The 72,089-nt window shown below is 43.5% G+C and overlaps 1 protein-coding gene and 1 pseudogene across 4 annotated transcripts; both read right to left on the bottom strand.

The window, feature by feature from the left end:
* Window positions 1–19,659: 19,659 nt before the first annotated feature.
* Window positions 19,660–31,586, bottom strand: LOC116473798 (olfactory receptor 7E24-like; annotated as a pseudogene).
* Window positions 31,587–32,054: 468 nt separating this feature from the next.
* On the bottom strand, window positions 32,055–66,858 carry LONRF1 (LON peptidase N-terminal domain and ring finger 1). Of its 4 annotated transcripts, XM_058442001.1 has the most exons (13): window positions 66,032–66,825; window positions 54,422–54,540; window positions 52,130–52,252; window positions 48,895–49,044; window positions 47,796–48,036; window positions 47,597–47,693; window positions 46,180–46,294; window positions 42,653–42,774; window positions 40,087–40,245; window positions 39,818–39,980; window positions 36,453–36,605; window positions 36,174–36,261; window positions 32,055–33,383 (listed from the first exon to the last, which is right to left on the bottom strand). In XM_058442001.1, exons 1-13 carry the CDS (start codon window positions 66,750–66,752, stop codon window positions 33,229–33,231), a joined length of 2,406 nt encoding a protein of 801 aa, XP_058297984.1. In that variant the 5' UTR covers window positions 66,753–66,825; the 3' UTR covers window positions 32,055–33,228. The 4 variants fall into 4 exon arrangements, with proteins under 4 accessions (XP_058297984.1, XP_032018333.1, XP_032018334.1 ...); XM_032162442.2 differs by lacking the exon at window positions 36,174–36,261 and having other exon boundaries at window positions 32,055–33,387; window positions 66,032–66,858; XM_032162443.2 differs by lacking the exon at window positions 36,174–36,261 and having other exon boundaries at window positions 32,055–33,387; window positions 47,597–47,660; window positions 66,032–66,858.
* Between the last annotated feature and the right edge of the window lie 5,231 nt (window positions 66,859–72,089).

Here is a 72,089-nt window from a genome sequence, read left to right as displayed (position 1 = left end):
ATCTCAGCAGTAACAGCCACAGACAATGGGGCCTGTTGACAGATCCATTTTCCACTGAAGACAGGAAGGCTTAGAGAGGGTAAGTAACTTGTGCCATGTCAGCCAGCTAAGGAGGGGCAGAACCAGGAGGCAAACCCCAGCCGCCTGGCTCCAGACTCACGTTCCCAAGGTCCCACTACACATGGTCACTCCACTGCATTCTGGTATCCTGGTCTTTGGCAGAGTCCACGTAAAAGAGGGAGGTAGAAGGAGTGACAGGGACTTCACGCAATAAAGTTTCCTGGCGTTACACTGCCACCGTAATTGTGTCCCCCACCAGGACCTTTCCCTTCTCATCCTTTCCTTGACTGGCCCTTGAAAACCTTCCAAAGAACTGTCCTCCTTCTCCCGGGATCTCAGAGAAAATTCACCTGAGTTCAGTGTCCAGGTGACCCAAGCTCTGAATGCGGTAACGTGCACGGGGAGATGAGGATGTCAGCATGGGCAAGCCTCCCAAACAGCATCCAGGAGCAACCCCAAGACTGGGCGGGGGCGGCTCTGACGCAGCTCATGGCGAGGAGGGCTGCCCGTGCTGCCTAAATGGGTTCAGAATGAAGGCCGCCCTCTCTCCCATGTGGGGCTCATTAACCACGAATCAAATTATTAAGACAAGCTCAGCTGAGCAAACGGTCAAACATAAAAACATGTGGAAGGAATAAAGAGGTCAACCCCATTATCCATCAAAAACCATCAAGGTGGCGGCCCTCACTGAGGGGTACAGCTCTCCAGCGGGCCCTCATCTGCCTTCCAAACCCATGTGCCTCCCCAGTGGAAGGCCAGCAAAGCCACACAGAAAGAGTTGGGGTAGGAAAGCAGAAAGTGAACCCCAGGAGGCCAGACTGGCCACGGAGCCCCATCCCACATACACAGGCCCGGTGACTCAGGGGCCCACGTGGGCAGGACACAAGGAGCTCACAGGGACAGCGCCCCGGGGGATGCAAGGAACTTTGCGTCTCTGTCCCTCTCTGTAGGGATGGAAAGAGGAGAGCGATTTGTGGGATGGAAGCCATCTGCCTCCTCTCAACTCTCGCTGCCCATCCAGAAAGGAAAGGAAAACAGGAAGATGCAGGAGAGGTGAGGAGCTGGGTGAGCGCCGCCAGCCCGCAGCCCAGCAGAGCAGAGCTTGGCCAAGCCTGGCGCCAGGGACTACCCCCCTACCCCCACCACAGGCCCCTCGCCAGGTGAGAGGCACCGACAGAGTCCCAGACAGATGCCCCAGACAGGATGCCCAGGGCAACCCCCGCCCCTTCCCCTGCTAGGGGCCCCCCAGGACGCGGGGCTCCCCCTCCCCTTTTGGCCAGCCGCAGAGTCCAGCGGGTCTCCCGGCCAGGGACGTCGTGGGAGAATCAGGAAGTCGAAGCCACACAGCCGAGAAGGGGCAGCTGGCGTCTCGGAGGCCGTCACGAGCTGTCACTCCGCGCCCGCCGGAGTTGCCGCTCAATTACCAACTTCAACCCGGGGCCGGCCACGGAGCCTCCCGCTGCCCCTACCCCGCGCCCCCGGCACCCCCGGACCCCCGCGCCCGCATCACTTACTCCTCTGCCGTCGCCACCTGTCTGGGTGCCGGTCTCCTCCCTGCCCGGCCGCGGCGCGTCCTCCCGGTCCTCGCAGTCCTCGGGCTGTGCGCTTCCCCCCTCCAGCCCCAGCCGCAGCCTCTTCTCTTCCGGAGGGACGTCGTCCTCCTCCCTCCTGGACCGGCCATCCCTGCCTCGGGTCTTGCCAGTGGCTTCGGAGCTGCCGGAAGGGCTGGCCATGGCTCCGGGGGCTCTGCCTGCACCTGGGGAAGAGGAAGGACCCGGCGCGAGCGGCCTCCCGGCGGAACTGGGGCGTCTGAGCGCGGGCTCGGTGGGTCCGCGTGGCGCGGAGCTGCGCATCGGGGCGGGCGCGGGCTCGGGCTCCTCCGCGGGCCGCTCCTGGCTCTCTGGCGCCCTCTGCTGGCCGCTCGCGCGCACCGGGGACACGCCGGGCCCTGGCCTGCGCTGCGCTCACCTGCCCCGGCCCAGGCCGTCGCTGTCCCCTGCCCGTGGCCAGGTCCGCTCTGGCCAGGCCCTGCACCTCCTCCACGCCCCAGCCAGGTTGCACCCCGATGGTCTCCCTGCCCAAGGAGGAGAGAAGAGAAGGGACGCCCCGAGAGGATGGACATCGGCCTCAGCCACCTTGTCTTTGCTCTTACCCTGTGCCTTGCATGATTTGGAGGTGGTACGAAAACCGAGGCTGCTCAAACCTCGTGGAGAATTCCGCCTGCAGGATGACATGAATGCACCTTCGCATTGCCTACCAACAGATATTTTTTGAGCATCACTGTGGACCAGGCGTGGTGATGGGGGAGGGAATATTGTAGTGAACATGACAGGCATCGCCTTCACCCAGTGGGGCTCAGCGCTGTGTGAGAAGGCATTGAGAATGGACATTGTCAACTGGGCAAAAGGAGGCCAAGAAGAAGTGCTGGGTGCCTGGGAACTGAAAAAGACAGGAGGCTCAGCAGGTCTTGGAGCTGGGAGAGTGACAGCAGCAGCGGCTGTTCCAAAGGAAGCAACAGCTGAGAGAGGTCTCAGAGAGTTGTTCTCAGCCCAGAGGAGGGTGTTCAGGCAGAGGAAACAGCGTGTGCAAAAGCTCAGAGGCTGGGAAAGAAGCATAAAGAGGACTGTGGGGCTGGAGCGTGGTGGGCAAGGGGAGAAAGGTGTGGTGGGCAGACAGATTGCCTGGGACCCAGCCGTGCAGGGACAGAGGAGATAGGGGATCCTTGCAGGCCCCCAGCCAGGGCTCAGGCACAGAGACAATGCAGGTGGGCAAAGGGAGGAGACGTGGAGAAATATTTTGGAGGCATGCCCTGATGAATGAGCCCAGGATGCAGCCTTAGTGTCAGTGTGGAGCTCCTTCCTTGGCTGTGTGATGAGCTGAACCCGGTGGTATTTTCTGGACATCGAGGTGCTACACCCAGAGTCCAGGACAGGCTAAGTGAGCACCAGCAGCTTCTGGCCTACCTCAAAGGCAGGAGAGATAGGGGAGACTGGGGAGGCCGGGGAGGAAGGGGAAGCCAGGAAGGCAGGAGAGGCCAGGGAAGCAGAGGAGGCCAGGGAGGCAGTGGAGGCAGGAGAGGCTGGGGAGGCTGTGTCCTTTCCATGATTCTGCCCAGGATCCTAGGCCCCTGTACTCCCTGAGCTTCCCCACCCCAAGTTGGGATGGAACCATGTTGCACAATCGTCTCCCCACTAAGCTCCTGATGGCAGCCCCTACCCTGCCGTGCTCCCTATTTCAACCCTAACAGCTCTCACAGTGGGCAGCACATAGTAGGTGCTCAGGAAACACTGGTGGGAGAGCACATGTGTCTGCTCAGCACCTTCCTCTCTCCTCCAGCTCTCCCCGTCATGAAATAATTCTGATAACAACACCTGGGCTTTGAGACCCTCTTCTCTTAATTTCCATATGCAAATCCATCTACACCTCACAGCAGCCCTGGGGGGAGGGTGCTATTAGGATGCCCATTTGACAGAGGAGGAGACTGAGGTAGAAAGAGGCTAAGTGACATACGCACAGTACAGGGGCTGGCGCCAAGTGATCGCAGCACTCAATCCCCAAAGGCAAGGTGGACGCAGTTACCATAAAAGACAGCAGAATCAAAGCTGCAACCAGAATAGCCTGACTCGCAGAGACCTATGGTGCTGGCTGATCGTGGCATTCCTAGAAGTGAAATAGATAAGAAGCCTGCCACATTTTTACTTGATCTGTGTTTGCAGAAGAGGTCTAGGTCAGGTGAGCAGAAGAAGTCTAATCTGAATCATAAAAACAGAGTCACAGTTCCCAGTCAATATCCAGACATAAGCCAGTTCACAGACCCGGAGGCCCTTCTCTGAATGGGAAGCCAGGTCCCCTCCAGAAAGGACTCTGATCCACTGCCAAAAATTTATACTGTCAGTCTTTCTCCCAGCCTGCCCCCAAAGGAATACACAGCCTTTTACCAGGATGACTGAACAGGGGAAAAGGAACCAATGAGACCTGTGCAGGATCACTGGACACAGGCTCTGAACTGGCACTAGGGCGAGACTAGGGTCTACCAGTCAGAATAGGCATTTTGGAGGTCAGGTGAATGTTGGTGCAAGTTCATGTCATGGTAGATCCATTGGGTCCCCAAATCCATCCTCTGGTTATTACAAAGCGGCAATGCTGAGATTCAAATTCAGGGCATCCAACATAGAGGCTGTGCTCTTACTCATGAAACGTTCTGACACTAGTAACCAATTTAAAAATGCAAACACCTCCAGGGGCTAACCAGAGTCCTCCAAACGGTCATGTAAATTGGTTCTGTCAAGGATTTCTGCTACACCCTGCTGAGAGCCAGTTGCAAGGAGAGACCAGGGAAGGGCATTGGGTAACTTTGTTGCTAAAAGCTCTTCTGGATAAAGACGTTTGGGAAAAGAAGCAAATGGAGTTCAGCAGAAGAGGTAAGAAAGTAAGTTTATGTTTGGCCAGGCACGGTGGCTCACGCCTGTAATCCCAGCACTTGGGGAGGCCAAGGCGGGCAGATCACGAGGTCAAGAGATCGGACTATCCTGGCCAACATGGTGAAGCCCCGTCTCTACTAAAAATTCAAAAACTAGCTGGGCATGATGGCGCATGCCTGTAGCCCCAGCTACTCGGGAGCCTGAGGCAGGAGAATCACTTGAACCCAGGAGGCAGAGGTTGCAGTGGGCCGAGATCATGCCACTGCATTCCAACCCGGCGACAGAACAAGACCCCGTCTCATAAAACAAACCAAAACAAACAAACAAAAAGTAAGCTTATTTTTAAGCCCGAACAAGTGTAGTGGTTTAGGGGTTCTGCAAATACGGCCCCAATCAAGCTACAAGGTGTTGTGGCAGCAACATTTACACCCAGTCCCTCCTGGCTGGCTGAGCCTCTTCTCAAAACACCCTTGCACAGCTGTGCAGAGCGGCAGGCTCCACTGGCAGCCGGCAGAGCCATAACTCACACTGTCACCACTCCCCTCAAACCCCTTCGGTAAGCACTTTTTTTTTTTTTTTTTTTTGAGACGGAGTCTTGCTCTGTCGTCCAGGCTGGAGTGCAGTGGCGCAATCTCAGCTCACTGCAAGCTCCACCTCCCGGGTTCATGCCGTTCTCCCGCCTCAGCCTCCCAAGTAGCTGGGACTACAGGTGCCTGACACCAGGCCTGGCTAATTTTTGGTATTTTTAGTAGAGATGGGGTTTCACCGTGTTAACCAGGATGGTCTCAATCTTCTGACCTTGTGATCCTCCTGCCTCTGCCTCCCAAAGTGCTGGGATTACAGGCTTGAGCCACCGCGCCCGGCCTGGAGCACTTTTAATCAATGCAACAGGAATAAACATTTGCTGCAGAGCGGCAATGTGCAGGGAGGAACATGCTGCTCAGGCTCAGAAAGCAAAACCTCCTGGCTGTTTGCATCTATGTGAGGGCTCGCAGGAAAAGCCCTCTGTGTGGCTGCCAGCCTCACACATTCCCCCCAAGGGATTCATCTCTCTTTCCATGTTAATCTATGCTCTGACATGCCATCTGTCAACCACCACACCATTCTCAGTTGACATTTCAAAGCATCTTTGCCCTGTGAATGGTCACCAGCCGTGCCCTGCAAGCCCCCAGATGACATTGAACTGAAATGAGAGAGAAAACAGGTTTCGGGGTGGATTTCAGTTCAGCATCTTGGAGTCTCTGTGTGGACATGAAATCTGTCTCCCCAGCTGTGGGCTGCATCCTTGTTTCTCATCTGGTTTGGTTCTTGGGGACTTAGAAACTCGTGGCCACCTTTGCAATTTGTGAAGAAGCTTCATGGCCCTTCCAACAAAAGCAAGGAATAGGAACAGAAGCCCAAGGCTTCAGATCAAGGTGCAACTTAAAGCAGCCTCAGTGTAAAAGCCAACAGGAGTCAGAGGGATGCCTAAGGCACAGTCTAGTCCCCAGGGCAGCTATAAGGCAAAGAGAAAGAGAGAGAGAGACAGAGACAGAGAGAGAAAGACAGAGAGAGATGGGAGGAGACATGAGGCACCCAGGCCTCTGCATCAAAATCCCTACAAGAGGGGCCTCCTAAAAATGCAGGGGGCTGAGGTGGGTGCACACAGAAGTTCAAGACTAGCCTGGGCAACATAGCAAGACCCTGTCTTTACAGAAAATACAAAAATTAGCCGGGTGTGGTGGTGTATGTCTGTGGTCCCAGCAACCCAGGAGGCTGAGGTGGGAGGATGGCTTGAGCCCAGGAGGTAGAGGCTGCAGCGAGCTGAGATAGCACCACTGCACTCCAGTCTGGGCAATAGAGTGAGACTTCATCTCAAAACAATTTTAAAAAAATTTTAAAAAGGATCACCCTGGCTACTTGAATGGATGACAAGAAGGTAAGAGCAGAAGCAAGGAGACCAGCAGGGAGATTCTGCAGGTGGGAGTCCACAGTGGCTCAGACCAGGCTGGTGCTGAAGACCGGCTGGATTCTGTATATATTTTGATGATGAAGCAACTCACTGACTCTTGAAGAGTGGGCTCTAGGAGACTGTATTTTTAACAAGCTCTCAGAGGATTCTAATGCAGGCTGAAGTTGAAGAATTGATTTAGGTGAAGCTTCTGTTTCATCCTTGGGTAAGTAACTACCGACTTTTCTCCAAGCCACCTCAAAAGAGGTGCTAGACAAGATGTTCTCCAATGTCTGAACATGTGTGCACAGCTCTCCAGCCAACCTCAGGACACTGAGTCAAAGGTTAGGAGTACAACAGTAAACAACCATAGTCCTCTTTTCAATGAGCTTTGCATTTAATGAGAGAAATAAAAAGCAAAAAAAAAAAAATCATTTTCAACTCAGAATGGTAAGAGTTATAGTGACAGTATGCCTGGGACAATGGGAGCACATAGAAGGGGCACCCAATCAGCCAGGTGCAGTTGTTCATGCCTGTAATCCCAGCACTTTGGGAGGCCGAGGCGGGCGGATCACGAGGTCAGGAGATCGAGACCATCCTGGCTAACACAGTGAAACGCCATCTCTACTAAAAATACAAAAAATTAGCCGGGCGTGGTGGTGGGCACCTGTAGTCCCAGCTACTCAGGAGGCTGAGGCAGGAGAATGGCTTGAACCCGGGAGGCGGAGCTTGCAGTGAGCCGAGATTGCGCCACTGCACTCCAGCCTAGGCGACAGAGCGAGACTCTGTCTCAAAAAAAAAAAAAAAAAGAAAAAGAAAATGTTAAGCAGTGGCTGGGCGCGGTCGCTCACACCTGTAATCCCAGCACTTGGGGAGGCAGAAGCGGGCTGATCAGCTGAGGTCGGGAGTTCAAGACCAGCCTGACCTGTATGGGGAAACAATGTCTCTAGTAAAAATCCAAAAAAAAAAAAAAAAACAAAAAAAACTAGCCAGGCATGGTAGTGCATGCCTATAATCCCAGCTACTTGGAAGGCTGAGCCAGGAGAATCACTTGAATATAGGAGGCAGAGGTTGCAGTGAGCCGAGATCGTGCCATTGCATTCCAGCCTGGGCACAAAGAGTGAAACACTGTCTCAAAAAAATAAATAAATAAATACAAAAGAAAAGAAGAAAAAAAGAGAAAATATTACTCGCATTATCGCAGGGGGTGTTCACCCCTGATGATACCGTTTTCTAACATCCAGGGAAGGAGAGTATGATATTACTCCCAATATCGCAGGAGATGTACACATTTTTGCGATATTGTGTCTAATGTCCAGGGAAACAGAGGATGACATTACTCCCAACATCGCAGAGAGTGGACAACCCTGGGATATTGTCCCTAATATCCCAGCGGGGAGAGGATGATATTACCCCCCAAATCGAAGGAAATGTACACCACCCCTGTGATATGGTTCCTGTTATCCAGAGAGGAAAACAATGATATTACTCCCAACAGCGTAAGAAATGTACACCCGCGCTGTGATATTTTTGCCCATATCCGGGGGGGAGAGGATCATATGACTTCCAATATCGCAGGGTGTGTACACCCCCTCTGTGATCTTGTTGCTAACATCCAGGTTTGGGGAGGACGCCATTACTCCCAATATCACAGAAGGAGTACACCACCCCGTGACCTTGTTAGTCATTTCCTGAGTGGAGAGGATGATATTACTCAAAATATCGCGGGGGTGTACACCCCACTGTGATATTTTTCTGAATATTCAGGGCCGCAGAGGATAATATGACTCCCAATATCGCAGAAGCTGTACATCCCTTCTGTGATACTGTTCATAGTATCCAGGGAAAAAGAGGATGATACTTTCAAAATAGCCGGTGTTTTCCCCGACCCCCGCGCCGTGATGTTGTTCCTAATACCCAGGTGGGCAAAGAATCATATGACTCTGAATATCGCAGGTGGTGTAAACCCCCTTGTAATGTTGTTCCCCGTATCCAGGGAAGGAGGGAACGATATTACTACCAGTATCGCAGCAGCTGTACAACCCACTGTGATTTCATTTCAAAAAACCGTGGGGACAGGATGATTTTACTTTCAATATCACACGAGTGTACACCCCCCACCCCGTGATATTGTTCTCAATATCCAGAGGGTGAGAGGATGATATATTACTCCTGATATCACAGGCGGTTTGACACCAATATCCCATGGGGTGGACACCCCACTGTGGTGATGTTCCTAATATCCAGGGGAAGAGAGGATGATATTACACCCAATATCGCAGGGGGAGAGAAACCACCCCTGTGATATTACTCCTAATATCCAGGCGGAGAGAGGAAGATATTACTCCCAATATCGCAGCAGGTGTACAAACCCCGTGATTTGCTTTTTAACATCCAGTGGGCAGAGGATGATATTACTTCCCATGTTGCAGGGAGTGTACCCACCCATGTGATACTCTTCCTAATATCCAGAGGGTGACGGGATGATATTACCCCCAATATCACCGGGGGTGAACACATCCCTTTGAAACTCTTCCTCATATCCAGAGGGAGAGAGGATGATATTACTCCCAATATTGCAGGGGGTGTACACAGCCCTGTGACATTGTTCCTCATATCCAGAGCGAAAGAGGATGATAGGACTCTCAATATCGCAGAGGGTGCCCACCCCTACTGTAATATTGTTCTTAGTACCCTGGGAGGGAGAGGATAAGATTACATTGAGTATCACAGGGAATGGACATCCTCCCCCTCTGATACCCTTCCTAATATCCAGGGGAAGAGAGGATAATTTTACTCCCAATATTGCAGAGGCAGTACACCCCACCGGTGATATTGTTCCTAATATGCAAGGGGGGAGAGGATGATACTTCTCCCAATATCACAGGGGTGTTCGCATCCCCAGTTACATTTTTCCTAATATCTAGGAGAGAGACAATGAAGTGACAGCAAATGTCGCAGGGTCTGTACATCACTTCCTGATATTGTTCCTAATATCCAGGGGGTTGAGGATGATATCAAATATCAAAGGAAGTGTACAGGCCCCCCAACGATATTGTTCTTAATATTCATGAGGGGAGACGACGATATTACTCCAAATATCACAGGGATTTTTCACATCCCCTGTGATATTGTTGCTAATATCCACGGGGGGAGAAAATAATATTACTTCCAATATTGCAGGTGGTGTACACCCCACCTGAAATACTGCGCCGAATATCCAAAGAAGGAGAGGATGGTATTAATACCAATATCGAAGTGTGTGTACGCTCCTGGTGATACGGTTTGTAATATCCAGGGGGCGGGAGGATGATATTAGTCCCAACATCACAGAGGGTGTACACTACCCCTGTGATATTGTCCCTCACTTCCAGAGGGGAGAGGATGATATCACTCCCCATATCTCAGAAGTTGTACATCCCCCGTGATATTGTTCGTCATATCCACGGAGGCACGGGATGACATTACATCGAATTTCGCGACAGGCGTACACGCACACTGTGATATTGTTCCTAATATCCAAGAAGGGAGAGGATGATATTACTCCCAATAAAGCAGTGGGTGTACATTACCCCTGAGTTTTCGTCTCTAATATCCGGGGGCAGGAGGGAGAGGATGACATCCCCTCAAATTTGGCAGGTGGTCTGATGCCCCTTGTGGTATTGTTTTTAATATCCAGCGGGGAAGACAAGAATACTATTGTGGATATTCTGATTCATCCGCTCCACCTTTCCGGAACTCTGAGGCAGGTAGGCAGCATGCGGTTTCCATATGATCCCTGATACCTTTGCGGTCTTCTGTACCAGTCAGCCACAAACACAGGCCCGTTATCTGAGCCGATCCATAAGGGCAGTCCAGATCTAGGAATGAGATCTCGAAGAAGCACACGAGTTACTTCACGAGCTTTCTCAGTTCATGTTGGATAAGCCTCCACCCACCCAGAGTAGGTACACCCAAGAACTAGTAAATACTTGTTACCTCCACACTTTGGCACCTCTGTGAAGTCTACCCGGAGATCTTCAAAGGGGACTGCTCCATAAGCTCATATGCCGGGCGGAACGGCTGGACCTTGCCTCGCACGATGCTGTCGGCAGGTAACGCACCGCTGCGTCACCCTTGCGGCAAGGGCTGACCAAGGCGAGATGTAGAAATACCGGCCTAACAGCTTTCCCAGTGACTCCTGACCTAGATGGGTGGTTTCATGCACAGCCAGTACAACTTAGCTCCTAGCAGCTGTGGCACAGCTATTCTCCCATCTGGTAACCCAATCCATCGTTCCTCCATCACTTGTCCTTCCCTCTACCTGGAGAAAGTCCTTTTCTTCTTTAGAAGAAGTAGGTACGAGATCAGGTGCTTAAGGGAGCAGAGGGGCTGTGACTGATGCCCGGAAGGGGGCAGATACTGCTTTTCCAGCCTCTGAGTCAGCGCGGGCATTCCCCAAACCCACCAAGGTGGAAGCTAGCTGGTGTCCTCTGCAGTGCAGGACTGCCACCTTGTGGGGTTTCCATACTGCTTCTAATCATTGCAAGATTTCTTGTGGATATTTCCTGTCTTTTCCCCCAGAGATCAATAGGCCCTTTTCTTTCTAGAATATTCCATGCACTTGAAGGGTTCAAAAGGCACACCGAGAATCAGTGCCAATGTTGACAGTCTTACATTCAGGGAGTTCTGAGGCAATGGGTTCAGCTTTCTGGGCTGAAGTGGCCTGGGACAACGATCTGGCTTCATCAACAGTGTCCAGGGTTACCACCGCCTACCCTGCACCTCTCTCTCCTTGTGGGTTGATGAAGCTGCTCCTGTCCATGTATAGCTCCCAGTCTACTGATGCCCAAGGCTGGTCCCGGAGGTCAGGTCTGCTAGAGTCAACTGAGTCCAACACTTGTACACGATCATGCTCGACAGGACTCTCTCTGATACCGGGAGCAAGGGGGCGGGGTTTAGGGTGTTCCAAACTTCAATGTTTATAGGGGATTTTCACAGAGCAAACTTTGGTACTTGGTGAGTCTAGCATTCGTTAGCCAATGATGTCCTGTAGTATTCATGAAAGTCACCACAGCATGGGGGGCCTTTACGTTCAGGTTTTGCCCAGGAGTCAGCTTATTTGCTTCTTGTACTAGCAGGGCAGTTGCTGCCAAGGCCCTCAAGCATGGGGGCCATCCTTTAGGAACCCTGTCTGGTTGTTTAGAGAGGTAGACCACCGGCCTCGGCCAGGGCCCCACAGTTTGGGTGAAAAGTCCAACTGCCATCTTTTCTCTCTCTGACGCATACAATGGAAAAGGCTTTGTCTGATCGGGTAGCCCCAGGGGTGGGGCTGACATCAGTTTTTTCCTTTAACTCATGAAAGTCTTGCTGTTGTTGGGATCCCCATTCAAAAGGTTCCCGGTCCCCCCCTTTGTGACCTCAGACAAAGGCTTGGCTAATACCGCAAAATTTGGGATCCACAGTCTACAAATCCCCACAGCTCCGAAGAATTCTCTCACCTGTCTTCTGTTCTTAGGCTCCGGTCGATTGCAAATGACCTGCTTTCTTTCTGATCCCAGGCTGTGTTCCCACTATCGGATAGTAAATCCCAAGGAACGTACCTGCTGTCGGCAGATCTGAGCTTTTTTCTTGGACAATTTATACCTACAGTCCTCCAGGTGCCAGAGTAGGGCATCCGTTCACTTGGCACACCCCACTGCCGTGGGGTGTCCCAGCAAAAGTTCATGAATGTACTGGAGCAACACGCAGCCTTGGCCTCTGGTGGGAAACTTCTGGAGGTCTCGAGCCAACGCCTCCTCGAAGATGGTGGGGGAGTTCTTGAACCCTTGGGGTAGCCGGGTCCAAGTGTACTGAGTAGTGCCACCTGACTCCGCACCTTCCCACTGAAAGGCAAACAGCTTCTGTCTCTCGGGGGCTAATCTGATATGAAAGAAAGCGTCTTTCAGGTCCAAGCAGTTGAAGCAGCTGTCCTCAGGTGGCAGCAACCCCAACAATGTGTAGGGGTTAGGTAGTGTTGGATGGAAAGTCACTGTAGCTTGATTACCCAAGCGCAAATCCCATACCGGCCTGTGGTCCTTGGTCCGTGGCTTGGGAGCAGGCAGGAGGGGCGTGTTCCGTGGAGACTGAGAAGGAACTCTAATTCCAAAAGTTCTTAGGTGCTTGAGATGGACCTGGACACCTTGAACAGCTTTTCTGGGGACCGGGTCCTGTTTTTGCCTAACTGCCTGGGCCCCAGGCTTCACTTCTATGAGTACGGGGGCTTGGTTGACTGCAAACCCTGGAGGGTTGTCTTCCACCCCTACTCTTGGCCACCGCTTAGCCAGAGCTGGTCTTCTCTCTTGGCCCGGCTCAGTGAAGAAAAGTCTCCATTCCTCCTCTTGGGGGACCGTAAGGGTCATAATGACTCCTGTTCCGGGTAACTTTAGCAGCAAAGAGCCATGCTCTGTCAAAGGGATAGTGGCTCTCAGATTGTTAAGCAAGTCCCTCCCCAACAAGGGCAAGGGACAGTCAGGCACGGACAAAAACTGATGAATCACTGTATGTCCTCCTACAGTGCAAGTCCCAGGCAAGCAGAAAGCTTGCTTTGCTGAAACCCCCGTGGCTCCGATGATGTCAATAGTCTTTTTGGAGAAGGGTGCGACCGGGGCGGTTACAAGCGAATGTTCAGCACCGGTATCTACGAGAAAATCAATGTCTCTACCCCCGACTGTCATTCTGACCATAGGCTCTTTGGGGACACTTGAGCCTGCTCTCCCTCAGTCCAAGAACCCTTCTGCCAGGTTGGGCAGGGCCCCTTCCTCCTTGTCCGAGGCCTCCTGCTCTGAGTCACCTTGTTTTCTTTTAAGCTGAGGGCATTTGTTCTTCCAGTGTCCTATTCCTTTACAATAAGCACACCGGTCACGCTGCCAACTCTGACAGCCAAGCTGAGTTTCTTTCCCAGGGCCCCCCTTCCCTTGCCTCTTTGGGGGGTCCCCTCTGATTGCTGCAGCTAACAAACAGATCGGCGTTTCGCTGGGCCTGACATTCATTCTCTTTGCAGTGTTCCTTACGGCTGACTGCATCCCTGTTTACAAACACCTGCTTAGCTCTTTCTAATAATTGTGATGTATTCATCCCTGCAAGCCCAGCCTGTTTCTGCAGTTTTCTTCTCATGGCTTCTGCATGTTGATGGACTCCAGCCATGTGAAGCATGTGCTGATTTTCAGGGCTATGGGGATCAAAGGGAGTATACATACGATAGGCCTCACACAATCTCTCATAGAATTGTGCTGGACTTTCTTCTTTTCCCCGAATGACCTCAGAGACCTTGTGAATGTTTGTGGCCTTCTGAGCTCCCCTCTCTAACGCTTCCAAGAGAGCTTCCCTGTCTGGGTTGAGCCTTTGCATATTCTCTCTTTCATTTGGGTCCCACTGGGGGCCGGTTCCTGGTAACTGGGCCCTTCCATACTCTTGGGGGTTTTGATAATCAGCTGGTGCATGTTCCTCTAGCCACTTAGTTGCTGCTTGGAGCACTCTCCGCCTTTCATCTCTGTGAAAGAGGAACATGAGCAACTGGTGGCAATCAGCCCAGGTGGGGTTGTGGGTCTGGATGATAGTTTGGAACCAATCAATTCGAGCTTGTGGCTTTTCTGTATAGGACGGGGTATTGTTTTTCCAGTTGAGAAGGTCGGCAGAGGTGAAGGCCTGGTACAGAAAAACACGCCTCTCCACCACGTGACCATCCTCATCTATCCCAGTATACCACTGCTCTGTCAGGGGCATCTGTATCCCCATTTTGGGTCGTCAAGGAACTGCCAAGGGAGGGGTTTCTCCCGAGGCTTCACCTCCTCTGTTGTCTACTCTGGGGGGCCTAGGGATATGCTTGTCTTGTGGAGGCACAAGCACTGTGGGGTCAAGAGTGGGGAGCCTCTTTCCCTGGTAAGGGGAGGGCACCACTGGGATCACTGGTGCCATCTCCTGCAATGGATCTTCTGATGTTGGGTCGAACAGAACTGGAGGAGTTGATTTCCCTGGGTGGGTGGCGCGGGATCCTTCCTTAGCTATCTGTCCCTTTGCTACTAGTATTGCTGTGGCCTGCCCTCTTAGCCACTGTGGGGGGTCTAGCACCAGCTGTCACCGAGTGTCTATGTATGGGAACCGGTCTAGGTATCCTTTCCCAGTTACCTTGTGCCACACTTGAGAAACAAGGGACCTCTCCAGGCTGCCTTCTGATGGCCAACCCACTTCTAATGTTGGGCAATCTATTTCCCACGAAGTTTGAAGTTCCCCGGTGGTCTAGTGGTTAGGAGTCGGCGCTGTCACCGCTGCGGCCCAGGTTTGACTCCCGGTCATGTGAACCAAGACAGTGGAGCAGGAGGAGCCGCGGACAAAAATCCCTCAGGCATCGGATTCAAAAAGGAAGAGGTTCCCTTTAATTGGCCGGGGGCGTTGGCAGACTGGTGTCTTAAGAGCCCAGCGCCGCGAAGGAAGACAGAGTTCCTGGGCCTTTTCTCAGGGCTTACAACTCTAAGAGGTTCCACGTGAAAGGGTCGTGATGGATTCAGAGCACGTGTGCTTAGAGTGGGGGCGGTGGGGTTCTTCTTTTCATCTCAGGCCAGCTCATCAGTGGCACCGGCTGGTGTTGCCACTGATTTTGATCCTCTTGTTTTTCAACTTTTACTTCCTCCGCCTCTTCAGAGACAGGAGACAGAAAGAGAAATGCCTTCTCTCCTCAGGGCCACAGGATGACATGACTCCCAATATCGCAGGGGGTGTACACAGCCCCGTGAAACTCTGCCTACTATCCAGAGGGAGAGAGGATGATATGGCTCCCAATACCGCAGGGGGTGTACATAACCGCGTGATGTTGTTCCTCATATCCAGAGCGAAAGAGGATGATATGACTCTCAATATCGCAGAGGGTGCACACCCCTCCTGTCACATTGTGAGGAATGTCGCAATATTACTTATAACAATTAATAATATCAATTGATATTAATAATTATCAACATTAATAACTGATCATATAATTTTTAAAATCAATACCCATAATAATAACTAATATTCGTTATACTGCTGATAACAATACATTATTAAAATTAACTATTAATAACGCCTGATATTAATAACGGGGACTGATCGTATCCATTAGAAACCAGTAATATTAGTTCCTAATAATTAATATTAATATTAATACCCTGAAAAATTTTTATTAGCAATTATTTCTTAATATTAATATTGGTAATTCATATTAATATGAATCATAAATGAGTAACAAGTAATACTAATGTGTCTGCTAATACCGCATGGGGTGTACCCCCAGTTGTGATATTGTTCCTAATGTCCAGGGAGGGAGAGAGCCTGGTATTACTTTCAATATCGCAGGAGGTGTACACCCACCCGCCGATATTGATCCGAATATAATATCCAGGGGGTGGAGTATGACGTGACTCCCAATAGAGCAGTGGGTGTACATCCACCCGGCGATATTGCTCCTAATATTCACCGAGGAAGAGAATGCTATGACTCCCAGTATCGCAGGAAGTGTACACCCCTTAGGTGACATCGTCCCTAATATCCGCAGAGGGAGAGGGTGATATCATTCCCAATATCGCAAGCTGTGTACACCCACCCTGTGATATTGTTCCTAATACCAGGAAGGGAGACAACGCTATGACTCCCAACAGAGCAGAAGGTGGAAACTCTTCCTGGGATATGATTCCCAATACCCACGGAGAGGAGAGGCTGGCATTGCCCCTCTGCTTCCCCTGGCTCTTAGGACCCGCGGTGGACTCACGGCCTCTTTACCGTATTGTGAGTGATATCATCTCCCCCTCTCGAAATTAGGAGCTATTTCACAGACGGGTGTCCACCCTCGGTGTACAGAGGATGTCCAGCCGTCTGTATTGGCTGTAATATCATCCTCTTCCTCCCTGAATATTAAGAGCAGCATCACAGGGGTGTTTCTACTCCCTGCGATATTGGGTGTCATATCCTCCTCTCCCACGTTGCGGTTAGAAATAATATCAGTGGGGGCGTGTCCACCCTCTGTGATATTTAAAGTGACATCATCCTCTTCCGTCCAGGATCATGGGAACAATATCCCTGGGGGGTGTACACTTTCTGCGATATACCTAGTCATATCACCCCTTCCGCCTTGGAATATTATTAAGGACCATCTCACACGGGGGTGTAGACTTCCAGCGATATAGGGAGTAATATCAACCTTTGGGCCTCTGAATAGTAGGCAGAATATCACAGGGTGGGTGTACACCCCCTGCTCTATTATGGGGAGTAATATCTATCTATTATGGTGAGTAATATCATCGTCTCCCTTTCAGGATATTAATAGCAATATCACAGGGTGGGTGAACACAGCCTGCGATGCTGGAATTATTATCATCCTCTCCCCCTCGCCATACTAGGAACAATATCCCAGAAGGGGTGGACACTCCCTGCGATATTGGGAGTAACATCATACGCTTCTTCCGTGACTATTAGGAGCAATATCACCGGGTGGCTGTACATTCATTGCTATGTGGGCAGTCATGTCCTACTCTACCCGCTGGATATTCGGATCAGTGTCACGGGGTGAGTGTACACCTACTGCGATATTAAAACTAATATCATGCTCTCCGTCCCTAGATATTAGGAAAATATCACAGGTAGGTGTACACCCCCTGCGGTATTAGGAGTAATAATATTGTGAATTATTAAATATCAGTCTCATTAATAATTATCAATGGTAATATTAATTAATAGTATCACGTTATTCATCATTAATGTTTATTTTACAGATAGGATTATGCATGATTAAAATTAATTATTACTATTAATGTCATTTTTCATATTAGTTATTAATCTTCATATTAATCATTGTTTTATTACCAACATCACTTAAGATTCATTTCAGTAACATTAATTACTGATATCATTATTTTATTATTAATAGTGATATTGCTATTAATTATTAATAGTAATCGTTAATATTTGTAATCCGTATTAAGTTTTACTGTAATTATTAATATCGATGATTACTATTAATTGTTATTATATTTATTAATATTAATAATTAATAAAACTGTTCCCGATATCCGTGGGGGAGAGGATATGACTCCCAATATCGCAGAAAGTGTACACCCCTCTATGATGTTACTCCTAATAGCCAGGGGGTAGAGGATGGCATTATTGAAAATATCGCAGTGGATGTACATCCCTACGGTCATCTTATTCCTAATATCCTGGTTGGGAGCGGATGATATGACTCCCAATATCGCAGGGGGCGGAGACCTCCCCCGTGATACTGTCCCTAACATCCGAAGGTGGAGAGGACGATATTTCATCCAATTTCGCCGGGGGTGCACACCACCCCTGTGATATTGATTCTAATATCCAGGGGACTAGAGGATATTTGTCTGAATATTGCAAGAGGTGGACGCTCCCTAGGGATAGTGTTCCTAATATCCAGGGACGGAGAGGATGATATCACTCCCAATATAGCAGGGTGTGTACACCCCTTCTGTGACATTGTTCCTAATAGGCAGCTGGGGAGAGGAAGTTAATACCCCGAATAGCGCAGGGAGTGTGTAGCTCCTTGTGACATTCTTCCTTCTATCCTGGGAGGGAGAGGAAGATAGTGGCGGCAATGCCGCAGGGGCTGTACACGCCCACTGTGATATTGTTCCGAATATCCCTAGGGGGAGAAAATGATGTTACTGCCAATATCGCAGGGGGTGTACATCCTCCTGTGATATTGTTTCTTCTATTCAGGGGGAGAGGATGATATTACTCCCAAGATCGCAGGGGTTGTACACACCTCCTGCGATATGCGGAGTAAGAGCCAGCCCCACTCACCCCCTGGCTCTTAGGACCGGGGGTCGCCCTCGCCCCTCTGCCATGTGACTCGTAATATTCGGGGAGGAGAGGGGGTTGATATTACTCCCCGCATCGCGGGGGTCGCCCTATTAATCCTTTACTCCTAGGATGTTTTCTCTACTGCCACACTTGGTTGACACCCTGGGACGTTATTTTCCGTATTCTGAGAAGACGCCACTACTAAAGTCACAGGGGGTATACACCCTGCTATATTCGTAATGCTGTTGGGGAATGTTAATGCTCATGTCTCGGGACTCTGCACACTGTGATAGTATTCACAATATCCTAGCGGGACAATGAGAAGAATATCATCATGTGTGCACACCGTGGGGTGTTATTCTCAGTCTCCTAAGGGGAAGTTATTTTAATTGCCACACGAGGTATTTTCCCTTTGATATTATTCAGCATATGCTAGTGGGATGCCACTCCTTATGTCACAGGGTTTCTACACCTTGTCAGATTACTCGTATTGTCCTTAGAAGATGTCACTCCTCCTATCACAGAGTGTGTACACTCTGTGGTATTATCGTCATATTCTAGGGAAATATTACTTTTAATGTCACAGAGGGTGTACACCTTGTGAAATATTTCGTTATAGTTTTGTGGGATGTTACTCCTAATGTCACACGGGGTGTACACACAGTGATATTACGTGTAATATTCTCTAGAGATGTTACTCGTAAGTCACGGTTCCTGTACACCCTTTAATATTCTTCGTAATATTGTGGGAAAACGCGACTACTAATGTCACAGGGCGTGTAGACCCTGTCATAAAATTCGTAATATCCCTGGGGGAGTTCACTGCTCACTTCACAATGTGTGTACACCGCCTGTGTCATTCTTCATAATATCCTGGGGGATGTTTCTTTCAATGTCACAATGGGTGTACAAAATGTCACAGAAGGTGTTCACCCTGTGACGTTATCTGTAATACCCTAGAAGGATGTTACTCTTAATATGTCACAGGTGTGTACGCCCTTTGATATTATTTGTAATGTCATAGAGAGATATGATTTCAAATATCACAGTGGATGTACACACATAGTGTATACCCTGTGATATGATTCGTAATATCCTAGGGAGATACAACTCCTGATATCACAGTGCGCGTACCCCGTGTGTGTACACCCTTCATATTAGTCGTAATATCCAGGGTAAAGATTGCTCCTAAGATCACACAGTGTGCACACCTTGTGATATTTTTCTTCATCTTATAGGGAGATATTGCTTCTAATATCACAGCGGGTGTACCCCTTGTGTGTATACTCTGTGACAGTATTTTTTCTATCCTAGAGAGGTATTACTCCTAATGTCACAGTGGGTGTTCACCCTGTGTTGTCATTCCTATTTGACCTTACTGCCTTTTTTAACCCACACTACAAAAGGAATGGAACAGATAGAAAGATATTGAGATTAGACTGTGCTGCCGTGTGGCTGCCGCAGGACACCTTTAATATCCCTGTTTCTCAGGCTGTTGACGAAGGGGTTCAGCATGGGGGTGACCACCGTGTACATCACTGAGGCCACTGCACCCTTTCTAGGGGAAGATGACACACCTGAACTGAGGTACCCTCCAACACCTCTTCCATAAACTCAGCAAACAACTGACAGGTGAGACCCACAGGTGGAGAAGGCTTTATACCTCCCACCTGACGATGAAACCCTCAGAATGGAGGAAACGATTTTATAGCAAGAGAAAAGGGTCCCCGAGATGGGAAGGAAACCAAATACGGCAGCAGGGAAATACATGATGACGTTATTGGTGATGCTGTCACAACATGCAAGATGGGGGAGTTGAGAAGGGTCACAGAAGAAATTAGGAATTTCCACATCCTTGAAGCAAGTCATTAGCAAGGCAATCAAGTTGTGCAGCTAGGAGTCGAAAAGACTGAGAAGAAAAAAAAAAAGACAACAAAACTAGGAAGTCACAGAAACATGGGTTCATGATGGCTGAATGATATAGAGGGTGACAGATGGCTACAAACCGGTCATAGGCCATCACACTCAGGAGCATGTCTCTCTTCCATGCCTCCAAAAATGGCAAAGAGAGACATCTGAGTCAGGCGGCCTGCCTAGGAGATGACTCTGCTGTGAGATTGGATGTCCACAATCATCTCGGGGACCGTGGTGGTGGTGAAACCGATGTCAGGCAAGGACAGGTTGGAGAGGAAGAAGTACATGGGGGTGTGGAGGTGGGAGTCAGGGCTGATGGTCAGGATGATGAGCAGATTCCCCAGCCCTGTGACCAGGCACATGGACAGGAACAGCCCAGCGAGGATCGGCTGCAGTTCTGGATCCCCTGAGAGTTCTAGGAGGAGGCATATAGAGACATCTGTTAGATTCTGTGCGTCTGAATGGTTTAGACACGTTTTGCCTAGAAAGGAGGGTTGAAAAATCAGAAACAAGGAAACCAACACCCGGCATTGCGTCTGCATTTTGGGTAGAGGCAATTCACAAATAATATTTTGAGATTTCAGAGCAATCCACACTCATCAATATTTTGCTGTTCTGACAAACTCAATTGTCTTCTAATGCTTTCATCATTGATTTCTGTTATTCACTTCTTGCTGTACACACCTGCCTTACAGACACTAGATTCAAGAACATTCCAAGAACCAGATCATCATATATAACAAATGCATAACTGCTAGAAAATACAGCCTATCTTGTCCGAAGAAAAATACATAATAAAACCATTCTCTTCACTTGAAGAAAAAGGTTATCCTAATTAAAGGAAATCAAGAACTCAAATATTGTATTTTATTCTACTAGATTGATACAAATTCCCTTGATTTAGAACCTTTATAAACACTGTATAACAGCTGAGACCAGGCCGGGCGCAGTGGCTCATGCCTGTAATCCCAGTATTTTGGGAGGCTGAGGCGAGCGGATCACCTGAGGTCAGGGGTTCGAGACCAGCCTCCACATGGAGAAACCCCGTCTCTACTGAAAATACAAAACTAGCTGGGCACAGTGGTGCATGCCTGTAATCTCAGCTACTCGGGAGGCTGAGGCAGGAGAATTGCTTGAACCTGGGAGGCGGAGGCTGCGGTGAGCCGAGATTGAGCCCTTGCACTCCAGCCTGGGCAACAAGAGCTGAGACCATGTCATCTGGAAATGAAATAAAAGTTGATAGTTCATAAGCAGAAAATAGTTCCACATGCCGGTTAGGTCCTAGATGATGTCATCATTGCGTTTTCTGACTTTTCTCCTTCAAGAGAGTAATTGCTTCCTCAAATCGGTGGGTCTTCTTTGAAAATTCACGTAAGCTATAACTCCTGTCCTTAGCTTAGGTGGACTTAGAGTTTTCATCAGAAAGTTCGGCCGGACGCAGTGGCTCACGCCTGCAATCCCAGCACTTTGGGAGGCCGAGGAGGGCGGATCACAGGGTCAGGAGATCAAGACCATCCCGGCCAACATGGTGAAACCCCACCTCTACTAAAAATACACAAACTTCACCCAGTATGGCGGCGCGCGCCTGGAGCCCCAGCTACTCGGGCGGCTGAGGCAGGAGAATGGCTTGAACCTGGGAGGCAGAGGCTACGGTGAGCGGAGATCACACCACTGCACTCCAGCCTGGGCAAAACTCCGTCTCAAAAAACAAAAAACAAAAAGAATCAAGTAAGTCAAAGTCACACTGATGACAGCCCATTTTTGTGAACCGAGGAAGCGTCAATTCAATAATTCACATAGATTTTGACTTTTGCTATCTCCTATGTGCCAAGCAAGATATAGGCTCTGGGGAATCAGAAACAAAAGAGACTCACTTGTTCCTCTCACAATACTCAGTACTTACTGAGATAAGGACAAAGTAAAATGTCCTGTCTGGAACGCAGGGAAACCAGAACTTCAGGTCGCGGGATATTTCCGTTGAATGGTATGGAGTCAAAGCTTAAAATATTAACGAGTGTACCTAAAATTCACTTTGCCTTGACTTTACGCATCCATCACAGAGAGATCAGGCAGCGGGCACCCACGATCGGTTTAATCATCGCTCGCTTCCATTGGATCAACTAGAAATCCGCTCAGATGAGAGTGCTGAGTCTCAGAGGGTGGACATCTCACCCCCTGCCATACAGAGAAGTAGAAAGGGTGGTATTCCAAATTCATGGCCAGACTCTAAGTCCCGGGTACTCTACTTCATGGTCTTCCAACTCTCAAACAGTCGTGGTTTTGGTTTTGTTTGTGTTTTTGCTTTTTTGAGACGGAGTCTCGTTCTGTTGTCCAGGCTGGAGTGCAGTGGAATGATCTCGGCTCACTGCAACCTCCGCATCCCAGGTTCAAGCTATTCTCCTGCCTCAGCCTGCTGAGTAGCTGAGATGACAGGCGCCCGCCACTATGCCCGGCTCATTTTTTTCTATTTTTAGTAGAGACGGGGTTTCCCCGTGTTGTTCAGGCTGGTCGCAAACACCTGACCTTGTGATTCGCCTGCCTCAGCCTCCCAAAGGGCTGGGATTACAGGCGTGAGCCACCGCGCCCACCTTCCGAAAGTTGTAAGCAGAGCTCAGAGATCTTAACGACAGGCACATCTGAGGAGCATTTTTTGAAACGGTTTCCAGCTTCCTCAATAGGAATGGAAGCCAAACTCTGAACTGATGACTCCTTTGAGGAAGTCGCGAGCTGTAAGGGAAGCCAGGAACAGGGGCAAGGGAGAGATGCGTCCCGAATGATGGTGTGCCCATTCTTTCTGGAACCTTTGATGTGATCTCAGCTGCCCTTTCTCTACTTGACACAGTGATTGTGACACCCACTGGTCTAGCTGTGGTCTACAAGGAACCCCCAAAGGGAAGGGCACAGTGAGCAGGGGCATCGGCCTGAGTGACAAGGATTTGAGAGGGCAGCTTGGATGCAGGGAGAGGATTGGCCAAATGCCATGTGTCTGGACTTAGACTGCCTGGTTCAAATTGGACTTCACCCTTTTTGACTTCATGATCTGGTACAAGGTCTATGGAAATGTGTTGCTCCTTTTCTAGTCTGTAAAATCATCACGAAATGTGCACTCATAACTGGGAGACTACGCAGATGAAATGAAACAAGCTGCATAGAGCACAGAGCTCAGAGCCTGGCCTTTAGGAAGCCCTCAGTAAGGGTTCATGATGCCCTGGTGTCTGTCTTCATCCTCTTTATCCTCATCATCACCTTCATCATCTTTGTTGTCCTTAGGGAATAGTTTAGAGGGACTCATTCCCTGCTGTCATAGGTGAGGTGTCTATGAAAAGGACAATCAGTGGGGGAGGAAGGCAAAATTTTAAATAAGATTTCTGAGACCCCCCACCACAAGCAAGAACAGAAACTCCACAGTCTGCTGAGCTGACAGGTTGCACCTTGGTCTCCTCCCATCTGCCCACCGCACTCTCCTGTTTGTCCTGAGGAGGAGGAAAGAAAACAAGGCTCCCGACCGTCCCTCAGCACTCACTGAACTGCCCTTCCCCTCTGCGGGGCCATGACCGCGGAGAACAGGTCCACTGTCCTCCCTGCGTGGTGTACGATGGAGGCTCAGACTCCATCCTCAAGGCTGGCAAGAAGACAGGGTGAGACATGAGCCTCCTGATACAGGGGATGGGTGTGGAGCCCACAGGACTGGAACCTCACGCTGCAGGGCTGGAGGCACAGACTGAGTATTGACTATTGTATGGCCTGGGGGGCTCAAGGCACAGAGCTCCTCATGAGCCAAAGTCGCCCAAGCTCCCCAATCTCTAAAGATTTCCTCATAAGAATGCAGGAGGAAGAAGAGAAAAGGCAGTGTCCATAGAAGCTTTGGGGCCCTTCCTGTCATCAGGAGGAAGCTTGTGTGTATTCTTCGCTTCTTTCTTTTCTTTTTAAGATCCAATTGCTTTCATTTTCATCTTTCATTATGGGAAAATGTACCATGTATCAATACTAAAAATTGTAAATTTATATGATTTCATCTAGAATGGCCAGTAGAAACATTGACAATTTCCACTATTTCTCAGTTTACAGTTGAATGACATTAAGTACATTCACATTGTTTAGCAAGCATCACCACCGTCATCTCCAGAACAGTTTTATCTTTCAAAATGGAAATTGCACCCATTAACCAAACTCTCCGTTCCTCTCTCTCGCCCACCCCAGAGGCCACCATTCTAATTTGCAACTCTATGAGTTTAACTACTCTAGACACTTGATAGAAGTGGAATCATACCGTGTTGAATTTTTTTTTTTCTTTTGGAGACAGAGCCTTTCTCTGTCGCCCAGGCTGGAGTGCAGTGGCGTGATCTCGGCTCACTGCAACCTCCACATCGTGGGTTCAAGTGATTCTTGTGTCTCAGTCTCCCGAGTAGCTGGGATTACAGGCGTGGGCCACCAGGCCCAGCTAATTCTTGTATTTTTAATAGAGACGAGCTTTCACCATATTGGCCAGGCTGCTCTCAAACTCCTGTCCTTAAGGGACCCGCCTGCCTCAGCCTCCCAAAGTGCTGGGGTTACAGGGGTGAGCCACTGAGCCTGGTCGTGTTTATCCTTTTGGGATTTATTTATTTCACTGACGATAATATCTTCAAAGTTCATCCATGTTGCAGCCTGTGGCAGAAGTGCCTGTCTGGTTTTGTTTTTGTTTTTGTTTTTTGGTTTTGTTTCATTTTGTTTTGTTTTGTGTTTACATCGAGTCTCACTCTGTCGCACAGGCTGGAGTGCAGTGGCACAATCTGGGCTCACTGCAACCTCCGCCTCCCGGGTTCAAGCGATTCTTGTGCCTCAGCCTCCCGAGTAGCTGGGACTATAGGCACACGCCACCACGCTCGGCTAATGTTTTGCATTTTTAGTAGAGACAGGTTTCACCAATATGGCCAGGCTTGTCTTGAACTCCTGACCTCAGGTGGTCTGCCCACCTCGGTCTTCCAAGATGCTGGGATTACAGGCATGAGCCACTGCACCGGCCAGAAGTGCCTGCATTTTGAAGGCTGAATAGTCTTCCATTGTATGAATGAACTGCAGCGTGCTTTTTCATTCATCTGTCCACGAGCCCTTGGGTTGCTTCCACATTTTGGCTGTTGTGAATAATGCTGTTACGAATATGGGTGCACAAATCTCTCTTTCATTCCTGCCTTCTAATTCTTTTTGGTAGGTGCCCACAAATGCAACTGCGGGAACACCTGATCATTCTGTTCCTAATTTTTCCAGTACACGCCATACTATTTTCCCTGTTCCTTCACGGTTTTACATTCCCTGCAATCATATTCGAGCATTCTACTTCCCTCTAGTTTCACCAATGCTTGTTTGTTTATCATATCCATCCTAATATGTGGTATCACATTCTTGGTTTGATTTGCGCTTCCCTACAATTAGTGATTCTGAACATCATTTTAGATGCTTATTGGTCATTACTCTATCTTCTTTAGGGACACGTCTACTCGAGTCTTCTGACCATTGTTAATGGGATGCTTTGGGTTTCTTGTTGTTTAGTTCTAGCTGTTCTTGATATACGATGGACATCAGCCTCTTTACAGAGACATGATTTGCAATTATTTTTCCTAATCCATGGGTTATCTTTTTACTCAGTTCACAGTGTTTTTTGCTGCACAAAAGTCTCTGTCATTTAGATGTAATCCAAGGAATCTAATTTTCTTTTGTTGCCTATGCTTTTGGTGTCATATCCCAGAAAGCATTGCCCAATCTGATGTCATGAAAGTGTGGCCAATGTTTTCTTTTAGGCATATGATACTTTTAGCACTTGGGGTTAGGTCTTTGATCCAGTTTGTGTTAATTTTTGCACCTGGTGACATAGGGTCCACCTTCATTCTTCTGCATGTGGAAATCAAGCTCCTCCAACACCATTTCTTGAAAAGGCTGCTTTTCCACCAATGAGCTTTCTTAGCACTCATGTGAAAAATCATTTGAACATAGAGGTGAGAAGTTATTTCTGAGCTCAAAAACAAACAAACAACAAGGGACAACAGATAAGGATACAGCATGGGCCAGGCGCGGTCGCTCACGCCTGTAATCCCAGCACTTTGGGAGGCCGAGTCAAGCCGATCACCTGAGGTCAGGAGTTCAAGACCAGCCTGACCGACAGGGAGAAACCCCCATCTCTACTACAAACACAACATTAGCTGGGCATGCTGGCACATGCCTGTCATCCCAGCTACTCGGCAGGTGGAGGCAGGAGAATCGCTTGAACCCAGGAGGCAGAGGTTGCGGTGAGCCAAGATTGCACCATTATACTCCAGCCTGGGCAACAAGAGCGAAACTCCATCTCAAAACAAAAAACAAAGAACAAAAAACCAGCATGATTTCAAGAGCAGAAAGAGAAGAGCTTCCAAACCAGCATAATGAGAAAGTTAGGAAGCTTCTTACCAAAGCATCTGCAAATAGACAAGAAATTCTTGTGAACTCAGATTTTCATACGGTACTATCGAACACTAGAACTCACTGATTCCATCTTTCTGTATTTTGGGACCCAATTATCCACTTCACTTCATTCCACATCCCACCCCTTTTCTTCCGAGTGTCTGCTAACCCCCTTTATACTCTCCACCTTCCTGAGATTCCCTTTGTGTGTAGGTGTGTGATGGAGTCTCTTTCGGTTGCCCAGGTTAGAGTATACAGGCACAATCCGGGCTCACTGCAACCTCCGCCTCCCGAGTTCAAGCGCTTCTTGGGCCTCAGCCTCCCGAGTAGCTGAGACTACAGGCACGCGTCACCACGCCCGGCTAATGTTTGCGTTATTAGTAGAGATGGGGTTTCACCATGTTGGCCAGGCGGGTCTCCAACTCCTGGCCTCAAGTGATCCGTGCGACTCGGTCTCCCAAAGTGCTGGGATTACAGGCCTTAGCCACCACATCTGGCCAAGATTTTCTTTTTTGTTCCTACATAGATGTGAGGACATGTAATATTTGTCATTCTGTGTCTGGCTTATTTCACTTAACATACAGACCTGCAATCTCATCCATTTTGTCTGCAGTGGAGAGGATTTTCTTCCTTTTTAGGCTGAATAATACTTCATTGTGTGTGTATACCACAGTTTCTTAATTGAAACAAATTTCTAAAAAGCAAATAGTTTTAAAATGTCTCGGAATGTGAAACTTTAGGGATACTCTGCCCATTTTATTCTTTTCGATTTCCCATTTTGTGTATATGCAAGTGTATAATAAAGCAGCAATCAATGTGTGTAGAGATCTATAACTTCAACAAATGTAAAATGAAAATGCTAAGTGGTGGCTGGGCGCTGTCACCCACGCCTGTAATCCCAGCACTTGGGGAGGCCGAAGCGGGCGCATCATTCAAGACCAGCCTGACCAGTATGGAGAAACAATGTCTCTACTAAAAAAATATTCAGGGGGGATGTTACTCCTAAAGTTACAGGGGTGTACCCCGTGTGATATTGTTCCCAATATTGTAGGGGGATGTTACTCCTAGTGTCACAGGGGGTGTACACCCTTCGATATTGTTTGTAATCTTATAGAGAGACATTACTTTAAATATCACAGTGGGTGTACACACATCGGGTACACCCACTGGGATATTATTTGTAACAACTTTGAGAGATATCACTCCTAATATCACAGTGGATGTACCCCATGTGTGTACACCCTGTGATATTATTTGTAATATCCATGGTAAACATCACTTCTAGTAACCCACAGAGGGTACACCCTGGGATAGTTTTCATAATATCATAGAGAGAGATATTGCTGCTAATAACACAGTGGGCGTACACCATGTGTCTACACTCTGTGATATTACAACTTATATCCTAGGGAGACATTCCTTCTAATATCCAAGCGAGTTTACACCCTGTGATATCATTCATAATATCCTAGAAAGATGTTGCTGCTAATATCACAGAGGATGTGCCCCCAGTGACATTATTCATAATATCCCAGGGAGATGTTACTCCTAATGTCATAGGGGGTGTTCACACTGTGATATTATTCGTAATATCCTAAATGGATGTTACTGCTAATGTCACCACACGTGTACATCCTCTGTATTTGTTCATTATATCCTCGGGCGAGGTTACTCCTACTGTCACACAGGGTGCACTCCCTGTGATATTATTCATAATATCCTAGGTGGATGTTACTCCTCGTGTAACAGGGGCTGTGCGTTTCGTGGTATTATTCACAATATCCTAGAAAGATGTTACTCCTCCGGTTGCAGGGGATGTACACTCTGTGATATTATTAGTACTACCCTAAGGGACATCACTCCAAATGTCACAGAAGGTGTACACTCTGTGATATTACTCGTAATGTGTCAGGGAAATGTACTCCTAACGTCACAGGGCATGTGAGCACAGCCCCTGTATGTTATTTGTAATGTTCTCGAGGGATGTTAATCCTCATATTCCATATGCTGTTAACCATGTGTGAACAGTTTTGTGGTATTCTTCCTAACATACTAGAAGGATGTAACTCCTAACATCACATGGGGTAGATGCCATGAGTGTACACATTCTGTGATATTATTCATAACATCGTAGGGAGATGCTACTCCTAATTGTCCAAGGTGCGTACATTATCTGTGTACTCTCCCTCTGATGTTATTCGTAATATTCTAGGGGAATGTTGCTGCTAATGTCACAGGGAGAGTACACCGTGTGTATGCAACCCTGGTAATATTATTTCTAACAGCTTGGGGGGATGTGGCTCCTAATGTCACCTGGAGTGTACACCATGTGTGTACACCTTCTGTGATATTATTCGGAAATCGCAGAAAAAGATTACGCCTAATGTAACAGGCTGTGTACACTGTGTGCGTCAACCGCCTTTGATATTATTCGTAATATACTAGGGGGATGTGAATTTTAATGTCACAAAGGGTGTACAAAATGTCACAGGGTGAGTATGCCCTATGATATTATTCCCGATATCCAGAAGGATGTTACTTCTAAGGTCACAGGGGGTGTACACCCTTCGATCGTATTTGTAGTCTTATAGGGAGATGTTACTATAAATCTCACAGTGGGCGTACACTGTGTATGCTCACTGTGATATTATTTGTAATATCTCAGAGATATTACAGTTATAGCTCTCTGTGTTATATTACAGAGTTATCTCTCTCTAAGACAGTACGAATGATACCACAGTGGGTGTACCTCATGTGTGTACACCCTGTGATATTATTTGTAATATCCATGGTAAACACGACATCTAATATCACAGAGAGTGTACTCCCTTTGATATTTCTCATACTATCATAGGGAGATATTGCTTCTAATATCACAGTGGGTGTACACCATGCATGTACATTCTGTGATATGATACCTTCTATCCTAGGGAGAGATCTCTCTGACTATCACAGTGTGTGTACACCTTGCGATATTACTCGTAATGTCCTAGAAGGATGTTACTCCTAATACGACAGAGGTGTACACCCAGTGATATTCTTTGTAATATCCTAGGGAGATGTTACTCCTAATGTCATATGGGGTCTACACCGATGATATTCTTCGTAATATTCTAGGGGGATGTTACTTTAAAAGTCACAGGGGGCGTACACCCTGTGATGTTGTTTGTAACATCCTAAGAAGATGTTACCCTTAATGTCACATGGGGTGTACACCCTGTGATATTACTTGGAATATCTTATGGGGATGCTACTCCTAATGTCACAGGCTGTGTACACCCTGTGATATTATTCGGAATATCCAGAGACGTTACTTTTGATGGCACAGACAGGGTCCACGCTTTGATATTTTTTGTCATATCTTAGGGAGATATTACTTCAACTATCACAGCGGGTGTACACCCACTGTGATGTTATTTGCAATACCCGAGGCAGATATAACTTTTAATATCACAGTAGGTGTACACACTACTACAGAGTGGAGCCAATGGGGCGGGAACAGGTGGGAGCCCCACCCCCTACTGAGTTGGCAGGGCAGCAGCCCCACATTCTTGGGTGCAGTTGCAGCCACCCAGCTATGGCTCCAGACCTGGGCATGCCTGCAGTCCCGGAAGCCCCCCTGCCCCCACAGGCTCAGAAGTGCCTGCTCCTGCTTCTCCCCTCTCCTGACACCTGCTCCAATTATGGAGCAAAGTTGAGGCTGAACCCAGGTGCTATCTCAACCTGGCTGGGTGTGCGCATGCTATGGGTGGTGCTGACACACCAGTCCCACCACCTTGGCCCCCTCTGAATTTTGGGCACCAACAAGCAGGGGAGGGAGGCTGAGGGGGCACTGAGGGCAGTTTGGCACAAGCCTCCAGGTGCCTCTTAGTAGGAACAGCCTGGTTGCTGTGGATGGCGTGTTGATGGTGGCACGATGGAAAAGGGTGGGTCCTGGTGAAACCTCACCTTCAAGCCAGAGACGGCCTGAAGCCTGGGGCCTGAACTGCCAGTTCCAGGTGGAGTCCACTGCCTGGAGTAAGAATATATGGTCCTTTTTCCCCCAGCCCACCCGTGGCCGCCCATGGACCGTCAATCAGCCCACACTTCCCCTCCTGAGTCCATAAAAGCCCTAGACTCAGTCAGACTCAAACAGACCCTCAGGACTACCAGCTGCAGGAAGGAGGTACCCACTGCGGGTCTCCTTGACTCTTCTGGGTGACCTGCCTGTGGAAATGAGCTACCCACTGCAGGTCTCTTCTCTGCTGAGAACTGGCCACTCTTTGGGATAACCTGCCTGTGGAAAAGAGCTACCCACTGACGGTCTTCTCTCCACTGAAAGCTAGACACTCATCAAGACGACCTGCCTGCAGAAAGGACCTATCCACTTTGGGTCTCCTGAGAGCTGTTCTATCACTCAGTGAAGCTCCTCTCCGCCTTGCTCACCCTCCAGTTGTCTGTACACCTCATTCTTCCTGGATGCAGGGCAAGAACTCAGGACTTGCTAAATGGTGAAACTGAAAGAACTGTAACACAAACAGGGCTGAAACACGTACCCCCTTTGCCCCCCCACTCACCACATTGTTGGTGACAAGAACAGCTGCAGCTATTTGGGGAGTCCAGACCTAAGGGGTGCCTAAGCCAGGGCTGTGACACCCTCTTTGGAGCTCTGTGGTTCCTGGCATCTCCAAGCTTCTGGGTGTCACAGTGTTCCCCTCGTCCAGATGTGGGTGCCTGCAGTGGAAGCCACATGTGGTACCTCTGGTCCAGCTGCAGCCTCGCATGAAGATGCCCATCCCAACACAGCAGCTGGTGTGCCTGGCTGTGTGCAGTGTCTGGGCCCCGCATGCACTTACCCACACACCGCTCGCTGCTCCGTGCCTGGTTCGCTCTTGGCAGGTGTGGGATCTGGGCTGGTAGCAAAAGCCAAGCACAGCCTGCCAGGCTGAGTGGCCAGAATAAGCCCAGTGGGCATGAGCATTACTCAGGCAGAAGGCGCCATCGGCCACAGATGTTTCTGGCTGGCAAAGTGACACCCCAAGGATCCTGTGACAGGAAGATCACTTGAGCCCAAGAGTTTGAGGCTGCAGCAAGTTATGATTGTGCTACTGCATTCCAGCCTTGGCAACAGAGCAAGATCCTGTCCCTAAAAAAAAAAAGATGACTGACTGACATTTGCAAAATCCTAGCTGAGGAACTGCGGGCAGAAACAGTCCAGTCTATGTAACCAAGAGAAGTCTCAAATGGTGAGGCATAAAAGAAAGAATTTTAGCCTTACCCTAAAGGGACATGGATTTTTAAAAGGTTGAAAAATAGTGCTTTAGGGATGGTTCTGAGGCCTAAACCCTCAATAAATTGCTTTTTTTTTCTCAAAAAATAAAAATGGCCAAAGTTTTTGCAAACCATAGCATATACCTTAATGCCACCAAACCACATGCAAAACTCATCTGTTCTTTAACATATGCAGTTTGGTTCTTCTACTGACTTTTTTTTATAACACTGACCTACAATTTAAGAAAAAGTATTAGGAATTTAGCTTTTATTCAAAATTAAATAAGCAAAAGCAAAAATTTTAAGAAACTTTTACAAATTACTTACATAAAAGAAAGTTAATAAGGACAGTCACAAATTTGCAACAAATAATTACAAAAGTTTCTAGGGCAGCATGAATATAAACCATGTCACAGCATGGTGATCTAACTGTGATATGAATAAGGCATAACTAACATTTGCACCGAGACCAGAATTAAAAACAAAAACAAACTTTAAAAGCTTAGTTCTATATTAAACTTCTTCTCTTTTCCCAGATCCTTAATGGGTTTATACTATGCGTTTTTTTTTAAAACAAACACATCATGTCAAACTATAAATTACATAAATGGGCAGTTAATGTGAAAAGCCCCTTAAAATGTACAAACTAACTGGTACTGAATTGAGTTCTCCCTTTACCTTTATGTACAATTAAATGTAAACCATATTTTCACAGTTTTGAGTGTTTTATGAATAGATGCACAGTACCATGTCAGGTTTACAATTGTTCCTGAAAACTGGCTCTAGGTTCTGCATCCAATGCCTGTCGGCCACTGTGATGCAAGTATTTACATAAATAAGAAACTGTGTCATAGTCAATAGTCAAGACAGTTCAGCAAGAGCAGTATTTCCAACAAAGAATGATCCTCAACAAGATATTTTACATACTTGTGCAAATATAAGCATTAGGACAGATATATCTGAGGCAAATTCAATTTGCAAAAACTTGTATCGCTACTCTTGTAAACTTGGGCAATAAACGACCCTCAGCAAGTTCTGCTCTCTATGGCTTTTGTTTTAAAATTTTAAAGCCAGAGAAAATGCACACACACTACCCAACCCCCACAAGCACGCACGCACGCACGCACACACGCTCTCTCACAGACATACAGAGTTCTTATTTCATTTTAGAGTATGGTACATAGTGCAACTTCACAATGTAGAGGTTCAACACACATTCAGTGCGTGTTTTTCTGTGCAAGTTCTTAGTGGTCTAAATCCTAGTTGAAGGTATTCATTTGCAGAACCACGATTCAGGAGGTTGAAGGAAAAAGAAAAGTTTCATTACATTTCTGAAACCAGCACTAGATGTGCAAAGGCAGCGGACAATCTGGCCATCAACGCAGCCAGATTAGGGTATCTTTAAAGGGAGATCCAAACAGTTAGTTACTTAGATTGGTCTCTAGAAAAATAGGTCAGTATATGCTGTATCTTGGTCAACCGTTCTTTCAAAGACTTCATTGACAAAACCGACAGCTGGTATCGTGGATCTACAGGGAGAACTGCAAGAAGCCACCAACACCATGCAGGTCCATTAGGGGCTGCCTAAAAACAATGGACAGTTTATAGCATTAATAAAACAAGGATTTATGGAACAACAGTAGCAAACCACCAAAAAATTACTACTTATTGAGCACTTCTACTATGTGCCGGGTATTATCTCCAATGTCCTTAACAATTATGCAAAGTATAAAATGGGGGAAACTGAAGCTCAGCAATGTAATGCAAATTGTCCAAGATCTCTCAGCTCATACGTGGCAGAGCCGAGATTCAAATCTAGACCTGACTCTCCATAGTCAACACGCACTCTTTCCTCCTTTTTTTTTTTGAGACGGAGTCTCACTCTGTCGCCCAGGCTGGAGTGCAGTGGCGCAATCTCGGCTCACCGCAAACTCCGCCTCCCGGGTTCACGCCATTCTCCTGCCTCAGCCTCTCCGAGTAGCTGGGACTACAGGCGCCCGCCACCACGCCCGGCTAATTTTTTTTGTATTTTTAGTAGAGACAGGGTTTTACGGTGGTCTCGATCTCCTGACCTCGTGATCCACCCGCCTTGGCCTCCCAAAGTGCTGGGATTACAAGCGTGAGCCACCATGCCCGGTCGCTTTCCTCCTATTACACTAGCAAGGCTTCTCGACCTCAGGCTACTGACACTTTGAGCCAGATAATTCTTTGTTGTGTGTGGCTGTCCTATGCACTAGAGCACATTCCGCAGCATCTCTGATCTCTATCCACCAGATGCCAGTAGCACCTTCCCACCCAGCTGTGACAGCCAAAAATGTCTCCAGGTAATACCAAATATACTGTGGGGGCAACATGCCCCTAGTTGACAGCCACTTTCTTTTTTTTTTTTTTTTTTTTTGAGACGGAGTCTCGCTTCGTCGCCCAGGCTGGAGTGCAGTGGCGCAATCTTGGCTCACTGCAAGCTCCGCCTCCCAGGTTCACGCCATTCTCCTGCCGCAGCCTCTCCAAGTAGCTGGACTACAGGAGCCCGCCACCACGCCCGGCTAATTTTTTTGTATTTTTAGTAGAGACGGGGTTTCACCGTGGTGTTGATCTCCTGACCTCGTGATCCGCCCTCCTCGGCCTCCCAAAGTGCTGGGATTACAAGCGTGAGCCACCGCGCCCGGCCCGACAGCCACTTTCTTGAGCTATATATTTAAAGCATTAAGAAATGTTAATTGAGATTTAAAATTTCCTCAAAGTATTATGGAACCCTTGGAAAGATAGAAGAAAAAGGCTCCAGCTTCCAATTTTCTTCAAAAAAGAAACATATCTCCAGTGAAAAGGTCCTAGTGATGCTGTGAGGGCTGACTATTGGCTATTGAAAAAACTAGAAATTTCCATAAAAGGACTTGTAAGCCACCTTCATTGAACCTTGAATTGCTATTTATCAGACTGAAAATATAAAGCTTCAGAATGACAAAAGGAGCTATGACATCAGTGCTGATCTCAGTAGGCCCCTCTAGAATCAGATTCGGTTTCTATATTTGTATATTGTCTGCTGTCAGCTAAGCATGGCTACCTCCTCATCTGCATTCCACAGACATTAGAAACTGTCTCCTAGAATCCCCTCTCTGTCATAGGGGTCCAGGTTAGATTTGGCCAATGAAAGAAAGGCACTCTTGTTGGGTGTGGAAGCTGGAAGAGAAGCCATTATCCTCTGAAGATTGTTGCAAAGTGCGGGGAGGAACTTACCAGAGAGCTCCTGGAAACCCCTTCCTCCACTGCTGTGGAGTGAGATAGTGGTGTGGATTCACTGGGATTCCTAAGAATTATAGCCACTTCCCCACTAGTTCTTTAGAAGCATGCTGCTGGCGGTTTCTGATGCAGGATCTCTGGTGGCAGATTCCCTGACTTCTGTAGGTGACATCCCTGACCTTCACTCCCACAGCTCTCCCAACTACTATGTGAAGTCTACATCCTGCATCATTCATTCTGGGAATATGAAGGGTGGTTGCTTTTGCTTTCCTACCCGAATCCTCACACAACATAGCTAACAGAAAGCAGTGATAGAGGACAGGATAATAAAAGGCAAGGGTGATGAAGGTGATGGGAAAGTCATGTTGAATTTTTCTATAAGCTGTTTTGTTATTTAAAATTTCTTATTCAATATTGTTCTTATCAAAGCCTATTTCTATGATGTTTAATCAGATTCAAGTAATCAGTTAAAACAAATAGATGTCAACTGATAATATGCTAAACAGAATGAATACTAAATTTGGAGATGGCCTAATGTTGGTGTTTCAGGTTCAGGTGAAGGATTCAGTTGGGATTCAGACAAATGTGGACCAACCCTTGAAAATGGGAATGAGGCAGTGTGCATTACAATGAGATCTATTATCTCTCCATCTTCACATATTTACTGACAGCCATTCCTTTGTAAAATCTATCACCTTCTGATCAAAAACATTTAATTCAATTCAAAATGCTTATGCCTAAAACGTAGTGCTTTAGTGAGTCTATGATCAGATTTTCCTGGAGCCAGACCCTTCTTTTATGCCTCCTGCAGTTTTGCTTGCACAGAAAGTGACAGATACACATTCATTCGACTAAGCTTAAGTGTAAACCCTAAGTACCAGCAAAGACTAAAAGAATAATAGTTTCACGAGGAGTGAGGTATTAAACATGAAGAGACAAAAATGAATTGAAGTGGTTGGGTCAAATGTTGGGAGATAAAAAGAAAGGTGAGAAAAGATGTTTTAAATGTATAGAAAATGGTAAGTCTCTCTGCTGTCAAAGAATAACATCAACAGGGGATGGGTTTGAAGGCATGGTTAGTTGTCTCACAGTCACAGTTTCTAGATAATAACATCCTGTTTTTAATTCCTTACCCCTCCTAAAAATCCTCTTAACGACTTGCTCCCTCTCTGGCGCTCTCTCCTGCAGGCATCTCAGCTGACACCTATTTCCAGCCTCTACCTGTACAGAATGTAGTGGAGACCACTGCTCTAGAGAACTCATGATTGCAAAGACCAGGTGGGGCTGGCACGGGGGAGGGGGCAGTCAAAGAAAAAGGAGGTCAGAAAGGACAATGAAAAAACAAATGTAGAAGTTTGCAAATTTGGGTTTACAAAAAAGTGACTTTTGGAAGAACAGAAAAGCCACCATACCTGAAGGTTTTCCTCCCTCTCAGGCATTGATCCAAAGTGCTGAAGAATTTGGCTTCGAAATCTGTCTCTTAAATTCTGAAACCAGCTGCAGGCTTGAGAGTAAACCAAATCATGAAGCTCTCTGAGATTCTTAATCTCATCTTCATTCTCAACCTAGAAATACAATAGTCGGTAAGACTTCTGTGTCTAATCCCCCATCCATATGCCATATGCCAACCGACACAAATGGAAAAAGGCATGAGAAAAACAGGGCAATACCTGTTTCAGTGCTGACCTCCCAGAAAGTATTATTCCTATGCTATAATACATATTTCTGTCTCATATAGGGCTGACCAGACTAAAGAAAGACAGCAAGGCCTGACCTATGCCAAACCTTGCTGACTTAGCAGTGCAATATTGCAGAACCCTACAACAGCCCCCAAGTTGGAGGAGCAACATTGAGAGTGAGTTTTGGTTCAAAGGTCTACACTAATTTGGAATTCCATTTGTCTTTATGGATCAATGGCTTTTGAAAGCAGTGGAACAAAAAAGTGGATGATAGTTGCTACAAAAAAAGAAAAGATAAGTGGTTAGGGTGTACATGACATGACAGAAAGTAGTAACAGGAGGAGTCCAGGCACAGTTACATCTTTTACTAGGGAACTGGGTCAAAACACAAAAACAAACGAAAAGCTACAACAAATAAGTTAGCATATAAAGCCAGTATGTCAGAGTCAATTACACAATGATGAACTTCTGCTGGAAAGGCCCAAGGCTATGGCTACCTCTGGAACCCCTCAGTGTATTCTTTAGACTACTGGGTCACCAAACTGCAAATGTAAAATTCATTGCATCAGGCTTCCATCCTGAGATAGAAGAGTAGTCTCAGAGAACACAGGTGGGAAGATCTAAGTTTAATTTATCCATCTTATATCGATTTCTTTAATGCACACTTACATCCCACTTGCTATGTGCCAGGTCGTGCTCTGTCTCATATGCACAAACTCATCTGAAAAAATACCAGGCCTGACTCAGCCTTTCATACTTCAAGGATGACTCATTTAAAAACAACAAAGGGACTCCAAAAACATTTTGAAATATAAAAATAAGACTACAGCACACCAGAGACAAAAAAGCATACTTTTTACTTTTGAAAGATTTGAAATGAAAATTAAAACTAAAGTTTAAAGAGCATCTGTTTTGCATAACAATATGAATGTACTTAATGCCACTGAAGTGTGCACTCAAAGATGGTTAAAATGGTAAATTTTATGTATATTTTAGCACAATAAAAATAAACTTTTAAAAAAGGTAGAGGAGCCACACAATTGAAGAATTTTGGTCCTGAAATGACTATACAAGATTCGGGCCCTTGCTAACATACACTGATAGGAGCAAGAAACAACTTAAGCCTTGTTACATCTTTTTTTTTTTTTTTTTTTTGTTAAAGCATCTGCTTTGCACCCTCACAAAATTCAAGAAAACAAATGACAGGCTCTGGTAAACAAGGAATGATAACAATTATAAGAGTCTGTGATGAGCCGGGCGCGGTGGCTCACGCTTGTAATCCCAGCACTTTGGGAGGTCCAGGCGGGCGGATCACAGGTCAGGATATCGAGACCACGGTGAAACCCCGTCTCTACTAAAAGTACAAAAAAATTAGCCGGGCGTGGTGGCGGGTGCCTGTAGTCCCAGCTACTCGGAGAGGCTGGGGCAGGAGAATGGCGTGAACCCGGGAGGCGGAGCTTGCAGTGAGCCAAGTCTCTGCCTGCTTTTTGGCTAGCTCCATTTTAAAAGCAAGCTTTTAAAGTCAAAGAACTTTACTGTGATAATTTTAACAGAACTTAATACTTCACTAGAAGTCATAGAAAACAGAATTATATTAAGAAGAGGAAAATTTGCTATATAAAACAAATTTGAGAAGGTTTTCCGGAAGGGACAAGAAAATCATTATATAGATGAAGACATTATGATGAGGAAAAATTACTAGACATTCAGAGGACCAAAGAGGACTCGTTTATAAATACCAAATCTGTAATACTTTTAGAATGTGATTCTATTGCCTACATGTTTGTAAGTATTAATACATATAGTCATGTAATTTACCCATATACTCAAGTGATTCTGTCATCATATCCAATATGTGAAGACATACATTTACATAAAACTGAAATATGGTTATTAACTTTACAAAGAACCTTTAGCAAGTGATTCCATTAACCAAGTATGCCTGAGGCACAGATTATATCAATCAACTCAAAATTTCAACTCACACAATACTTTCGGCCAACTGCACAAGACAAAGTACCTCCATATTTTTATAGTAAGATAGGACTGCCAAAGTCAGACTAATCAGGTTTATCAGCAGAGAGCCAAATGGCATAATGATAAAGCTCAGAGTCTGAGTCAGAGAGTTTGCTTTAATCATTTTTGTTACATTATCTATAGGATCTCAGGCAAATTAATTAAAACCTCTGAATTGTACTTTCCTCATCTACTATTTCATAGAGTTGTGAAAATTCTATGAGTTAATGTTTGTGAAAATACCTAATGCCAATATCCAATAAATGTTGACGAAATGAAGGGCCTAAACAGATCAATGAACAAGTGAAGGGATAAGATCTATGTTTTTATAATGCCTTTCCAAAAGAAATTGCCTTCAAATTTCTATTTGTAGCATCATGAGTCACTTCTCCGGTTCCTAAGGTAACTGCAGTAGGTAAACTGGGTATTGCAAACATCAAAAGGGCCACATTAACCCTATTATAGAAAGACATCACAAAAACGCTACCCCAGTAAGATATCACCAACATGTACACTGACAGCGCTTTCTATGTCTGCCCCAGGGTCTTCACACAGCATTCAACTCTATTTTTATCATTAAGGTTATCTTAGGCACAAGAACAATCTTAATATATAAAACAATTCTTGTAAGATTTGATGTGTTTACATTTACATCAAATTTCAATCTACTAATTCCATGAGCTTCAACTACTAATACATTCAATAAAACAGGGCAGAAATGTAAACCTTTCAAAACTTAGATGGGTTGTAAGTTCAACTTATTCAACCACTATTGTTAAGTACCTATAATGTGTATACACACATGCACATGTGTACATATACACATACATTCTAGGCACTGGCTTGGTTGTTAAGCCTGTAGAAATAAAGAGAATCTATGTTCTAGTCTTCCAAGTTCTCTTAGAATGTGCAACAATTTCAGAGCAAGATACGAAAAAGGTAACTTGGAGCACATTCTCATAACAGTGGTAAGGCTCTCTGCTAAGAACTGGTTCATGCACCTAGAAAATAGCCTGCATGCCTGTACCAATCCCTGGAACAGGATATACGAAAGTATGCTGGCAAAGCACATTTTAAAATACCTTAACATCTTCCAGATATTCAATGTCGGCAGTGCAATATCCATCTTTCATTCCTCTTTTTAAAACCCTAAACCGCTTTCCTCCAACTGTATCAACCACAGACCTTCCATCAGGTAAGAAATGCACATTTCTAATTTGTAACATACAACCATAATCTGCAAAACTAAAAGAAAACCTTGATTAGTAACAAAGTTGAAACACAAACATGCAAGTTCTCATCCATATTGAGAGGTCTAACATAAATACATTTAAGTTCACAAAAAGCATACCTATTTTGTGCATCACTGACACACATGCCAAACTGTTTGGTTCCAGTCTGTATACTTCTTCGAATCATCAATCTATATCTTGGCTCAAATACATGGAGAGGGCAAGGCACAGTGGGGTAGGCCATAGTGCAAACAAATATTGGAACATTCTTGGTCAAGCTAAGGGAAAAACAGTTTAATTACTAGAATTCATACAAGAAAAATATTACCAAACACATACAAAAAATGAGTGAGGTTTATAACAGTAATGAACTAATGTAAAGCAAAAAAAGAATTAGTTCTAAATAAGGTGGTTTTTATTCCTGGCAAGAACAAGAATCAGCACCCCGTTCATTAAGCTCACACTGATGAAATACTAATACTAAAAACCTGCTGTGATCCTCGTATTTGTAAGAGTAAATTGAATTTTTAAGACACGAGATTATCTTACAGAGCTACGTATCTTTATGCATCAAGAGAATTTAAGTAATATTTTATATTAAAATCTGTTTTAGATATTTTTAACATGACAATAAATACCTTTTATCCAAACACTCATAGTTACTCTTAGATAACAAAAGTGAACCCCCACAACAAAGAGCAAATAATTAAAAATTCTTAGCCATTATGTTCAAACACAAGGATCAGAAAACATATTCTGATAACATTTTTTCCAAGTAATTAAAATGATACAACATTTTTCATTGCCAGATTGGTAGAAAGAAAGAGAAGGATAAAGGCAATGCCCAGTTCTGTCTGAGGTATGGGAAAACTGGCAGCATGGGGACAGTCTGAAACAGCACAGGCACGCTAAAGAACATGGCTACAGACAGCAGAAATGTTACGTTGTTGGAGGAAATGTTCATGTTCTTGGAACCAACCAGCTTATTTTCAGACATGAGTGGACAAGTGCTATATGAATGTTCACTGTAGCAATGTGGATAGTAACCAAATTGTACAATCATAAAGAGGAGACTAGTAAGATCAATTATGGTACATCCATAAAACAGAATACTGTGTTTCCATTAAAAGATGATGTGTAAGAACTGAATTAGAAGAAATGCTTAAATTAATGAGAGGAGCAGGTTTTAGATACCGATCATGAATAACATGATCCCATCTTTGTTCAAAGCCTATTTATACATACTACATTCAAGTTTGGAAATATGTATGCCAAAATGCCAATAGTTGATTCCCTTTGGGCTGCAGATTATGGCTTTTTTTAAATGCTCATTTGTATTTTTGAGTTTTTTTTCAAAATGAACATCAATTACTTATACAGACACAAGGTGAAACATGTTTAAAATATGTGTTTTAAGAAACAGCCCCATTAGTAAGCGGCTGGACACCCTGTCGCTTCTCTTCTCTCCAACACGCAGCTCTGTCTGTGTGACTCCCTCCTCTGTCCTTTGAGTCTACCACTCTTCCGTGGGCGGGCTGGTTGTGTCACTGTGTTTAAATTTTCAAAAGTATAACTGCAGCTTTCTTAAATCTAGATGCTTCAGCATTGATCAGAAAGGTTTATAATTGTCACATCAGAGTATTTTATAAATCACACAATAAAATATCAATTCTGTGAGAAGACAAATCAGTATCTATTTCTACAAAGAAAAGAATGGAAATCTTTCTTCTGTGGAAGGCCCCTGGCTCACTGAAGACATCTGATGGGCACATGTTGAAAAAGGAGTCCACAAGCACAGCTTTTGTTAGAAAGTAACATATAAAATGTTCAATTTATACTTTTGAAAAAAAATGGAAACAAAAAGTTGTTAAATAAAACAGCATATAAATATTATAATTTTGTTTTTTAGTGTGTTTAATTAAAAGAGAATAAAAGAAATAGAGTAAAGAAATTAAAAACCCGTGAATAAAATTTAAAGAGACCCAAGTGACTGGTCAAAGAGGGAAAGACATTTAGGGAAAAGAAAGGGAGAAAAACGGGAAAGAAAAACAGAAAAGGGACAACAAGCAATGCCTGGCCCTGCCTACCCAGCTCCATCAGCTGCTGCGTTCTTTGCAGAGTGGTCTGCGTTACCGAATCTCAAAGTTACCTCGAGATTTTCACCCTCCCTACACCAACTCAGTTGTGCTCCCAGTCAGTATCTTCATTAATTGAGGATTTGGCCTTGAACACCCCTCTTCCAATTTCAATCTCAGATCTCAAAGTTTGGAAAGCTCCCCTCCGGGCCTCCATGTGACAGAAAATCCCCTGCTAATCTAGGTTACTGACCCTCAACCTTCCTCTTGCCCTACCATGACACATGAGAGACGCCATCACCACCAATGTCACTGTCACCAGCGCCCCCTCTTTATTTCCCATTCCACTGCCTGATGGCACTGTAGGAAATTCCTCCCCCGCCTAAAATACTGCTTCAGCCCACAGAGCTGAGTCAATAACTCCCTATAAAACATCCGGATGTTACCAAGTGAACTTTTATAAAATTCTGTCTGTTGAGGACCACGGAAACAGACCAATACTTCTTGACTAGACTGAGATGAACTAAAGACAGGATCCAGCTTGCAGTGAGGTTTTTCCTTACTATTAAAGGGTAGTAGTTCATAATTTTTTTTATGAGAAGAAACTTACTGTGAGAGTTCAGCAGTTTCTTCATCATATATTTTTTTTCTCTCAGACAGTTCATCAGGCAGATACTTCACTATTAATTCTTCCAACAGCTGTGTGACACAGTACCTCCTATCTGCTAGATACTAAAAGACAATATTATTTTACATTCCAGCAGTGGTTTTCCTACAGTATAAAACAGGCAACACAGTTAACTGATATATTAAAGCCTTTATTACATACTTATACCATCAATTCTGGATTAATTAGTGAGGGGAACATTACAATGGATGATGCTAAGCAAAAAAACCTGTCTGAGGCTTTGCTCAAGAGCATTAAAGATATTTGGCTGCAACCTGAACCAAGCCTTGTACAGAAGAACTCCTTCCTGCTGTGACCACAGCTTCTCTATTAGCCGCAGAGGGCCCTGCCCCGCCATCTTCCACAACAGAGGCCCTTTTCCATCTGACAGCTCACGGGCACTAAACTTCATTTTAACTGAGATACAAAAAGGGGATAAGGAATAAATAAAATAACACATTTGCCTTAAGAAAAGCAAAACATCTGTTTTGTTCCCAATTTCAGACACAGTCTCTAGATAATTTTTCTTTCAGATTTTTTTTCCACTGTCACCCACTACTGAGTAAAGGAGCGGACCTCAACTCTGTCCTTGAGTGACCCAAGGAAGGTGCGTTTCTTGGGACACTATCACCCAGACCCTTATCAAGATATTGCTTTTCCTATATGATCCATCCATCCCAGCTCTATATAAAATCTTACATTTGCGCTGACCCCTAAATACTCTGAAAAAGTACTATCCTCAGGCATTTTTGTGTCATTCTCTATTCCAACTTACAAAAGCCATCTCTCTCACTCCTGCCTATGAAAAACTCCTGCCTATGTCTATCCTTCAAGGTCTGACTCCAATTTTACCTTTTTCACAAACTCTTCCTTAATTATTTTTTTCTTTCCCAAGAACCCATATTTTACTGTTTTTACCACATAGTAGGCATTGTAGCGTGTAGTATATGTACACAGACACATGGCATCTCTGTAGTTAAACTAAAAATTGCTTAGGGTAGGGCCAGGGACATGGTCAGGGTGTATGCACAGAACTTTGTACAAAGAAAATGCCCAATACATATTTATTTCACAAAATTAGTGAGGAAAACCTCCTGGGAAACTATCACAAGATGAAGCCATCCTTGAATCTGCAGTCAGTAAAAGCAAGGGTTTTGTCATTATCCAACGGAGAATAGATGGGGAAATGCGAGAGGTTGGGAAATTGGTGGTGGTTTTCCAAGTTGAGCATGAATCAGGGCTTGTTAAAATACAGACTAATGAGCCCTATGCCAGAGTCTCCGAGCATATGGGGTAGGGTCCAAGAATCTATGTTTCTAACAAGTTGTCAGGTGACAGATGCTGCTGGTCAGGGGAGCATGGGGAGAGGTGGCCTTGGGCAGGTAGTATATACACAGATAATAAGTGTTTATCACAAAATTAATTAAATTAGATATCATAAAAGCAATTCCATTATCATTTTCTATTAAGTTAATAAAAATGTTTAAAAATCTAGGGAAATACAGCCACTCTTACATTACTGATAAAAATCTCAATAAATGTAACATTTCTGGGGATGAGGCAATCCAACAACTGGTTTTAAGGGCTTTATAAATATATGGCTTTTGATCCAATAATTCACCTCCCAAAAATTTAACCTAAGGAAATGGTTATTGCCTTATTTAAGAAAAGCAAAACGTCTGTTTTGTTCCCAATTTCAGACACAGTCTGTAGATAATTTTTCTTTCAAATTTTTCTTCCATTGTCACCCACTATTGAGTAGAGGAGCAGACCTCAACTCTGTCCTTGAGTGACAGATACATAATATCTGTCATAACATCTTTGATTATATAAAGATGCATAAAATCATTAATTTTAAATGATGTTGGCAAAATCATGGTATATAAAAAAGAGAACAGGAAACCTTATATATGCAACAACAAGGAAATGTTACATCACTGGACTATTATGCTGCTATAAAAACCATGTATCTAAAATAGATGGAAATGGAAAAATGAGCAAAATAAAATGACAAGTAGGAAGAATGTAAAACTGAACAGCATACCAATATTTTTTTAAAGTATATGTATTTTGAATTTACAAATTATATTATGCAGGGTATCTTCAAAGTCGGAAACAGGATATTGCTAAATAGTATGTTAGTTATACTTTCAAAAAATATGCTTAGTATACATTTTTCAATCTCCAGCCATTTTTTAAAGAGGGAATATCCCTAATCAAAGCAATAGATCTAATATTATGCCAAAAACCGCAATTACTTAATTGCACCAACCTAAGAGTTAATCTGGAAAAACAAGCATCACAGTTATCCTGGGGAGTATTTAAATAAAGTCTGGAAAAATAGCATGTTTAGAGTACTTCATCTAAAAACACTGAGCATATTAGCTGACAATGTAACTAACAAACTCTTTTAAGAATAAATTTATCTGATGTTTCCTGACTTTGAGAACATTCTAAATATGCTTTCGTTTTACACATCAGTTTGTTATATATGTAAGACACATATCAAATGTAATAACAGACATGCTATTATGACATCTGTACTGAGTTGTTTTCTATATAGGAAATACTGTATGTATATTCATAATGGTTTTATGAATTTTTCAATTCATATTTGGAAGATACCTTTTTTTAAGCAATCCTGTCAATCATCAGAGACAGAATCACTTTCCCCAATCAATGCTACAAACTGCAATTGCCTCTCAGAATCACAGGGTGATCTGCAGTCACTCAAGCACGATTAAGAGGGTGCTCTCTCCTCATCAATTAGAGAAGACATCCACTGAGATCTAGCTACTTTCCTATCACAGGTTATTAGCACTGATCACTGACTCTACAAGAAGCAGAATAGGAAGCTGTAACTCCCTCTCTTCTTTCCAATCTACCAATTTTCTAGAGCTGCACTGTCCAGTGTCACAGCCATTAGTCACATGTGCCTACTTTAAGTTAATAGAATGTAAATATAGTTCCTCAGTCGCACTAACCATATTTAAAAGCTTAATAGGCAAACATGGCTAATGGCTAATATATCAGACAGCAAAGATATGGAACATTTCCATCAATGCAGAAAATTCTATTGAATAAAGTTGTTCTAGATGTTAAGGAAGCTGAAACAGTCCTCATATCTGGCTTATTATTGAGGATTGGACGCAGGGCAATAGGGTTTCCCCAGTGTAGTCATCACCAAAATTGAACTTATCCCTGACCAGGTAACTAACCATACCCACTTATGTTTAAAAAAAAAATTAAGTACAACGGGTTTGGTCTTCAGCATCTGTCTTCTTTCCCCCCATCCTCTTCAACCTCAAGTTTCTCTAACATTAGCATATGGGTAATAAAACATTATCCTTGTTAGTCACTCAGAATATAGAATGTAATTCTGAACGTGATCATCACTATTTCTACGGCTGAACAGAAATTAAACCATGCCACCAAACTTAAGACCAACAAACACGTATACAAATATTTACCTCTTTTAAGCTTTCTTTGCAAAGAGGACAATATGGTGCATGATCTAAACAACGCTCAAGACAATTCTTACAGAATGAATGTCCACAAGGGGTTGTTACTGGCTCAAAAAACAACCTGAAATCAACCAAGATACATGTTAGTTTTCACATTAAACTATCCACAGAAAAGCTTGTACTACTATAGAACCATAACACTAATCTCTATTTAAAGGAGGAAGAAGGAGGGCCCAGCAGGCAGGAGAGGAGGGAAGGGGCAGTGATAAGTGTAACCATACCCTCCAGAATGTTTTAAAACTTCTCCATCAACAAAGGCCTCCTGCCAAGGGCCTAGAGCCAAGGGCCTAGAGCTGTCCTGAATAACGCAACAGCCCCTGGACACTATGGCTACTAAGCACTTGAAATGTGGCTAGTACAAGCTGATATGTGCAGTGAATGTAAAATACATACCAGATTTCAAAGACTTTCTGCAAAATAAATAATGTAAAATACATCATTAAAAATTATTAGTTAGCTTTTGTATAGCCTTTAGATTCCTATTTTAATATCAACTTAAAAATGATTCCTTAATAGGTTTGTAAGAGGCTTATGATATAAAACTCATAAAAAGAATGATCTAATAAATAATGCAGTTGAATCCTAACGTTAGGCTTAATACTAAATGTATTATTCAAACATTACAGAAAAACTAGTTTTACTTATTTTCTGAAACATGATAGTTTTGAATTTGCTAGAAATAGATTTAGAGGTACTTTAGGAACTGTTTAGTAGAATCCCCTCACTTCATAGATGAAGAAACCAAGGCTCAGAATTAAGCCTTGCTCAGGAATGTAACTGCTACCAGCCTAGTGTGACCAGCACTAGTCCTCCTGACCTCGTATGAATCTTTTGATCCTACACAATTCACGTAAATGAGAAACGTTATTTCAAAACATTTAGCCTTTTAGAATTATAGCATTCTGAACAATGGAAATCCTTATCCTTATGTGACTTTAAAAAGACTGTATGGTTAATATACATTAATAAGATAGGATCATATACATAAAATACATAATTAGAATTCATACCCAAATTTGAAACCATGGAGATAGGTAAGTTTCAATAATAATAATATCTATAACTTTCTTAGTACTTCACAATTTCCTAGATTCCTTTTATACTGAAGCCATGTGATTCTCATAACAATGAGATATAGGCTATGCAAAGCTTGACCCCACTTTCTAAATTAGGAAACCTGAGGTTCAGAGATTCAGTTATTTGCCCAAGGCATGAAAGATAAATCAAGGACTAAAATTTATGTCTTTTGATTTTTATTCCAACATTGTGTTACTTTAGATTGTCTATTATTACCTTTATCTACACTGTATTTTATGTATACTAACATAAAGTATTCATCTTCTATAAAGTTTTAGGTGCTTACCTCATGCAGAGAGAACACTCAAAATCTGAGACATCGATTAATTCTTCTGGAATATCACCATAAGCTAAGGAAAACATACAGACTTCATTGGGAGTTTCTATTAAAACAAACACATGGGGTTTTCTTCTTTAGGAAAAACTTTAAAGACTATTCCGACTAAATAAATTTATTTTACATAAGGGTAGAGCAAAATTTTTACCTCCTTGTTTTTTAAGCTTATTTCTTCCGTCTTCATTTACAATCACATCCTGTTCTAAAAGAGACAACTTTCTTTTCAGCAGAACACCTTTCTCTTGAACAGACAGAAAAGGTTCTGAGGACACTCTTTTTAAACAGTCCTCTCTGGCAGGCATTTCTGTTGAATTTATAGACTGTGCTGACTGAGCACGGTTTAAGCTTCCTTTGACAGGCTCTGAAGTGACCTCCGGTATTTCTTCACTCTACAAAAATACAATAAACAAAGGTAACTGTATTTCTTTACTATCCTTTATTCCTCTCACCAAGAATCAAACTGAAATGAAATTTCAATGCCTTATAATGCTCATTTTAATGTTCATTTAATAGCACTAACTTGATTCCAACACTGTGACAAGTAAATGATTTTTGCCAGCACAGTTGGCCCTCCGTATCCACAGGCTCTGCATCCGTGGGTTCATCCAACTGGGGATAGAAAATATTCTAAAAAAAAGCCTGAACATATATCGACTTTTTTCTTGTCATTATTCCCTAGACAATACAGTATAACAACTATTTACATAGTATTTACATTGTATTAGGTATTATAAGTAACCTAGAGATGATTTAAGTATACAGGAGGATGTGCATAAGTTATATGCAAATACTGTGCCATTTTATTAATATATCAGGGATTGAGCATCCTTGGATTTTGGTATCTGTGAGAGGTCCTGGAACCAATCTCCCACAGATACAAGGGATGACTGTACTTACACAGCCCTAGAAATCAAGCTGACTTATCTTATAATGAGGTTTAAAAATAGTTATGCTATAACACAGCTGTTCCTACCCTGAGGAAACATAAATGCAATGTTCTATACATATTTCTAAAGAACTAAAAGTTTTCTGACATTCATGTAACCTAAAACTGTGATTTATTAGCAAATATTTTACATGAAAGATTTTAGTGTAAAATAAAGGCTACGGAAAAAATTCTACTAAGATAACTAACCAGGTTAAAAGTACTTAAGTAGGTGCTAGTACTTGAAACTAGGAAAGTGAAAATCTTAACTTGTAAAGAAATAGATACACTAAATTCATGATAACCTTGTCTCACCCCATACCTGCTTTGGGCTAGGTTCACTGGGAGACTGAGACTCTTCCATCACTGAAGGATAATCAAAAGGTCTGTTTTTAGTACATGGTAAAGAACTCCAGGAAGATTCCTTCAGGCCTTCTTTTAAGTTTTCAGGTAATAATAAATCACATAAAATCTGTAAGAGAAATATTAAAAGTGGTAGAAAATATAAAATATTTGGTTAAGGATAATTTTGTATAAATTTACCTAATTAAGAATATTTAGAAAGTTTGTAGGAGACATTTTTTCAATGAGCAGGAGGGGAACAAGGTAAGCAACACTGTAAGTTCAAAAGTCTTGCAAAACTAGGTGTGCCTCATGGGATCAAATCATCCGCAAAGAAACGATTCAAAACTTTGAAAGGGGCCGGGCACAGTGGCTCATGCTTGTAATCCCAGCACTTTGGGAGGCCGAGGCGGGCGGATCACGAGGTCAGGAGATCTAGACCACGGTGAAACCCCGTCTCTAGTAAAAATATAAAAAAATTAGCCGGGCGTGGTGGCGGACGCCTGTAGTCCCAGCTACTCGGAGAGGCTGAGGCAGGAGAATGGCGTGAACCCGGGAGGCGGAGCTTGCAGTGAGCCAAGATTGCACCACTGCACTCCAGCCTGGGCTACAGAGCGAGACTCTGTCTCAAAAAAAAAAAAAACTTTGAAAGGAAAGCATGGGAGTAGTAAGTCTCAGGATAAAGGCTGATCTTTTAACACAAAGACTATAAAAAGATCTTAAAAGAAATATTAAATATTTATCTCTGAATCTTAGTGAGCCCTACCCTATCAAAATAGTTCATGGTTCACCTCAATGTATATTTATGAAGTTGGCCTTGGGGCACTCATGCAAACTAAACTTGGACTTCTAACTACAAAACTACAAAATTCCCTGTACTTACACTCAATTTAATCTCTCACTGAATAACTAACCTGTGTGGGCAGTTACTGCTGCCTAATACTTGGTTAGGAGCACCCCATGGCAGCTTCCCTATACTAGCGAGGAAATAAACTGGGAGACAGCTGGAGAATCAAATTTCTGGGTGCTTATCTCAGGAATGTGCCTAAAACTCCAACAGAAACAGGTTAAGATAGGGGAAGAATGCAGCTAGAATAAAATGAAAGGGATTCTGATATTTTTGGTTGTCAAACTGTATTTATAGGTACAGCACATATTAAAGTCTAAATTGGAGGTTCGGTTTTTCAGCTGTTATCTTTCAAATACACAAAAATCAGAATAAATCACAGATCATTCATGGAAATATAAACAATGTAGATAAAAGCATGTATCTTTGGTAGGTGCTCAAATACTCCATTTAATAAGCAAACATTTAAAAATCTATATACACATTTACATTTCCCCTGTTTTAAAAAATATATTAAACACACATCCACCCTAGAACCCAGCAATTCCACTGCTAAGTTTTTGCCAAAGGGATGTAAAAACATATGTCCACAAAATAACTTGTACAAGAATACTCATAGCAGCTTAATTTACATCAGGAAAAAATACTGGAAACAATCCAAATGAAAATCACTACTAACTGAAAACCACAAATTCCATTATGTTCATACAATGGAATACTTAAAAAAACAATAAAAAATGACTAGATGTATCTAAAAAATATGTTCAGCAAAAAAAAAAAAAAAACCCAGACACAAAAGAGTATATACTGTTATGATTCCATTCCAATGAAGTTCTAGAATAAGCAACACTACTCTACAGTGACAGAAATCTGAACAGTAGTTGCCTCTAGGAGCATGGGATGGAGGATTTACTGGAAAGGAGATGAAGGTACTTTCTAGGGTGATGGAAATATTCTCTGTTTTGAATGAGACGAAGGTACTTTCTAGGGTGATGGAAATATTCTGTGTTTTGATTGGGATGTTTTGATTGGGATGCTGTTACACAGATATATACATTTTTCAAAACTCACTGAAGTGTAAAATCCATGCATTTTATTATATGTAAATTATACGACAACTTAGAAAAAGTATATTGGAGAAAAACAAAATATTCTAAAGCATTATTTGTTTTGCATCTACCTGATCCTATTAACCAGCAAACAAAGAGTTACAGAAATAGAAGGATGTCTGGCAGCATGCAAAATGCAGAAACACATGCTCTTAAAATTAAAGTTTGCAATCTTACCAAGAAGAGAACACTAATGAACATGGAACAGTCAGAAAACAGACAATAGTAAACATTTTCTTCTTACATCAGTGGGCTAGAATGTATATGCAAACAAATCTCACAGAGGCTATACCAATGCCAGCTGGATTCTTAAGGGGGTTGAGATCGGAGAATAATCTCAAAGTTCTCATGCTTCAGGGTACATAAACATCTCCTGGGATGCTTCTTAAATGACTGCTCCAATTTCAGAGATTCTGAATCAAAGACTTGTAGTTGGTGGGCCCAGGACTTTTTAGGTGTAACATGATCCCCACACGATTCTGACAAAAAGCCACACTCTAAGAAACACTGCAACGGTGATAAATAATGTGGCATGTTTTGAGTATGTGGAGGAGAGCATCATGACTGGGACCCTGAATTTGTATTACCATAGATTTTCTCAAAGAATTTTTTGAAGATATTCTGTGAATAAGTCTTGCAAGAGCTGAGTGCTATTTTATTTCATGCTGGCATATCAAAAGCTATGAAACGTTCTGGAGAAACCTAATTAACTTGGCTTAACCCAACACTTCCCAAAGTCACTTCATCAGACAGCTCCCTTCCTTCCCCCATGTCCTATTTCAAAAAATTAATAACTACTAACACACTACAAGTAGAACAATGTATAGAAAGTGACACATGGAGTATTGAAAAAAATAAGGCAAAACAAGTGGACTGGGCAATACTATTGGCAATCCTGGGGAGTAAGCAAAGGTTAGACCCGAAGTAAAAGGCAAAAGGCAGGCAGTAAGGCTTCTGAGCAGGAACATCGTGATAGTAATGCTTAATTAAGGACCATCAGTCTGGCTCAGATTGAACAAACTATTAGAAAACTAACCAAAAAAATGCACTGAAATATCTGTGAATGAAATATTTCGATTTCAATAAGAACTCAATATAATACGTATATGAACCTGAAAACCACTCAAATTGTCACACTCGTTCCTAAGTTAGATTTATTTACTACTTATGTTCTTATTCCAACTTTTATTAGCACTTTTTTTTTAAACCTGTCTGTATCTTACCCTACCTTGAACTGTAATTGTTGGTAAACCGATTACCTTTTGTACTTGCAGCTTTGCAGGTGCAAAATCTTCATCAAGGGCTAAGCACTGAAGAAAGAGTTGTAAGGCATCACCTAAAAAACCGGCATCGCAGAGTACTTTTCCTTTCCTGAAGTAGACCTTCAATAAAAGCACATATATAAAACCTTTGTGGTAAGAACTGCTTTTTAAAAAATCATTACCAAGTAAAGAAAAACAACAGTCTGCTCAGCAGTGCTGATTTTGGGCTGGGTGCGGTAGCTCACGCCAGTAATCCCAGCACGTTGGGACGCTGACAAAGGTGGATCACTTGAGTTCAGGAGTTCGAGACCAGTCTGGTCAACATGGTGAAACCCCGCCTCTACTAAAAATACAAACATTAGCCAGGCGTGGTGGCATGCACCTGTAATCCCAGCTACCTGGGAGGCTAAGGCACGAAAATCACTTGAACGTGGGAGGTGGAGGTTGCAGTGAGCTGAGATCACACCAATGCACTCCAGCCTAGGTGACGGAATAAGACTCTGTCTCAAACAAACAAGAAAAGGAAATGTAGATTTTGAAATTCTGAATAATTGAGGCCAAAGCATTTTAAAGGCATACCTACACACTACCCTAGAGAAGCACTAACAGGGGAACTGAGGCCCAGACAATGACTTTTTGACCAAAGTTTCACACCAAGTCAGAGCTTGGCAGCATCAGAAATACCATGTCGCCACACTTTAAGGAAATTACTGATTTAAATATTATTGATTTAATAAGAACTGTTTGAGGGAAAAGGAAATTATATGTAAAATTATACTGACTTTAAGAATCCATCAAAATTAAAGAAATACTAAAATGTGAAAAAAAATTTGCCTTAGATTTAGGGCAATATGGTAAATTTCTTCCAAGTTATGAGGAATATACAATTGCCTATGCTATTTTTTAAGAAAGTACTTACAGACATGATACTTTTCATAAATCCCTTATTTTCTCTTTCACTTTTCTCCTTCATAATGTGAGTTCAGCAAACTCTATCACAAAAATTAGAATCCTACTAATTATCACTGATAAACCCAAAATTCAGTTTGTGGGTTGGCCCACCAACAAAGTATCAACTGGTAAGCTTTAAATGTTCCTTGCTTATGTGATTAGAATGAAAGAGATTCTTAGTATTAAATAATATCAAAGGAGCCTAAAGAACATTCTAGCCAAACAGTTTTTTAGCTACCACTTTAATGGCTGAAGAAACCTTTCTGATTATATCACTTCTGTGGTAAGTCCAGAAGATTCCTTTTCAATAGTTTTAAAGCCACGCACACCGACCACTGCCCTCTTATTCTGAATATATTTGCTTTGTACTAAACAGCCATGCCATCATGAGATTTCGTATCATTTCTCTAATTAATTTATAATTTTTAGAGCAGCCTTACTACACTGTCCTCAAAGACACAGTTTTGAATGGAGGGAAAAAGTCACTTAAAAAAGTAACTTTTATCTTAAAGAACACATTTGGACTAATTTGCCTTGACAATTTGATAAAAAGGAGAATCTGTAAACTGATTGTATGTTACACACATTCCTAAGTCTTTTTAAAAGCCACATGGGCAAGGCAACTTCCTTTGTCCCTATCTTCTGAATTAAATCACTGCCTAATCACCTAGTTACCATATAATACCCCAAAAAGTTTCCAACTTTAAGAACCTATTCTCTTTCCATTAATAAATCTCATTCAATGAAGTCCAGTTTGTATCCATCTTCACAACATGGCAAGTTGTATTTCTTTGCAGACATTTTGTATAACAAAGTCTTTTTTTTCCTGTACCATGAATTGTTTGTTCCTTATTTATGAAAGAAAAGTAAAAAATTGTGAGATGGTACTCATCCACGCAAAATATTAAACCTAGATTTTTTTTTGAGACAGGGTCTGTCACCAAGGCTGGAATGCAGTGACACTTCAGTGCCACAACCTCAATCTCCAGGGCTCCAGTGACCTTCCCACTTCAGTCTCTCGAGTAGTTAGGACTACAGGCACAAACAACCATGCCAGGCTCATTTTTGTGTTTTTTTTTTTGTAGAGATGGGGTTTCACCATGTTGCCCAGGCTGATCCCTAACTCCTGGGCTCAAGCAATCTGTCCAACTCAGCCTCCCAAAGTGCTAGGATTAGGGGAATGAGCCATTGCACCTAGCTGAACCTATATTTCTAGAGCACTAGGTATTTTATTTGGAGTCAACCAACTACTTTGTTAAAATTCCTAACTGTGAATGAATGCATGTCCCCTATAGTTGAAATTTTACAATTTATGCAAACATAAAACAGTAATTTTACCTCAGGCCAATCTGGAAGTTGAAAAAGAACTGCATTTAAATCTTCTATGGCTGCTTTAAACTCTTGGAGACCAGCATATGATTCTGCTCTGTAAATTTTTACAATCAAGTCACTGGGCTCTGAAATAAATATTTTATAAGGATATGATTATTTTTAAAATATTATTACATAATCCACAAAATATGATCATACCAGATTAAGAAAGGACTTAGTGATTCCAGGGTTAATAATCACCAAACTAAAGTCTATAAGCCAAGGGCAGTATAGACACAACCCATTTTACATGTTGAATCTTATCTAGAAGTTGTATCAAATCATTGTAAAGTAGATCATTTTAGTGGAGGAAACTGTTTTCCAGAATATTGTAAATACTTTTATAATAAGAATAATCACTCCTAAGAAAACTTTTTTAACAAAGGGTAGTCTATGAAGATTTTAAAGACATATTTCTTACATGTTTAGATTTGCCTTTTTATAGTAAATCTTATATTTTTACCCTACTTACTAAATCCTCATTTATAAAAATTGCCATATGTGTAACTGTTGCATGTGGAACTCCCACAGTGACAAGGGACTGATAAAGGCTCAATCTTATGAGGGTACACAGTAGTCTTGATTCTGGAGGAAATGGGTTAATAAGAGTCAGCTTTTAAGAGATCAAATTTTAATTCCTGCCACTAGCAAAAACAGTACTGGCCCAATTCAAAATATATTTAATTTAAAATACTCCTGAGAAAAAAGGCTTTGTGATTCATTTCACTATCATCTACATCTGTACTTAAGAAGCCAAATTATTATCCTATGGCATTCAGAATTTCAGACACTAAGCTGGTTCACCGATATTACTGCAATCAGTTACTACAGGTACACAGATTCTAAAACTGATATCCAAGCAAGAAATTAATTTTTAATATAGCGACAAATGACATTAACTTGACTCTTATTTTAAAGCTATCTTTGAGATCTTTAAAAGCATAAGGTATTTGTTGTAAGATGGGCATAAAGACTTTAATGCCTCTAAATAAAATTTAATAAAATTCATCAATAGCTGCCGGGTTTACTCTAGTTTTTAGATGATTGCTTTTCTATTGAAAACTCTCACTTGAGCAATTAATTTAGGAAGGACTCTTTCAATTACTGGTGCCTGAGAACTGGGATTACAATGTTCCCACAATTTTATATTAATGAAAACATTTAAAGAATAAAATTAATATTTTATAAAAATATGTTTTACTTCTTAAAAAAAGACACGTCTAGAATACATTGACTTGTGCTTCTTAAAGCAATGAAAAATTATCTCTGAACAAAATGCATACGAATTAAAAGTTCAACATGATTAATCAATCAAGAATTAAGAGTTCCTAGAACAAACCTAGACCCTGTAGGTATTCAAAAATGTTTTACATTATTCCTGTCTTTCAAGAGCTTATAATCTAGCTAGAAAATTTTACTGTGAAACAGCATCATGCAACATTGACTTGTCAAGTACGACTGGAGTTGAGAAAACAGAGCGGTGTATGGCAAAATAGTCTAAGAACGAGTAGTAAAAGCATCAGCATCAAAAACTCCAGGCTATAAAGGACTAGGCTCAGAAAGTGCAGTTTTCCACCCACAGCTGGGATGCTTCCAATGGCATCGTTGAGACAGACTCCGCTCTAGTACCTCCAGCGAGAAGGAGTTCACTATTGCAACAAGTAGCCCATTCTTGGATTTTTATTTTTTTAATTTCAATTTTTTTCTTATACATCAAGTTCTCACTCCTTTATATTTGATGCCATGCACATTCAGAACTGTTGAATATTTCCCCTTTTATCCATGCCTTCACTGCTCAATCACCTTTATACGGTTCCTTTACGGCAGCAGTGAAAGCAGTGAAAGAAGGAACTCAGAAGACCTGTCTTTGAAAAAACAGTCAAACTATAAAATGTATCCACTCTGACCAAAGCAAAAAAAGACATATTCCTTCCCTTCTCCACACAGAAAAATTCAGGATATTGAGATCTCCCTACAGGAGGTCCTAAAAAATCAGTATATGTTGGAGTAAGAAGAGAAGATGCACGCCCTAAGTAGAGATAAAAAGAGCCAGATTTTAAAACTCTTGTTCCCTAACTCCTTGTAAATAATGTTTTTATTGAGAATTTCCAATGTTAACGGATTATTTTGAATGACTATTTTTTTGGAAAAAAAAAAAAAAAAACAAACCCATCAAGTGAGTTCAAACTTTTCATACTTTTTAAAAAAGATTAGCACCATGACACTTACTGATCTCAAATTCTTAAGAGCCAAGTGCGCTAAATGAGCTCCTTTGAAAAGCATACACAAGGTCTGCCTTCCATGTAAACTTTCAAGAAAGACAACAAAATGGCTATCAGTCCTGACTGTATCATTAACTTAAGTTTGAAAGAGTCAACAAGTATTTACTGTATGCTCTCTAGGTGACCTTGAGGACACTGGAGAGAACGAGTCACCTCACTGCACACGCCGTCAGGGAAGATGCGGGTGCTCACTCCACTACTGCACGTATCTGTAGTGCCCGGCAAATGCCTGGCATATTATGTACTTTCCATTTTTGAAACTGACAAAATTTCAGAAGTTGTCAAAATTTTGACAACTTTGACAAAATCCAAAGACAACATGGTTTGGGCTAATTGTATTGAATATGACTGTGGTACTTAACTCTGTGACCTTATTCTAAATCACTTAATATCTCTGGTCTTGTTTCCATATCTACCAGAAGCAGGGACAGATGTGCTAGTCATCATGATTTAATTAACTCCCTGATCTTTATCTTTAGTCCTGATTTTTCACCCTAACTTCAGATTCATCAAATTTCCAACTGCCTGCCATACTTTTTCTCAAACTCAGCATACTCTTCACCAAAAAAGCATTTTCATTGTATTCTCTATTATTGACACCACTAACTTCCCAAATCAGAATCAACTTTGTAAATGTCACCTCCTATGATATTCCTCAAATCTGCCCTTTTCCAATCCTATTGCTAGTAACCCTGGGTTAGTCTCCCCAAATCTCTAATACTATTGCAATAGCTTGCTAACTGATCTCCCTGCCTTCAGTTCTACTCTACCTACATCCTTACCATCCACAAGGTAAAAAACGTATTATTTAGTACAAGTTCCTCCATGCCTGGCTCCTGCCCATCTCTCCAGCCCTAATTATCATTATGAGCCTTCCCACTCACTCAAAGTCCCAAATATACCTAACTACCCACACTGCCCCATGCATACCATTCTATTTCATGCCTCCTTCCTGTGCTGAGCTCCTCCCTTATCATACCATTCTTTATCTTGATAACTTTTTATCATCCAGCAAGACAGCTCACCAATCTCCTCTCAAGATGCTTTGCTCTGGGTCTTCCTCCACAATTTATGATAACCACTAAGAGCATGATCTGGCTCCTCTACCTACTCACTGTGACTTGGGGCAAATTACAAGTAATCTCTGTACTGTAATTTCCTTAGCTTTAAAATTCCGGGGCTTTTAAAACATTATTAACACCACTATGTGCTGTTCTAAATGATTTACAATCTTCAGCACAATTCTACGTGGATCTAGGATTGTCCACATTTTTATAGGAAACAGTGGAGAGTATACGCAGCTTGCCCATGATCATACAGCTAGTAATCGGTGGATTCGAGATTCTAACTCAGGAAGCCACCTCCAGAGTTCTAGCTGTTTACCTCCACGCTATTAATATGTTGGTAACAGTCTCTACCCCAAGGCTTACTCTAGAGAGTAAGTTAATGGGTGCAAAGTACTTAGAACAGGGCTTGGTACACTGAAAGCATCGCGTGTTTGCTATTATGATTCTGTGCCTTCATTGTATATATACAGCATTTATTAAAGTAATTTAATTTAAAGATTTTTGAACTCCCTGTTATTTCCTGCCTTTTATCCTCAGATCCCGGCTTTGATAAACGTTTCCTGAATTAGGGAAAATTCATTAAAATTTGATTCCTTAAGCTCAATTCATGTTCCCATTTTCTCTTCTTCTATACCCAGTATTATTTGTAAGTCATTCGGCAAGTAAAAATATTTAAATAAGACTGCTACACCGTCTGAGGAATCCAGTCTTCAGCTGTCCAAAGCATTTATTTCATGGGTTGAAGAGAGAGTTTTCTATTCTAGAGTCATGGTTTCCTATCTTTGTTCCAATCCTTAGGGAGCCATAGTTAGTAACAGGTCTTAAAGTTGTTTCTTTAGTTCACCTTCAAGAAAGTTTTTTTCAAATCACAAAAGCTTAAAAAATGTTTACTCATAAAATTTGAAAAATATAGAAATAAGAGTTAAAAACTATCTTTTTCCCATCACAAAGAAATAGCCAGTGTTGGTATTAACAAAAGAAAAAAATTACCACAAATTTAAAGTTCGAATTGACTTGTATTTGTGATTCTAGAAACATGCAACAGCTCATTCTATAAAATGGGTCTTCTAATGAGCTAAGTAGAGGAGGTTAGCCTTCTAGGCAGAAAAGGGCTGAAGAAAGCAGAATTGAGGGACAAAAAGTAGATTGGTTGTTTTAAAGTTGAAAACTTTCTTTACAGGTTAAAACAGAGAGGACTTTCTTATTTCACTAACTCAGGTTGACTGAAATCTCTCTCTCTCTTTTTTAGAAAACTGGCTCATTTCAGTTCAAATTCAAAGTTCAGTTTGATTATGTGGCACTCAGCACAAGGGCCTCCATTCTAATTCTGTCTGGTCTGCTGGTGCCTAGTGCAGGAGGTCAGTCGAAAACAACAGCCTCCCATACATTTTTGTTCTTTATGTGTAGAGTACATTTTTAACATGTAGTTTTATAAAATATACTATATATGCTGTTTATAATCTGCTTTTTTCTTCCATGTAATACTAGTCCACATGATTTTTAATAGTTGCAACATAGCCTACTATATAAACAACCTATTTAAAAATTTCCTACTCTGCCTACTCTGAAATTAAGTTACTTCCAACTTCCGGCAGTATAAAAAGTATAACAAAAGTCTATCTATCTTTATGTATCTGCTTGCCTTTTTAGTTATTTGCTATACAGTATGTAGAAAGTTACTTATTTACTGTACTTTATTTATTTGAGAAAAGATCTAAGATCTCACTCTGTAGCCCAGGCTGGAGTGCAGTGGCATTAACATGGCTCACCGCAGCCTCAACCTCCTATGCTCAACAGATCCTCCAGCCTCAGTAGCTGGGACTACAGGTGCATGCCCCCACACCTGGCTAATTTTTAAATTTTTTGTACAGCTAGGTACCACTATGTTGCCCAGGCTGGTCTCAAACTCTTGGGCTCAAGTGGTCCTCCCTCCTTGGCCTCCCAAAGTTCTGGCATTGTATGCATGAGCCACCACACTGGGCCTAGAAAGTTATATAGATATACAACATTTCCAACACATTCTGCCAACCCCAATAAAAACTTTATTTTATACTCCCACAAGCTGTGTTTTTTCTCTTTGCTAGAAATATATGAATTAAAAATAGCATCGTAATTTTAACAACCTCCATTTCTTCATTAAGTTTGACCTTTAAAACTTTGTGTTTATTCAGTATTTGGGATGTGTAGAAAGTTGTCTATTTATATCCTTTTTCTCATTTTTCTCAGTGTCTTTTTCTTAGATTTATATATCAAGCTATCAAAATTTGCAAAGGCTAACAAGAATATCAATTTTTTTTTTTGCTTCTATTGCTTCATTATGTTCAGTACAGTAGGACTTGGTTACCAGGGTTGAGCTCAAAGCTGCCAACTGATAAGTTGCTGATCACTGATTAAGAATGTTCAGGAGTAGGAGTTTGGGATAGTAAGATCATTAACACTGGATTCAGAAATTGGGTTCAGATCCCCTTTTGGTAGTTTAACGCTTTGAACTCTCCTCATCTATAATATGCTTACCTCTAAAACACCTACATTTTATAACTGCTGTGAGGATTGAATAAGATAATGCATGTTAAACAGTTAACACCACACCTAGGACATACATGCTCCATCTATAATAACTGTTGATAACATTCCAAAATATCTCAATACAAAGTGATGAAGAAAGATATTAGATTAACCATTGACACAAGATACAGAAGAGTATTTTCTACCTTGTCTTTTACCCACATAAATGGTAGCCTAGATAAGAAACATCTTTAGGGATCAGGAGAGCAGACTGGACAACAGACAGCACAAAGGTGGGTCAAGGGGAGGGGAAGCAAAAGACCTTACCAAAGGGAAAGAAAAAACCAAACAGAAGCTTCCATCTTGCATTTTAGAATTCCCTGAAGTCATTCAACTTCAATAATAAAACAATTCCAATTTTGAGAAATACCTTTGGAAAGAGGCAGAACACTATACAAATTCATTTAAAATTTTACTTGAGATTTTCCAAGCCTCTTAGAAATATTCCAACAAACAGAAAAATGATTCTGAATAAACAAAAATTTAATATATAAATAACTAGAAATCTAAGATAATTCAGTTTTGGTAAATTCTGCATTTGATGAATGAAAAACAGTTAAAAAACAAATTATTCATTTGAAATGGGACACTTGAATCAGTTTTTTTATCATTTATATCAATAGTCGTTATAGTTGATCTTTTTAGTAACCCTGAGGCACTAAGAAAAAAAAATCCTTAAAGTACCTTATGAATCAAAGAAAATAATTAGAGATATAGTCTTGGTTAAGTAGAAGTCAATTAAGCAGTAAACCCCATTTTCTAGGGATTTTCAATTTGCTGCAATTATAAAAGAAACAAAAAATACAAACTCTACAAGGACAGGGACTTTATTTTACTCCTTTTTGTATTTCTAGCACCTAAAACAATGCCTGGTATATAGTAGCTACTCAATAAAAATTTGTTGAATAGTAAGAATACTTTAGATTTATGTTTTGTGTGCTAATTTTTAAATAAACGTTGTGTTTAGAATCAATATGCACATATTTGGTTCTGCTTTCAGTTTTAACTTGGTCACTTACTTGCCTTAAGAAAGTCACCTAAAATTCTTGGAACTTTTCTTAAATCTGTGAATTAGGGATATTAATACTTGCCCTCCTATCTCACATGAGTTTGTGTATGGATCAATTACGATAATAGAAATAAAAATAATTGTGAACTATAATCACCACACAGACATCAGTGTTTACTGTTTCAAGTCCTCTGCACAATAAGTAAGGACATAAATAAGTTACAGGAGCCTCCCTTTATCTGAGGGGGATACGTTCCAAGACCCCCACGGATGCCTGCAACTTTGGATGGTACCAACCCCTATATATACTACGATACCTATGATAAACTTTAATTTATAAATTAGGTGTAGTAAGAAATTAGCAAGAATAACTGATGATAAAATAGAACAATATAACAATATGCTGTGATAAAAGGTACATGAATGTGGTCTCTCAAAATATTTTATCATACTGTACCACGTGGGTATCTGAAACCACAAATAAGGGGAAACTACTGTAATGTTTAAATTCAAATTTCTTCATTTTAACCTAGTTGAGTTACTAAACATAATAAAAACCCTCTACATTTTCTTTAAATGTATTCAGCATTTACCTATAATTTGACTGATCTTCTGATAGCTAAAGCTTTTCAGTATCTATAGTTTATTGATGAATGCTAAACTGCTAGTTAACATGTGTAAACTAAAATCAGGATGTAATCGTTACTCTCTACCAAGTGATAGAACAGAACAGGATGTAAAATCTCAAGGTTTAGAGTCCACTTCCAGCGAAATCCCCTTCTAGCCATAACACACTTCTATATTTTAAAAATATTTAATTAATATTTACTGGGCATTCACTCTGTGTCAGGCACTATTTAAAGCACTTAGCATGTTTTGTCTCATTTGATTCTCACAACACCCTATGAGGTAGAGATTATTCTCATTTTTCAGATAAGGAAACCAAAACACAGACAGGTTAGGCAACAGGCACAAGGTCGGAGACAACCGAGGGCTGAGTCAGGATTGGAACCCAGGTGTCAGCTTCCAGCATGCAGAGCTTTAATCACTAAGCCACGCCGCATGTCTATCCATAGGTGCCTCACTTTCTCTCTGAGGATAATATTACAGTACTCCATAGAATTCTCTGTGAAGATCAAATGATATTAATACAAATAATGTAAAAATACTGGGTAACAGTCAAAGATCATATTTTTATTTTTAATTTTTTTTTTCTTTGAGACTGAGTCTTGCTCTGTTGCCCAGCCTGGAGTGCAGTGGTGTGGTCTCAGCTCACTGCAACCTCCACTTCCCGGGTTCAAGCAATTCTGCCTCAGCCTCTGGAGTAGTGAGAACTACAGGCACGCACCACCACGCCTGGGTAATGTTTTGTATTTTTAGTAGATACGGGGTTTCACTATGTTGGCCAGGCTGGTCTCAAACTCCCGGCCTCAAGTGATCCGCCTGCCTCGGTCTCCCAAAGTGCTGGGATTACAGGTTTGAGCCACCATGCCTGGTCAAGGATTACAGAATATTAAAGACAAAATTTTCCTTACCCAAATATTTTAAAACTAAATGTCCCCCCCCACAACCTTTATTACTTTTTTTTAACCTGTACAAACTGTAAATTATACTGTTCTGTTGTCTTCTTTTGGGGGAGAGGTGAACACACGAAGGAGACAAGTCAGTGTAAAAAAACATTAAACACAAAAGGCAGGCAGCATGGCTTAGTGGGATCATTTCAAGAGGCTCAAGCACAGGGATTCAGTGCAGGAAAACCTTTACATAATATCCTTGAATACTAAAAAGACAGAAAGTTATGAAACATCTGAGAGTTAATACCAAAAGATCAATGGTTTAAATGTTATCTAAATATATTTCAATTCAACAGAAACTTATGTAATCTAAATGGGAAACTTCTGATTTTGGCAAAGGTTTTCAAGCTTTCTTTTGCTGCTGGCAGAGATAAGTTTGGATGTGTGTGGGCTAACTGCAGACTAGATTTTTTCTAGTTAATAGTATTTACTTGTTTCATTATAAGAATTATATGAAGAAATTATAGTGAAGATCTGTTTTCATTATCAACAATGACAGGATCATTAATAACTACAACTGTACAGTTATATAAATACATGTCAAATGCCTAACTTGCCAATTCCAAAGAAGTTAAAGCTTAAGGATTGTACAAACAGCTTATGACTGTACTAGTTAACATTTTGATTTACACCCATAAATTGTGAAACACTTATAAATCGGTCCTTTACCAACTCTAATTTGTTAGCTCTGAGATTTTTTTCCTGTTACTTCACAATAAGAATACAAAAGATTAAAAAACTTATCCTCGTTAGTGCCATTCAGACATTTTCAAGCATGGAATTAATGATTCTTGAAAACTAAAAATGAGGAAAAAATAAGCTAATGCGGTAAAAGTCAGAAGACTTGGGTTCTATTCCTGCAAAAGTAGAATTAAGTTCCTAAGTGGGCAAAATCCTCATATGCAATCTATGCAACTTGAAAAAAGGAGAGATTACATCTTTCAGAGCCTTTTCCTGTTAAACATAATATCCTCGATCCAAGAACCAGAATCTCTGTTAATTAAAATATTATTGGTCACAGAATGTTACGCTAGACCTCAATTAGCAAAAGTGCGCACTGTTCTTCAATGGACCAGGACCTGCATTGTTGTGAAACCCCTAATTTAAGGTCAAATCACTAAATCAGTAGTACTGTCCTTAAGTTTCAGCCTCAGTGACCAAAAAAACTTCCTTGGATATGTATACTAAACACGTGCTATAAGGCAGGATGAACCCTAGACCAACGTTTAGAAGAAGGGGAAGATACAGCACTGCCCCTCAACCAGTTAACAGGGTGACTGTGTGCAAGTCTTCACTGCCTGGCATCTCCTTCCTCGCTTTAAAAATCACACCAGAATTATATGAAGAAATTATAGTGAAGATCTGTTTTCATTACCAACAATAATGACAGGATCATTAATAACTACATGGTCAGTTACTAGGTGGTCTGTACAGCTGAGTCCAGTTTCTCTTCTCTTACTTCATTCACCCAGAGAGGCAGAGTCATCTGTATCAGAATTCTGTATTCCAATTACTTTTCTTTTGTTCTGAGCCTATCTTTCTATTTCATACCTGCCTACTCCTCACAAAGGCACTGAAAGAATACAAAAATCTCCGGGGTTTGTGCTTCGAACTCTAAAGATACTAAACAACGCAAGATCTTGACATTAGTTCAATATGACTAAGCACTTGGGACAAAAGATGACCCGAAAGATGATCCTTTCAGTTACAGTCTATAAATTTACCTGTAATACCAAAAGTCAGTTACTATTCTAGATGTCTATTTTCTTGGGGATTATTCCTCTATCATTTCATGCCAATGGACAGACACTAAAATCTTGAAATACGCGTAACACAAGGTTTATCAACAGTGGCACTTGGGGCCTGATAATTCTTTGTTGTGGGAATCCTGCTGTGCCTCGTAGGATGTCTGAGCAGCATCCTGGACCTCTCCTACTAGATGTCGGTACCAGCACCACCCTCACAAGAGGTGGCAACCAAAAATGTCTCCAGATATTGCTCTAGATAATGCCCCCTGAGAGAGGGGAGATAAAATCCCCCTGGTAGAGTACTACCGATTTATAGAACAACTCTTCCTTTTACATAAGAGAAGCTTGACACTGCCCCCTTTCAGCGCCTAAAACCACCTTAAGAAGAAAGCGCTAACCTAGGTTAGGAGTCCGAGGCTGCTTCCTGGAGACTAAAAAATGCACTCAAGACCTACGAGGCCTTTCCCCACAGCCTGATCCTAAGTGGAAAGGCCAAGAGAAGCGTGGCAAAGAACTCTGGATCAGGGAGCTCCTCTCATCTTTGCCATAAGCTAGGTGCACTGCAAAGTACATAGGAAATAAGCATGATCTGAAACAGGCCAGCTAAAACTTTCAAGAGGAACCAGTTCAGGCATTTCCAGGTAGCAAGGGACCACCCGGGGCAGCTCCGCCCCGCGCCCCAAGCCCGGCGGTCTGTGGGGCCTCCCGGGGCCGGGTGCCCGCGCGGAGCTCCCGCCACGCCCACCGGACGTCACCCGTTACACAACGCCCCCCGCCCCCAGCTTATGCAATTCTGCCCTCCCGCGGTTCCCAATTGTCCCGGTGACTTTTGTGGGAGAGGAAGGGAGACGCCGCCTGCCCGGCCTACTTGCCCTCGCGGGGGATTCTCTCTCCGCTCCGGCAGTCGTTTCCCCGCGGCGGGCCCGGCCCGAGAGCCAATTCCCGGAAAGCGCGCGGCAGGAAGCGAGCGGCCGCTCGGGATAGCCCAGCTCCCACCCATCCCGCGCCGGGGCGGCCTCGGTCCGGGTCACCCACTCCGCGCCCGGAGCGCGCGCCCAACAGCCAGGCCGCGGCCGAGGGAACCCCGCGCCGAGCGCCCCTCCCCGCGCCGCGTCACAGTCGGCTCCCAGGGCGATCCCCATTGTGACCGAAGCACCCCGGGGCGCCGCCCCCTCCCACACCCCCCAGCACCCCGAGACCCGACACGCCAGTGGCCCAGAGGCCATGGGGAAGCAGAGGAGACTCTCGGGGCGCAGACAAGCTCCGGGTCCCCGGCCCTCAAGGCCAGGAGGGTGCGGTCGGCCCGGCCCCGCCGCATCGCCGCGCGGTCACCTGCTCGCAGCGCCTCACAGGCGGCGGCCAGGGCCTCCCGGTAGCGCCCCTGGTGCAGCAGCTCCCCAAGCCTGCCGGCCGCCCGGGCCCGCTCGCGCTGGCCCGGAAACCACTTCTCGGCCAGGTGGTTGAGGACGACGCTGGTTCTGAAGTCTGAGGCGGCGATGGCGGCGGCCAGAGGCGGCGGCCGTGGGGCGGTCCCTTCAGCATCAGTGGCACTGGCGGTGGCGGGCGGCAGCCGGTCCCGGCAGAGGCGGCAGCGGGCGCGGAGTTCCCTCCGCAGGCAGCGGCGGCAGTAGCTGTGGCCACAGGGTACGGTCACCGGCTCGCTCAGGAAGCCGCGGCAGCCCAGGCATCTGAGGAGCCCGCCAGCGCCGCCGTCAGCGCCCGCACCCGGGGCCGCGCTCCAGCCCAGCCCGTGGCGGAGCCGGTAGTTGAACACCAGGCAGTCCACCAGGGCGCCCAGGCACTCGGGCCTGGCCGGGGCCCCGCGACGCAGCGCAGCCGCGAACGCCTCCAGCGCGCCCTTCAGGTGGCCGCCCAGCGCCAGTAGCTCCCCGCGGCGGAGCAGCAGCTCCCAGCGCTCCGACTCCGCGGCCGCGCGCTCCAGCCGATGGCCGCTGCCGCCGCCCACTTCCCAGAACCGGCCTCCGCCCTGCGGCGCTGGGGCCATCTCCCGACTCCCTCCTGGGGAGCTCCTCGCCACCGCCGGAGAGGACATGGCCCGCAGAGGGCTGCGCCGCCGCCGCCCGCCGCCACGGTCCCGGAGCTTCCCGGGCGCGCGGCTCCGCACGCGGCCCGCGAGCAGGGGGGCGTGGCGCGCGGACACGGCGGGGCTGCGCGCGCCCGGGAAGCCCCGAGGGCGGGGCCTGGCGGGGGCGGGGCCTGGCGAGGGCGGGGCCGGGCTCTGCGACGGCGCCCGGGACTCCCCCATGCCGCCCGCGGCCGCGCTCCCGAGGAGCCAAGCGCTGGGCCCCGCCCCTTCCGAGCCCCCTCCCGGTGGGGGACGCAGGTCGGATGATTCTTCCGTCGGAGATCTAATTGGCTTCTCCGGAAAGGAGGGCTCGGCTCGTGACGGAACAAAGCCCGAAGGAGCCCGGAGCTTCAGTCCCCGCTTGCCTGCCCACTGACGTCCCCACCTGCGGTGGCCCTCGCCCCTGCCGGGGGTTGGGGGACGCTCCCCTGCCGCGCGGGACTCAGGGTCACCATCCCTACCCCGATCCCTCTCCCAGGCCGGACCTGCCCCAACTCCTGGCGGGCGGGGGTCTCCCGGCGTGGCCTCGCGCTTGTGCGGGTCTGCATTTTCATAGCTCTATGCCCAGGTTCCAGGTGGGCGCGACCAAGCTGGGGGCCTGGGAGGGCACCTTCGGCAGATGACTGGGACTGTTCGGTTCTAGAGGACTCAACTTTAAATATGAACAAAAAACCCACGTTCCTGCGGCGACTCCCTCCAGAGGGCAAGGAGTTTTTCCTAGTTCCAGATGACTGCCCGTCTTGCTTAAAACTGATGGTGGGCCCACCTCGAGGGAGAAAGCCCACAGGTTCCTCAGGTGTCTCCACACCTCAAGCACTGCCTTACAGCTGGTTAAGGTCTATATTTGGCATTTTTAAAAGAAAACACCAAGAAACATGTTTTTCACATGGCGGTCACCGTATTACTACAACCCAAGCAGGGTCTGCAGTTTTGCCGACAGAAGAAAATGATGGGGTTGATATGTAATGGGTGCTATTTCCCTTAAACTTCACAGCAGCAAGTTTAAAGCTCTCCGCTGAAAATATAGATTTGATGATAGGGTATTAGATTGTTAATGTTGGGAGTCACTTACAACTTTTAGTCCTTTTTCAAATGGTGGGAAACAGAGGGAAAGTTATTTGTCAAAAATCACACAGCTAATATAGATTTTAAGATCACGTCTATTCCACTATTATGTTACTACGTTAGACTAATCATATGTAATATTTCTTAGAAATATATGAGATTTTCAAAGTAAAGGAAGTTGCTAATTGGAAAGTTAACCTGAGCATGCTGTGTTTGAAATTGGTAAAAGTTTAATATTTCTTTTTATAAGGAACAGGCAATTAAGGCTAAAAAATGTTTTAAGTTAATGTGTTTTCACTACACAATGAACAACTCGTGTAACGTCAGAAAAGATAGAGTTATATTATCCTAAAGGGAATGAATAAAAAAGAGGTGCCTGAGAAAAAGCCAAGCCTCCTGTTCCAACAGGATGCAGACAGAAACAAGTTCATTTATCATTCACATTGCACCTGAAGCAAATTGCAGCTAGATCCCAGGAGCACCTCCTAAGCATTTGGCGTGGGAAGCACTGGGATTAAGTCATGATCATAACCTTAAATCCAATCCTAACCCTTAAATTACTACCTTTCATTAACAAGAAGAACAGTGACTTTCAGCTGATGTCCACATACTCCCTTGAGACTTGAAATCACAAATAGTATAACCAATATCCATGTGTACATGCACATTCATTTTTGTAACGCATCATTGTTCCTAATGGCAACTTGCAAAATGTACAATAGTAAATATTTAATCAATGTGTTCATGTTTATTACAAGGAGCATAATAAACACTCATAAACTTTTCAAATATAAAGTCAGGTTCTATTGTGGGATTTCTGCCAAAAGTACAATATGTGGTTCAGAAAATAATGTGAGGTATTATTTGTCCTTTGGAGTTCCTTTCCCTAATAAATATGACAAACACATCTGATTCTGACGTGAAATAAAATGGCACAATTATGATAATGTGCGGGAGAAAAAAATGGGACTGTAGGAGGAATCTTACCGTGTTCTCCTTGGCATTTGTGAATGGTTATAATTCATGTTTGCTGGTTTATACATTTACATAACTTGTTCTCATTTATGTAACTTATTTATGTAAGAGGCTGTACTGCCGCTGTGGCCTTTGTGTGCTGCATAACTTCCCTTTGAATCAGGAAGTCTAGGCAAAGCAGTCACTGGCACTGTCACAGGTCACCGTTCCATCATTCTCTGCCACCCAAAAGTTGCACAATAATGTGACTGCTTGTTTAAATTCAAAGGCGAGAAAAATTAGTGTCCTTCTTCGTTCATTTCCTAAAATTTAGACAGGTCTCTGAGTCACCCAGCAGGCTGTGATGGAGAAGAGGGAATCCTGCTAAGCTGCCCCTGGCTAGGAGAAGTATAATGGAGTGAAGAGTTCTCCTTTTCCTTCCGCATTACTTGCTCGTGTCATTCTTTGCTAACAAAGTAGTAAAATCATGAGATTTGTATTCTGTTTCGGTTTTTCAGTGTTGTCTTCTAAAATAGATCAGTTATGTAAGAGAGTAAGAAGAAAAGCATATCTGTTTCCTAATTTGGAAAGTGCTTATCACCATCATTGCCTGCTTATCCCTGCCTCCCACTGCCACACCATAAGACTTTTCCTGATATAGTTTGGTAAACTCCTATTTAAGAGTAACATAACACAGTGCTTTTCTTGTATACAACTCAGCTGAAGATGTGTATTTGAACCTCTTTTTTTTTTTGCTGTGGGTGAATTTACCATTTGTTTCTTTACATTCTTATTAAAAAAGAAACTGAATTTGTCAGTCCAAGCAAAATATCTCCCATTCCTGTTTCATTTCAGTTGATAATGTTCTATTGAAAGAGTGTCAACTGTAACGTTTTATATAAACAGTACCTACCCAATAGCTTTTTTTTTTTTTTTTTTTTTTGACACAATCTAGCTTTGTCACCCAGGCTGCAGTGCAAGTTAGTATATAGCTCACTGCAGCCTTGACCTCCTGGGCTCAAGCAATCTCCCACCTCAGCCTCTCTGAGTAGCTGGGACTACAGACAAATGCCTCTCTGCCCACCAAATTTTTTTTTGTTTTTTTTTTTTTTAACTTGTTATAGAGGTGGGCCCCATTATGTTGCCCAGGCTGGTCTCAAACTCCTAGCCTCAAGCAATTCTCCTGCCTCAGCCTCCCAATGGGCTGGGATTAGAGGCATAAACCACCACGCCTGGTCCCCAGTAGCATTTTTATACACAATACACAGATGGAGGCGGCTCTAGAGACCACCCTTTCATACCTCTCATTATATATATATATATATATATATATATATGAGAAAATTGAGATCTGAGAAGCTGCTAGTTTCCTAGAAGTCATACCAGCGAGGGAATCCAGACACCTGCTGCTGACTGTATTCATGCCTCTATGCCAGGGAAGAAGTCACCTGGGTTCCCTGGGCCTCATTTGCTACCTGTAGAAAGAGGGAACTGGAACTACCCCTAAGGTGCCTTCTGCCTCTGGAGCCAAGCCCCAGGCCTTGGTTTGAACACAGTAAGAGGAGGCAGAGCATCTCCCAGAGTGAGGAACACAGCAATGTGATACCTGCTGAAAATGTAACAGCAGGTGAGGGCTGAGAATAGAAGAGAAGGGTATCAAGAAACACATTTTGTTGGTACATACCCATCCCTGTTTAGAGAGGGGGAACCAGTCTCTGAGACCTGAACACCTGCAGTCACTGTACAGGGATCCCCTATTGCACTCACACTTCCTTGCCCCTACTGTACAACTGTGGGAAGCTGAAAGAAAGCCGGGGGTGGGGGGGCCGAGGGGGAGCTGATTATATAACTTGGGCATTTGTGGGAAAGTTTATATAAGATGCTAAAAATACCATATATGATTGCTATAATAGCGTTCCAAATGAAAAGCCCTAATGAGGACAACCTGAGTAGATTAAATAGAGCTGATACGAAGTGTAAGTCTAAAGCCAATTGCCTGCAATGACTACCATCTAACCAAGTACCGTTTACTGCTCATTCCTTGTTATCCCTACAGGGTGCACAAAGTGCGCAAGGGCCACTACCCTTACAAAGGGTGCTATGCTTCATTCTTCATTTCTAATACTCTGAAGAATCTAGAAATACTAAGTGTGTGACCCATGGCCTATTGTGCTGGTAGTCAAGTTGATTAAATGAATACATTTCCCTGTATCAAGCTGTTTAAAAAATAGACATAGGAATAAACCCCATATTTTATTTAACAGATTCTAAGAATTTACTACGTATGAATCCCCCTGATACTTTCCATCCTCCTTCCTTGCTGCCCCATCACCACACCCCCCCCACCTTTAGTACTTATCATCTGACATATTACATACATATTACTTGTCTCCACCCTCCAGAATGTAAGCTCCTTGAGATTTGGGATTTCTGTACATCTTGTTCACTGTCATGTCTCTAGCACCTAGGCACCAAGAAGACACTAGAAAATCATTGTTAAATGAGCCCACCCACAAAGATATCATGTACTATTCTTCATTCTTGTTAGTGATAAAAATCTGGTGGGGCACATTGGCTCCTGTCTGTAATCTCAGCACTTTAAGAGGCCAAGGCGGGTGGATCACCTGAGGTCAGGAGCTGGAGACCAGCCTGGCCAACATGGTGATACCCCATCTCTACTAAAAATACAAAAAAATTAGCTGGGTGTGATGGCACACTCCTGTAGTCTCAGCTACTCTGGAGGATAAGGCATGAGAATCACTTGAACCTGGGAGGCAGAGGTTGCAGTGACCCAAAACTGTGCCATTGCCCTCCAGCTTGGGTGACAGAGACTCTGTCTTGAAAACAACAACAAAAATAATCCACTTACCATTAACACATTGGGACAATTTATTTTCTTTATTTCTCCTCTGTTATGGATTGAAGGTTTTTGTCCTCACAAAAATTCATACATTGAAATCTGATCCCCCGAGTGGTGATATTAGGAGGTGGAACCTGGTTGGAAGGAATCAGGTCATTACGGTGGAGCCCTTGTGAATGTGATTAGTGCCCTTATGAGAAGAGGCCAGAGAGCTAAGTCAGTCTCTTTCCATCAAGTGAGGATACAAGAAGAAGTAAGCAGTCTGTAACCCAGAAGAGAGCCCTCTCAGGAATCTTACCATGCTGGCACCCTGATCTCAGATTTCTACCCTTCAGAACTTTGAAGAATAAATTTCTGCTGTTTGTAAGCCACCCAATCTATGCTATTAGGTTGGTGCAAAAGTAATTGCGGTTTTTGCGTTACTT

The sequence above is a fragment of the Hylobates moloch genome, unplaced genomic scaffold (assembly GCF_009828535.3).
Source record: "Hylobates moloch isolate HMO894 unplaced genomic scaffold, HMol_V3 SCAFFOLD_8, whole genome shotgun sequence".
NCBI classification, from domain to species: Eukaryota; Metazoa; Chordata; class Mammalia; order Primates; family Hylobatidae; genus Hylobates; species Hylobates moloch.
Note: the sequence above shows the minus strand (reverse complement) of the source record. Positions and strands in the feature narration are given on the sequence as shown.

What these genes read in the sequence shown, in the direction of transcription:
- LONRF1 (XM_058442001.1), bottom strand. Translation starts at nt 66,752, where the DNA reads ATGTCCTCTCCGGCGGTGGCGAGGAGCTCCCCAGGAGGGAGTCGGGAG. An exon ending in AACTTCCAGATTGGCCTGAG is followed by an intron (nt 52,253 to 54,421) that starts GTAAAATTACTG and finishes CTTTTATTGAAG; the next exon opens with GTCTACTTCAGGAAAGGAAA. An exon ending in GAAACTGCTGAACTCTCACA is followed by an intron (nt 40,246 to 42,652) that starts GTAAGTTTCTTC and finishes TTTTTCCCTTAG; the next exon opens with CTTGACCAAGAATGTTCCAA.